The 71,190-nt window shown below is 42.9% G+C and overlaps 6 protein-coding genes, 1 long non-coding RNA gene and 1 pseudogene across 8 annotated transcripts; 7 read left to right on the top strand and 1 right to left on the bottom strand.

Moving 5' to 3' along the window:
- The first annotated feature begins 6,047 nt into the window (after nt 1-6,047).
- Nucleotides 6,048-6,635, top strand: LOC109562658 (interferon omega-1-like). Its single transcript, XM_019965686.2, has one exon. It carries the CDS (start codon nt 6,048-6,050, stop codon nt 6,633-6,635), a length of 588 nt encoding a protein of 195 aa, XP_019821245.1.
- A 7,793-nt stretch (nt 6,636-14,428) lies between these two features.
- Nucleotides 14,429-15,025, top strand: LOC109562659 (interferon alpha-H-like). Its single transcript, XM_019965687.2, has one exon. It carries the CDS (start codon nt 14,429-14,431, stop codon nt 15,023-15,025), a length of 597 nt encoding a protein of 198 aa, XP_019821246.2.
- A 4,238-nt stretch (nt 15,026-19,263) lies between these two features.
- On the bottom strand, nt 19,264-37,681 carry LOC109562850 (uncharacterized). 2 transcript variants are annotated; one of them, XR_011568016.1, is made up of 5 exons: nt 36,990-37,681; nt 35,718-36,173; nt 34,296-34,390; nt 22,181-22,423; nt 19,264-21,737 (listed from the first exon to the last, which is right to left on the bottom strand). It is a non-coding gene; the product is annotated as an uncharacterized lncRNA (long non-coding RNA). The 2 variants fall into 2 exon arrangements; XR_002181237.2 differs by lacking the exons at nt 34,296-34,390; nt 35,718-36,173; nt 36,990-37,681 and adding an exon at nt 24,240-25,389.
- Nucleotides 26,192-27,175, top strand: LOC139184523 (interferon omega-1-like; annotated as a pseudogene).
- On the top strand, nt 33,719-34,288 carry LOC109562660 (interferon alpha-H). Its single transcript, XM_019965688.2, has one exon. It carries the CDS (start codon nt 33,719-33,721, stop codon nt 34,286-34,288), a length of 570 nt encoding a protein of 189 aa, XP_019821247.1.
- Nucleotides 37,682-39,721: 2,040 nt separating the features above from the next.
- On the top strand, nt 39,722-40,503 carry LOC109562662 (interferon omega-1-like). The gene has a single exon (XM_019965689.2). It carries the CDS (start codon nt 39,841-39,843, stop codon nt 40,501-40,503), a length of 663 nt encoding a protein of 220 aa, XP_019821248.1. The 5' UTR covers nt 39,722-39,840.
- A 9,369-nt stretch (nt 40,504-49,872) lies between these two features.
- Nucleotides 49,873-50,460, top strand: LOC109562663 (interferon omega-1-like). The gene has a single exon (XM_019965690.1). It carries the CDS (start codon nt 49,873-49,875, stop codon nt 50,458-50,460), a length of 588 nt encoding a protein of 195 aa, XP_019821249.1.
- A 12,231-nt stretch (nt 50,461-62,691) lies between these two features.
- Nucleotides 62,692-63,279, top strand: LOC139184447 (interferon omega-1-like). The gene has a single exon (XM_070794307.1). The coding sequence runs from the start codon at nt 62,692-62,694 to the stop codon at nt 63,277-63,279; it is 588 nt and encodes a 195-aa protein (XP_070650408.1).
- The last annotated feature ends 7,911 nt before the right edge of the window (nt 63,280-71,190 follow it).

A 71,190-nucleotide genomic window follows, 5' to 3' on the forward strand; every position in this document is an offset into this window, starting at 1 on the left:
TTTCCCTGTACCAAGGAGCTTCATTTCAAGTCTCAGTTTTGTCCCCAAGTCTTCCCACTGGAGGGTCCCAATATCTAGTAGATTCCTGTCCAGATTGTAGATACCTTTCCCCTTTCCCTGAATTACTCCTTTTCCCCATATACAAGGGCTTCCCTTGTGGCTCAGCTGGTAAAGATCTGCCCGCAATGAGGGAGACCTGGGTTCAATCCCTGAGTTGGGAAGATCTCCTGGAGAAGGGAAAGGCTACCCACTTCAGTGTTCTGGCCTGGAGAATTCCATGGACTGTATAGTCCATGGGGTCGCAAAGAGTCAGACAGACTGAACGACTTTCACTCACTCCACAACAATTCTGAATCCGAAAACATACCACAACATGCTGTGATTTCCAGTCGTCAATCGCGGCATAAAAGGGCATCGGTGGAACCGCTCTGGCTAAAATCTTCTCCCAGGAAGGGGAGGATGGACGCAATGGTAGCTTACCTAGAATTTGGAGGTGCAGAAATCAAAGGCTCTGAGCGACGCGGCGCAAAGCTCGCCTGGGCAGTGGGGCCCGAAAAGGAAGTTTCCTCTCTGTTCTCGCGGCCCCAAGCTCTCCCTGGGCCCCCGCGGCGCCTCGCTCCTGTCGCGGCTCCTGCCCACGGCGACCCGCTTGTTGTCCCCGTGGATCTGAAGCCCCAGCCGGCAGCGCTGTACCTGGAGGCGGGTCCCGCTGGGTGGGCGGTGCCGGTCTGTCAGTTACTGAGAGATCGGGCGCCCCCTCCCGGCCGATGGGGCGCAGCAAAAGGAGTTTGGAGGGCTCAGGAGATTAATAGTGCAGGACCTGAACTGTTTCATAGAGGCCCAGGTGAAGGGCTGAATTTCTGAACTCCTGGTCTTCCTGCTGATGGCAATGGGGAGGCTCTGCTCCATCCCTCACATTTGACCGGTTAGCTTAGGTCGTCTTCTATTCTGTCATTTCCCAAATTCATATAATTTGGAAGCAAAAGTTTGTTGCTGAACCACGAAAGACACCAGGATTCTTGGCCTCCAAGAAGAAGAATTCAATCCAGGGCCAGTGACGAGGCTTGATCGCTCAGAACTTTTGTGTAATAAAGTTTTATTAAAGTATAAAAGAGATAGAGAAAGCTTCTGACATAGACATCAGAAGGGGGCAGAAAGAGTGCCCTGTGCTAGTCTTCAGCCAGATGTTATATAGCTACTGCTGCTGCTGCTGCTAAGTCGCTTCAGTCGTGTCTGACTCTGTGCGACCCCATAGACGGCAGCCCACCAGGCTCCCCCGTCCCTGGGATTCTCCAGGCAAGAACACTGGAGTGGGGTGCCTCCAATGCAGAAAAGTGAAAAGTCAAAGTGAAGTTACTCAGTCGTGTCTGACTCTTAGCAACCCCATGAACTGCAGCCTACCAGGCTCCTCCGTCCATTTGATTTTCCAGGGAAGAGTACTGGAGTGGGGTGCCATTGCCTTCTCCTATATAGCTACTAGCTACTAGCATTCTGCTAATTAGAGAAAGGAAATGTCTCAAAACTCAGAGAATGGCACCAGGCCCCTCACCCACAACATGCATGAGACAACATTGGCACCAGGTGAGTCAGCCCTGGCCATAACACGATTGACATGAATCTTGAAGAAAGGCAGATTTCCAAACAAATATACAGTATCATTAACACAGATCAGGAGAACACTCTATGAGTGTAACATACTGGTTTGTCAAGTTGGTTCTGAGCCTTTAGGTGGAACTGACTTGAACACAGAGTCTAGGGTAAATACACAGTACATTATCAGCTTAAGACAAACATTTCCATTAGAAAAATGCATTGGTTAGCTCAAGGTTTGGGAAAAGTTCAGTTCAGGTGGAACCAGGTGTCAGTATGGCAACACAGAAGTTTAAGAGAAACCTCTTTCTAAATGTGTATGGAGAAGGGGAACAAATCTAAGACTAGTTTGTTTCCTCCTGCCGCTGAAGAGAGAGAAAGAAAGTGTCTGACATTTGCAGCCTGTTTTCTCTGTTTGGAGACCCCTGGCCTTCCTGTCTGTTACCCTCTCAAAAGATTTAAGTAGTATTTTTACTTACATTCACAAAGCCATCAGCTTGGTGTTTTCTACAGAGGATTCACTGAAATGTTTGTAATCCAATCTCCTGCTGGGGTCATAACTCATAAGGATCTTGTCCATCATGTATCTCCAATTTATGGTGAGAATTCATTGAACAATCTATATGAATCATCTTGGACAGTTAAATATGATTATTTTATAATTATTAGAATTATTAATTTTGTCAATCACATTTAGACTTTCAGTAAGAACTACCAGTTGATAATTGCATTTTGCTTCTTATACAAAATAATCAGACATGTTGTAAATCGATCAGCTTATCTAGAATTGGAGGTAGATGTGAACTGATAGAAACAAGAGGTTTGTAGCATCGAGGTATGAAACACAAGGGTGCATCTCGTGTTACAAATAAAACAGGAAATTAAGTGAGGGCTCAGCACATGCGGTGTGCGCAGGTGTGACAGTCTACATCAGCAGTGTGGAATCTGACACACTAGGTTTTGAAAACTGGATTTGCCATTTCATTGTTAGATTATTTTATTCAAATAAAGTCTTAGCAGGAGGCTCTTCTAAGCAAAGATATTAACTCAGTTTCAACTACGTTGGAAGGATTGCCTGAGTCCCTCACAAAGGCTAAGGAGTTTGTAGTTGTTGTCACTGTCATTTTTGATAAACACTGATAGTCTGTGGAATTTGTCTGGCAGGTCCTTGGTAATCATGTCCATGGTAGTCTTGTAACATTTAATTAGTAATCAATTCAGGATGGATGTGCCATGAGAAGTGAGGGCAGCATCAGGGAATGTGTTCTTATTCCTCAATAATATCAAGAATGAAATAGATCCTAATGAATCCTTGCCATAAACACAATACCTTGGTATCTCTTACTACCATGTTACGGACTGAATGTGTGTGTTCTCCAAATTCATATATTGAAACCCTACCCCTTGACTTCCCTGATGCTCCAGGGGCCAGGACTCCATGCTCCCAAAGCAGGGAGCCTGAGCTGGATCTCTGGTCAGGAAACTAGGTTCTGCATGGCAAGCAAGACTTCCCATGGCTTAAGTAAAGATCCTGCACGAAGCAACCAAGATCCAAGATCCAGCATACATCGACTAAGACATGCCTCAGCCAAATAAACACATGAAATAAATATTTTAAAAATTCTTTAAAAGCCCACAGAAACCCAACCCATCAGTGTGATAGTATCAAGAGCTGGAATATTAGGGAGATCATTAGGATTAGTAATCAACAAAATTCAGTTATTATTTTTAATGTCATAACTACTATTAGCTAGACTAATATCAGGATCTTTTGGAATCATTTACTTTCCTTTCATTCTAGTTGTTTCAAAGCATATTCTCTTTGCCCAAGTGGATTTATCACCTATGCAGATGCTCAGCAAGGCTGGTTTTGTCGACCCTGCCAGAGAGGATTAGTGTTCAAGCAACTGGGGCTCTGATTGTCTGTCTCTTGTGAGCTGGTGAGTTTTACTTCTTCCTTCTCCCCTTATACTGACCAAATGTTGATTAAAGAAAAGAAAAATTAGGAGGCTGGTCTTACAAAGCTGACAGCAGTCAACCGATCAAGGACTTGTCCTTTGAGCTTCTGTAAGAAGCAGCCCTGTCCCAGCCTTTCTGTTGTTCACACTGGCCTCATCGTTTCCCTCTGCCTCAGACTTGTCCCCAGCTGTGCTGCACTGCAGTTTGCTAACTCAGAATACGTCACCGCTGCTGCTGTTAAGTCGCTTCAGTCCTGTCCGACTCTGTGCAACCCCATAGACCGCAGCCCACCAGGCTCCCCCATCCCTGGGATTCTCCAGGCAAGAACACTGGAGTGGGTTGCCATTTCCTTCTCCAATGCATGCTGGGTCAGGGGAAAACCACTTCTCTTCTTTCATATTCATGACATTGAGACTTACTCTTGTTTTCTTGTTGCCCACAAAAAAAACTGTACACTTTTACTTTCTAGAAAAGTTGCAAAGAGAAACAAAAAAATCTGACGTCTTGAAAGTGATAGAGATACAGCCCCTCTGGCTTTCTTTACTTCCCTTTGTTGTTCTTACGTCATCATGAATTGCAACCACAACAGGAGCAATGAGACAAATCTTGCCCAATAACTCAGTCAGTTCAGTTCAGTTTAGTCGCTTAGACGTGTCTGACTCTTTGCAGCCCCATGAACTGCAGCACACCAGGCCTCCCTGTCCACCACCAACTCACAGCTGCTGCTAAGTCGCTTCAGTCGTGTCTGACTCTGTGCGACCCCAGAGACGGCAGCCAGCCCACCAGGCTCACCTGTCCCTGGGATTCTCCAGGCAAGAACACTGGAGTGGGTTGCCATTTCCTTCTCCAATGCATGAAAGTGAAATGTGAAAGTGAATTCACTCAGTTGTGTCTGACCCTCAGCGACCCCATGGCCTGCAGCCTTCCAGGCTCCGCCGTCCATGGGATTTTCCAGGCAAGAGTACTGGAGTGGGGTGCCATTGCCTTCTCCTGCCAACTCCCAGAGCCTACCCAAAAGAAGTCACTAAGTGAATATAAAAAGTTTAAATGAAAAATTACACTCAAGGAAGGAAGACTATTTCTCCTGATCTAGTAGGCTGGGTCTCACTGCCCTGCATTCTCAGAGGAACAGAGACAGAGGAACAGAGATGCCTGGTGGAATCAACTGCCTGAATGAACAACTGTAACTCACTAGATTCTGTGACATAAGCTTCCAGTAAGAGACAACACCAATACTGAATCTCCATCCTCCAGCTCAGAAAGTTTGAGCAGAACAAGTGTCAGTTTAAGTAAAAGAGTTGAATAATAAAAACTATACTTAGCAGGGTAGATATTATTTATCTACTAAAAGCAAAATAACTGCAGTTGAAAATTCCTCCACCAACTTGCACAAACGCACTTTTGCTCTCAAGGACTGAGCTTTGCTGACACTTTGGACACGTGGGGAAACGGGTCAGAGAAGAGGAGGTCACCACTGAGAACTAGGGTCCTTCACACAAACACTGCAGGTGAGAGTTGATGGTTCAGGAAGACGATTTATTTTCACAAGTAAATGAGCCCTCCACAGAAAGGAGATCTTTGAGTCCTCAGGATGTGGTGAGCCTGCCCTAAGGGAGGGAGCCCAGCAGGTGAGCAAGGGGACTCTGTCACTCCAGAGGACAGGGGGTGGCTCCATGTGATCTCTCCCGTGTGAGTGAGGTGCTGCTGGGGAAATACAATTATCCTGGAATTACAGTCTCCCCACCCATATTATCTGAGAAGAACCAGAATTCTTGGTAGGGGTAATGGCCGGGCCAGCAATAGACAATAGGTCTCCAGTACGAAAATGGTGAAAGCAAGCGTGATGTCTGTAATAGTCCTGCCTTCGTGGTTCCCTGAAGCACAACCACATGGACCTGCAGGAATGTGTTCTAGAAGGAAAAGAAACATGGGAGGAGCTCATGGACTCACAATAATCAGCCTCTTCTCTAAATCAAACACTCAAGAAAACCCATCCTTTGTTTCAAACAGTTTCTTTGCTAGAGTGACGTGGTAAATCCCTGATAAACACAGAGCCTGCCTTCCTAAGTAAAGTAAGAAACAGAAATTGAGCCTAGGATCAGGGCCAAAGATCTGTTCATGGAACAGAGAAGAGCTACATTTACATATGAAAGAGAAAGAGTCATAATGTTTGTACTAAGAAACCTACATCATTTCTGATGTCAGACAAAGACCTTTCTCATTTGATTGATAAATATCCATTTGGATGGGTACATTTTAAGTTATTGGGAAATAGATAAAATTAATAGTTTAGACTGATGATAATTTCTTTGACCATATTCAGAATAAATACAGGAAAATCAAAAAAGGAAGTAAAAGTGTATAGAAATGACTAGAAAATGAAAACTACCATGTTCCCTATTTAATGGCCTTGCTTAGAAAGAGTGGCATCAGAGAACCTACCTCAAGGTTCCTCCAGACGCCGTCCCAGCCAGCCCAGCAGCAGCCTCATCTTCCCCATGGCCTTCGTGCTCTCTCTACTGATGGCCCTGGTGCTGGTCAGCTACAGCTCTGGAGGATCCCTGGGCTGTGACCTGTCTCAGAACCATGTGCTGGTTGGCAGGCAGAACCTCAGGTTCCTGGGCCAAATGAGGAGACTCTCCCCTCGCTTCTGTCTGCAGGACAGAAAACACTTCGCTTTCCCCCAGGAGATGGTGGAGGGTGGCCAGCTCCAGGAGGCCCAGGCCATCTCTGTGCTCCACGAGATGCTCCAGCAGACCTTCAACCTCTTCCACACAGAGCGCTCCTCTGCTGCCTGGGACACCACCCTCCTGGAACAGCTCCGCACTGGACTCCATCAGCAGCTGGACGACCTGGATGCCTGCCTGGGCACAGTGACGGGAGAGGAAGACTCTGCCCTGGGAAGGACGGGCCCCACACTGGCCGTGAAGAGGTACTTCCAGGGCATCCATATCTACCTGAAAGAGAAGGAATACAGTGACTGTGCCTGGGAAATCGTCATAGTGGAAATCATGAGATCCTTGTCTTCATCAACCAGCTTGCAAGAAAGGTTAAGAATGATGGATGTAGACCTGAACTCACCTTGACATGACTCTCACTGACTGAGATGCCCCATCATCTTTGCACACTCATTTGCGGCCATTTCAGAAGACTCTAATTTCTGCTTTAGCCACAAAATTTATTGAATTACTTCAGCCAATACTTTGTCAGGAGTAAATGAATATATATAAATTTTTGTGGCTGCAGGTGCATCAGTCCTGAAGTGAAGACTGCCCTGATTGTATTGTTTGTTTGCTTATTTATTTTGTTATATTTATTCTTTTGTCTCCTCATATTCATTTTTCCACATAAAATATTTTTGTTTACATTGTATTAAAATTTAACAAATACATTCACATTTTTATTTCATTAAATTTGTAACAATGTTTTATTTATTAAATATTATCAAGGTGAACTTCTTGAATTTTTTACCGTTTTATGTTTAGTTGCTTGGTAAAGTCTGACTCTTTTGTGACCCCATAGACTGTAGCCCACCAGCCTCCTCTGTCCATGGGATGATCAAGGTAAGACTACTGGAGTATGTTGCCATTTACAGGGGATCTTCCCAACCAAGGATGGAATCTGGAATCTGCATTTCAGGCAGATTCCTTACTGTCTGAGCCACAAGGGAAGACCCTTGTTTGAAAGAAATGAGAGAAAAAGGGATTTTGTAAACTGAAATTAATTATTTACAATAGTTACTGGGTCATCAGTTCAGTTCAGTTCAGTCACTCAGTCATGTCCAACTCTTTGCAACCCCATGAACTGCAGAACGCCAGGCCTCCCTGTCCATCACCAATTCCCAGAGTTCACTGAGACTCACGTCCATCGAGTCAGCAATGCCATCCAGCCATCTCATCCTCTGTTGTCCCCTTCTCCTCCTGCCCTCAATCTTTCCCAGGATCAGGGTCTTTTCAAATGAGTCAGCTTTTCTCATCAGGTAACCAAAATATTGGAGTTTCAGCTTCAGCATCAGTCCCTTCAATGAACACCCAGGACTGATCTCTTTAAGATGGACTGGTTGGATCTCCCTGTAGTCCAAGGGACTCTCAAGAGTCTTCTCCAACACCACAGTTCAAAAGCATCAATACTTCAGTGCTCAGCTTTCTTTATAGTCCAGCTCTCACATCCATACATGACCACTGGAAAAACCATAGCCTTGACTAGATGGACCTCTGTTGACAAAGTAACATCTCTACTTTTTAATATGCTGTCCAGGTTCGTCATATCTTTCCTTCCAAGGAGCATGCTTCTTTTAATTTCATGACTGCAATCACCATCTGCAGTGATTTTGGAGCCCAGAAAAATAAAGTCAGCCACTGTTTCCACTGTTTCCCCATCTATTTGCCATGAAGTGATGGGACCAGATGCCATGATCTTAGTTTTGTGAATGTTAAGTTTTAAGCCAACTTTTTCACTCTCCTCTTTCACTTTCATCAAAAGGTTCTTTAGTTCTTCACTTTCTGCCATAAGGGTGGTGTCATCTGCATATCTGAGGGTATTGATATTTCTCCCCACAGTCTTGATTCCAGCTTGTGCTTCCTCCAGCCCAGTGTTTCTCATGATGTACTCTGCATATAAGTTAAATAAGCAAGGTGACAATATACAGCCTTGACAGACTCCTTTTCCTATTTGGAACCACTCTGTTGTTCCATGTCCAGTTGTAACTGTTGCTTCCTGACCTGCATACAGGTTTCTCAAAGGCAGGTAAGTGGTCTGGTATGCCCATCTCTTGAAGAATTTTCCACAGTTTATTATGATCCACACAGTCAAAGGCTTTGGCATTGTCAATAAAGCAGAAACAGATGTTTTTCTGGAACTCTCTTCTTTTTCAATGATCCAGCAGATGTTGGCAATTTGATCTTTGGTTCCTCTGCCTTTTCTAAAACCACCTTGAACATCTGGAAGTTCATGGTTCATGTATTGCTGAAGTCTAGCTTGGAGAATTTTGAGCATTACTTTACTAGCGTGTGAGATGAGTGTAATTGTGAGGTAGTTTTAGCATTCTTTGGCATTGTTAGTCAAATACGGCTCATACAATGAAGTGAGATAAACTAGGAAGCAATTTTGGAAACATTACTGATAATTTTGTTTCTACTGAAGCCAAGAACTTAACATTTTGTTTTGTCTTAGAGAAAATATCTTAACTTGATATTTAAGACTTATAAAGTTTAAGTTATTTGTAATTACTTATAAATTATAAGAATCCGCCTGCAATGCAGGTACCCCCAGGTTGATGAGTGGGTCAGGAAGATTCCCTTGGAGAAGGAATAGGCTTCACTCCAGTATTCTTAGGCTTCCCTAATGGCTCATCTGGTAAAGAATCTGCCTGCAATGTGGGAGACTGAGTTTGAACCCTGGGTTGGGAAGATCCATGGAGAAGGGAATTCCTACCCACTCTAGTATTCTGACAGGGAGGCCTGGCGTGCTGCGATTCATGGGGTTGCAAAGAGTCGGACACGACTGAGCAACTGATCTGATCTGATCTGATCTAGTATTCTGGCCTGGAGAATTCCATGGACTATATAATCCATGGGGTCACAAAGAGTCAGACATGACTGAACGGCTTTCACTATAAATTTTGAAATATTTTTTAACCAGTTAACATTGCAAGAGAAATTAACCATTGATATTAATATTAAATGAAATAATTTTCCCTTTAAATTAAGTCTCAGTCTTGTCCCAAGTCTTCACACTGGAGGGTCCGAATATCTCATAGATTCCTGTCCAGACTTCAGGTGCCTTTCCCTTTTCCCTGAATCCCTGAAAGAATTAGTCTTTCTCCCCAGAAACAATCCTGAATTTGAAAATACTTCACAACATGCTCTATTTTCCAGCCATCAATCGCAGCATAAACGGCCCGGTGTAAACCACTCTGGCCAAAATCTCCTCCTAGGAAGGGGAGGGTGGACATGAGGGCAGGTGCAGAAATCTAAGAATCTGAGCAAAGTAGCATTAAAGCTCCCCTGGGCAGTGGGACCGAAAAGGAAGCCTCCTCACTGCTCCCGCGGCCCCACGGGCTCGCTTGGCTATGGCGGCGCCTCGCCGGGTCAAGGCTCTTGTCGAAGGGGACTCCTCGGTTCTCCCTGGATCCTGCTCGGGAGTTCGCGGCGCTGGACCTGGAGGTGCGTCCCGTGCATTACTGAGAGTTCAGGTGCACATCCTGGCCGCTGGGGCGCAGCAAAGGGAACTTGGAGAACTTAGCTTAGTGCAGGACCTGAGCTGTTTCACTGAGACCCAGCTGAAGTGCCGAATTTCTGAAAGTCTGGTCTCCCTGCTGATGGCAACGGGGATGCTCTGCTCCATCCCTAACATTTCACCTGTTAGCATATGTCGTCTTCTATTCTTCCAGTCATTTCCCATACTCATGTAATTTGGTAGCATTGTTTTTAACCTAAATCCACAAGAGCCCTGTCAGCTTGGTGTTTTCTACAGTTGTTCTCATTGTTTAGTTGCTAAGTCTTATTCGACTTTGTGACCCCATGGACTGTAGCCTGCCAGGCTTCTCTGTATGGGAGTTCCCAGACAATACTGGAGTGTGTTGCTATTTCCTCCTCCAGAGGACCTTCCCAATCCAGGATCTAACACCCTTCTCCTGCATGGACACGTGGATTCTTTAATCCACTGAAAGATTCTCTCCCACCAGGGAAGCCTGTTTCCTACAGAGACTCACTGAAATGTTTGTAATCCAATCTCTTGCAATGCCTATAATTCTCAAGGGTCTTATCTATCATGCATCTCAAGTTTATGGTGACGGTTAATTGAGCAATCTATATGAATCATCTTGGACAGTTAAATATGATATTTTATAATTATTAGAAATATTAACTTTGTCAGTCACATTTAGACTCTCAGAAAGAATTACCAGTTGATAATTTCATTTTGCTTATTACATAAAATAATCAGGATACTTTGTCTATTGCTCAATTCATCTAGAAATTTGGAGGTAGACGATAAACTAATGAAAATATAGAGTACTGTAAAAGCAAGGTAAGGAATACAAAGGCACAATGTGTGTTAGTGAAATAGGAAAATAAGCGATGGTTCAATACATACAATTTGCACAGTGTTTATGGTATGGATAGGGAGGTGGAGTTTGGAATTTGACATAATAGGTTTTGAAACCTGGACTTGCCATTTTCTTATTAGATTGTTTTATTCAAATAAAGTCTTAGCAGGTGGCTCCTGGAAATGAGAATATTTACAACTCAGGTTCAACTATGTTGGAAGGATTAAGTGTCCCTTTTAAGGGTTAAGGAATTTGTAATTGGTGTCAACATCATTTTTTATAAAGACTGAAAGTCTGTGGAATTTGTTTGGCAAGTTCTTGGTAATCATGTTCCCAGTAGCATTGTAACATTTAATTAGTAATAAATTCAGGATGAATGAGCCATAATGAGGGATGACAGCATCAAGGAATGTGTTATCCTCAAATAAATATCAAGAATGAAATATAGTCTAATGAATCTGCAATAAACACAATGCCACAGTATCTTCTTGTTACCATGTTACAGGTTGAATGTGTATGTTCCCAAAATTCATATATTAAAATCTACCCCCACCATGTGATCATATCAGGAAGTGGGATATTAGAGAAATCATTAGGGTTAGAGGAGATTATGAGAGGGGATTCCTCATCCACAGGATTACTGTCTTCATGAGGCTCACAAGATACTTGGCTTCCTTGCTGCTCCTCACCATGCGAGGACATAGAGAGATGCTGGCAGTCTGCAACCCCGAAGAGGGTTCTCACCAGAACTCCACCCTGCTGGCACCCTGAGCTCACACTCGCAGCCCCCAGGACTGTGACAAATAAACTTCTATCACTGATGAGCCACCAGACTCTGGGACCTGTTAGAGCAGCCTGAACCAAGACCCAGGGCATGGCACGTTTAGCACCTGCAGTCCACTAGTTGAGGTTGTATGTAAATATTTCACGTTCAAAGCATACATGACAGAGAAGAAATTGTCATGTGTAATTACTCTCAACCCCCTTCTTCAGAAAGAAAACTGATAATCTGCACTCACAAGTAAAAACTGTAGAGTCTGAATCAGAGAGAGGAATGATGGCCCATCTAAAGGACATCTAAAGGACATTAAGAGTCCTGATGAAAGAAAGGAAACAGCAAGAAAAATGAGGCAACAGGGGAGAATGCTCTGCCTTCTGGTTCTTCCCAAGGGATAATGGGAAAAATATACCTAAAATAATTTTTATTTTAATATATTTTGAAAAACACTTGGATATTTTAAAAATCATTTAACCATTTAGCCAATTGTTCCCTATCCATGGCTTGATCCAAATATTTGCATGAACCATTCCTTTAATCAGTAACAGTCAGAGAGGGGGCAGTGAAATTAACCAATTTGCTTAACTTCATGTTTTGATGAAAGCCAGTAAATTTCAGTATCTTGAGAATTAAAATATTTCCCCTTAATTCCTGAGTTTTTCTGCCAACTTGTTCAAGAAGAAATCTGTTGGTTTCATGTTCTAAATTTTTTTTTCTTATTATCCATGAATAGGCCATGAAATATTTTTTTTTAGTTTAATCTGTACAGGGATAAATATTCTTAAGGCAGGAAGTAACAGCTCCCCGGGCCTTGGCCCTGGTGGTGGCCGTGCTCTGACTCACCCCCAGGACATCCTGGACATCTTCCAGAGGTCCCATCACCACCACCAGGTTCCCTGTCTCTGAGCTGTTGCTGGATGGTACCAGAAGGGACTCGAATCTGTAAATTCGACCCCAACTCGCTGACTCCTCGCCTGAAGTCCTTCAGTAAATGGAATCCTTCCTGTAAAATAAAACAAAAAACTCTAGGGAAGGCTTGGAAAATGCAAGGTTCCGAGCTCCCAACCAGAGAACACTATCGCTGGCAGGACTACAAGACTCCCTCTCCAGCTCTCAGCACTGTGAAAACAAAAAGTGTTTTCCCCCAGTAGTAAATCAGTATCAAAAGACTCACTGAGGATGCTGCACCCTGACGATCTGCAGAGCCCAGAACTGCAAACTCTCCAAAGTGGGCATCCCAAAGGAACTCAAGTAAAAGAGCTCTTGGCCCTCCTACAGCTGCCTGGAGAAGCACACTGTCCAGGGCTCAAGGGAAGGATATTTTATTGCTATTTTTGAGTTGCTAAATCCTGTGCTCAATCCTGTCTGACTCTTTGCAACCCCATGGACAGCAGCACGCCAGGATTCCCTGTCCTTCACTATCTGCTGGAGTTTGCTTAAATCCATAACCACTGAATTGGTAATGCCATCCAAACATTTCCTCCTCTATAGCCCCCTTCTCCTCCTGCCCTCAATCTTCCCCAGCATCAGGGTCTTTTCCAATGAGTTGGCTCTGTACATCAGATGGCCAAAGTACAGGGCTTCCCTGGTAGCTCAGATGGTAAAGAATGTACCTGCAAGTGTGGGAGACTTGGGTTTGATCCCTGGGTCAGGAAGATCACCGGAAAAGGGAATGGCAACCTACTCCAGTATTCTTGCCTAGAGAATTCCATGGACAGAAGAGCAACTGGCTGGCTACGGTCCATGGGGTCACAAAGATGAAACATGACTGAGCAACTAACATTTACTTACATATTGGAGCTTCATTCTTGACTGGTTTGATCTCCTTGCTATCCAAGGGACTCTCAAGAGTCTTCTCCAGCACCATAATTTGAAAGCATTGATTCTCCTGCACTCGCCTTCTTTATGGTCCACCTCTCACATCCATACAAGACTATTGGAAACACCATAGCTTTGACTATACAGACGTTTGTTGTCAAAGTGATGTTTACTCTTTTTAACATGCTGTCTAGCTCTGTCATAGCTTTTCTCCCAAGTAGCAAGTGTCTTTTAATTTTGTAGCTACACTCAATGTCCACAGTGATTTTGGAGACCAAGAAAAGAAAATGTGTCACGGTTTCCACTCTTCCCCCATCTCTTTGCCACAGATGTCAGAAGCTTAGGTTTTTAAATGTTGAGTGTTATGTGAGCTTTTTCAGTCTCCTCTTTCACCCTCAACAAGAGGCTCTTTAGTTCTTCTTCGCTCTCCTCCATTGGATTGGTATCATGGTCCTATATTATTTATTCCTATCAAAGTCGTTAAGAACATCCATAAGAATGTCAAGAGCTAAACAGAAAGAAATGTTATAAAATTTAGATGAATATTCAGCAGACAGGGAATTAAAAATTGATTTCTGAAATGTAACAAAGTTAAAAGTACTTCAAAATAAATATGAAGAAAATAAGCTAAGATTTTCAATGATTTTGAGTTTTGAAAGATTTTTAAGTCTATCTATACTGTGGTATTATTATATATTTTTATATGAATTTCATATGAATATGTAATTTGGTACATTACTATTTATATAAGTAAATATTCTCCATTAAAAGTCATTCTTCAAACTCATTCATAAAGTTAAATAAAACTCAGCAGCTTTTACATTTATTGTACACCTTTCATTTTATGGCATTGTTAACCCTAGGGTGAATACAACAAGGAAGCTTTGCACTTTCCTTTTCTATGTATAAAGATATGCATGGAGTACAAAGATGGATCCACAGCATAAATGTATTGTCAAAATTTCATGGTGGGAGTAATTAGGGAAAAAAATCTCAGAAGACTTTGTCAATAGGGGAAGGGAAGGCAATAATGAAAAAAATGTTTGCGAAACACTGTCGTAACCCATTTGGAGAGTGCAAATTGAAAGCAAAAACAAAAGACGGAACTTTCATAAAATGGAAACCATGGGCTCCTATTTAAGACACAGGCCTGAAAGAAGGTCTTCAGAGAACAAAGAGAGCAGGTTCACAGAGTCACCCATCTCACCAGGCCAGAAGCATCTGCAAGGTCCCCGATGGCCCCAGCCTGGTCCTTCCTCCTGGCCCTGCTGCTGCTCAGCTGCAATGCCATCTGCTCTCTGGGCTGCCACCTGCCTCACACCCACAGCCTGGCCAACAGGAGGGTCCTGACGCTCCTGCGACAACTGAGAAGGGTCTCCCCTTCCTCCTGCCTGCAGGACAGAAATGACTTCGCATTCCCCCAGGAGGCGCTGCATGGCAGCCAGTTGCAGAAGGCTCAGGCCATCTCTGTGCTCCACGAGGTGACCCAGCACACCTTCCAGCTCTTCAGCACAGAGGGCTCGGCCACCACGTGGGACGAGAGCCTCCTGGACAAGCTCCGAGCTGCACTGGATCAGCAGCTCACTGACCTGCAAGCCTGTCTGAGGCAGGAGGAGGGGCTGCGAGGGGCTCCCCTGCTCAAGGAGGATGCCAGCCTGGCTGTGAGGAAATACTTCCACAGACTCACTCTCTATCTGCAAGAGAAGAGACACAGCCCTTGTGCCTGGGAGGTTGTCAGAGCACAAGTCATGAGAGCCTTCTCTTCCTCAACCAACTTGCAGGAGAGATTCAGGAGAAAGGACAGACACACACCTGGTTCAACACAGAAATGATTCTCACAAACCAACAGACCACAGTTCCTCCTGTGCTGCCATGTCAAGGACTCTCATTTCTGCTGTCATCCTGCCCTGAACTGAATCAATTTGTAAAATGATTTCAGGTATATTAAATGACATCATGATCTACTCTACAGGCACTACTCAGTCGCAGATACTCAAGCTGATCCATCTACTTATTTATCTATTTGGACATTTATCTAATTTAATATTTATTTATTTATATATAAAGAATTAAATTATTTTGTTCATAAAATTATGTATGTATACTTAAGGGAAAAATATATTTTGTATACGTTTATATATATATATCATTAAACCTTACTATAAAAAACTTCCTTTCTTTTTCTTTAAAAAAAGCACATTAAGACTGAATATGCAACTTGATTAAAGAATGCATTTTACAATTCCTTCCCCCATCTTTATAATTTTCCCATTACAAGTAAAAATATACTTTCTCTAGCCCAGTGGTATGTTGCTCTCAGGACGTAGCTGTGAGGATAATGAATCCAATCATTTTTGTAACTTTGATTTTTTTAACGGAAAGTAACATTCACACTTAATGGAATGTGAAGTCAAGTGGGCCTTAGAAAGCATCACTATGAACAAAGCTAGTGGAGGTGAGGGAATTCCAGTTGAGCTATTTCAAATTCTGAAAGATGATGCTGTTGAAAGTGCTGCACTCAATATGCCAGCAATTTGGAAAACTCAGCAGTGGCCACAGGATTGGAAAAGTTCAGTTTTCATTCCAATCCCAAAGAAAGGCAATACCAAAGAATGCTCAAACAACCACACAATTGCACTCATCTCACACGCTAGTAAAGTAATGCTCAAAATTCTCCAAGCCAGTCTTCAGCAATACGTGAACCATGAATTTCCAGATGTTCAAACTGGTTTTAGAAAAGGCAGAGGAACCAGAAATCAAATTGTCAACATCCACTGGATCATCAAAAAAGCAAGAGAGTTTCAGAAAAACATCTATTTCTGCTTTACTGACTATGCCAAAGCCTTTGACTGTGTGGATCACAAAAAATTGTGGAAAATTCTGAAAGAGATGGGAATCCCAGGACACCTGACCTGCCTCTTGAGAAACCTATATACAGGTCAGGAAGCAACAGTTAGAACTGGACATGGAACAAAAGACTGGTTCCAAATAGGAAAAGGAGTACGTCAAGGCTGTATATTGTCACCTTGCTTATTTAACTTATATGCAGGGTACATCATGAGAAATGCTGGGCTGGAAGAAACACAAGCTGGAATCAATATTGTCGGGAGAAATATCAGTAACCTCAGATATGGAGATGACACCACCCTTATGGCAGAGAGTGAAGAGGAACTAAGGAGCCTCTTGATGAAAGTGAAAGAGGAGAGTGAAAAAGTTGGCTTAAAGCTCAGCATTCAGAAAACGAAGATCATGGCATCCGGTCCCACCACTTCATGGGAAATAGATGGGGAAACAGTGGAAACAGTGTCAGACTTGATTTTTCTGGGCTCCAAAATCACTGCAGATGGTGATTGCAGCCTTGAAATTAAAAGACACTTACTCCTTGGAAGGAAAGTTATGACCAACCTAGATAGCACATTCAAAAGCAGAGACATTACTTTGCCAACAAAGATCCATCTAGTCAAGGCTATGGTTTTTCCAGTGGTCATGTATAGATGTGAGAGTTGGACTGTGAAGAAAGCTGAGCGCCGAAGAATTGATGCTTTTGAACTGTGGTGTTGGAGAAGACTCTTGAGAGTCCCTTGGACTGCAAGGAGATCCAGCCAGTCCATTCTAAAGGAGATGGGTCCTGGGTGTTCTTTGGAAGGAATGATGCTAAAGCTGAAACTCCAGTACTTTGGCCACCTTGTGTGAAGAGTTGACTCATTGGAAAAGACTCTGATGCTGGGAGGGATTGGGGGCAGGTGAAGGGGATCACAGAGGATGAGATGGCTGGATGGCATCACTGACTCAATGGATGTGAGTTTGAGTGAATTCCGGGAGTTGGTGATGGACAGGGAGGCCTGGAGTGCTGCAGCTCATGGGGTCACAAAGAGTAGGACACGACTGAGCGACTGAACTGAACTGAACTGAACCTAAAAAACAATAATGAGTTAATTTATAATAAAATGTTAACTATTTTTAAAATAGTATAATTAGTAGTAGAAATGACTATCAGTTAGCTTGAATGCTACAATGAAAGGGAGAAAAATGGAATTCCCCCAGTAGAAGGTGGATCAAGCTGTGAGAGGATGTAAAAATAAAAGGTAACTACTTATAATAGACATTTCAGTGCAAATGTTCAATGGATATTGGAGATGGCAATTTACAAGCAATTTCATAAAGTGTAAGGCGTAACAGAAGAACTCATCAAATAGGACGAGAGTATGGAATGAGAAAAGGACTTAAAATGGAGTCCCATGACCTCAGTCTTAAAAGGGAGGGAATGGCACAAGAACGCGTCGATGGAACGGCCATGTGTTAACAGCACACGAGGGCAGGAGGATAAGGGAACCCAGGAGAACGGCTCTGCAGGGCAGTTTCCTCAGAGGCAGGAAGCAAAGAGCAGGGGCTGTGAAGTGTGTGGTTCTGGTCTCCAGTCCTGGGCTGTCCTGGTTAGATCCTAGTTCTCTTTTCCATAAAGTCCTTTGTCCATCCTTGCTGGTAATGTCACCTCGTGGAGCCTCTGCATTGCTACTGGAAGACCAAATCCCAAAAGAGTTCAGAAGCCAATTTTTTCCCTTCTTGTACTATAAAAGTAAGAAACATTATTAATGAATGAAGTGTTTGATTTTCTGCAACCTCCAAGGGGACTCACGCCAAGGGCCACCTTCCAGGATTGCAGCTGCTAGTGCCCTTGTCCCCACGCCAAGCCCCTGCTGACCCACCTCCACAGGAGACTCCACCTTTAGCAGGTAGGTCTGGTTTGGTACCCTGTGCGGTCACTGCTCCTTTCCACTGGGTCATGGTGCACTCAAGATTTTGTTTGTCCCCTTTGAGAATGGAGTCTTTTTCCAACAGTCCTGTGGAAGTCCTGTAATTAATCACACTGGCCTTCAGAGTCAGATTCCTTGGGGATACCCAGTCCCTTTGCCAGATCTGCAGGCTTGGAAGCCTGACATAAGGCTCAGAACATGCACAACAGTGGGAGAACTTTTTTGGTATTACTGTTTTCCAGTTTCTCGGTTTCCCATCTGGCAGGTATGGGGTTTATTTTTATTGTGATTGAGCACCTCCTTCGCCTTGTTGCAGTTTCTTCGTTGGCTTTGGACGTGGGGTATCTTTTTTGGGTGGGCTCCAGAGCCCTCCTGTGGATGGTTTTCAACAGCTAGTTGCAATTTCGGTGCTCTCGCAGGATGAGATGAGTGCATGTCCTTCTATTCTGCCATTTTGAACCAGAAGCTAAGCCAAAACTTTGATACTTCACCATTGAAATAGGCTGAAGTATCTCATGCACACCCATCATATCTTTTATTCACCACCATGGACATACTTTGGCTGAGATTTGAACAGAGGGTTAATTACTGGAATTAGGTATGTTGCCTGTCTTCAAATAGTATGATTTTCTAAGACAGATCTTAAAAATCAAATGTCAATGTGCTGTACAGAAAATATTATTATCGAGGCATATCCAAGTTCCTGCAGTAACAAGTCAGGGTTCATTTATAAAAACTGATCAACAAAGATCCCACCAATTTATACATTTACCATATTTCAACTTTTATTATTTTAAGAATTTCTTATAGTCTGTAGTTTCCAAGATCAAAGTCTTTCTTTTCATTTTAAACACCCCTCCCCTACACACATCCTCCATCAGGACCTTCTAACTGAGAGTCCCTTAAATGGGGAGGAAGTGACTCCCCAGAGCAGGAGCAAGTCTCCATTTCCTATTCCCACCCAGCATCCTGCACAGTGGTAGGATACTACTGGTCCTCAGGGTTGTCAATAAAAGTTTAAGTGTAATAATGATAATAATAATAATGATAAGCTTAAAAGAGTTTTACCAGTTAAACTGTTTGAAGACAACAATCTTGCTGCATTCTTTGTGGGTTACTCTTGTCTTCTCAGGTGACCAGTATATTTGTTATCTGGGCATCTCTTTAGTTCTCCCTCAATTTCCTGCATCATTTAGTCCAGTAGATTTTTCTGTCCTATGCTACAGTTTTCTCGGCTTTAAAATAGGGAAATGGGAGTGGATACACGTGTATTTATAGTTGATTTATATTGTTGTACAGCAGAAACCAGCACAACATTGTAAAGCAATTTTTCTCCAATTAAAAACAAAATAGGGATAACAGGAATACTGTAGTCCATTCAATATACCATCTCATGTTATGTACTCTATATGACGTTAATATAAACAACTTACAAAATTATCTTACATGAGTAGATTATATAAAGCATCACGGACACATGAAACAGCTGTGAGAGTTGTTACTGTGACAGGTGTATACAAAGGTTTCGCCATTATTTCATGTCTACCCTAAAGATGATTATGCTGTATCTGTGCCTTACTCAGCTCTAATTTTTAATGCAAAAATTCTACCTCTGCAAATTAGAATACGTTAATCTTTTCTAGTATTGTACAAACCATATCTACACATCTTGAAATTTTACTAACAAATAAAATAACTTATGACTGTACCAAGCACACTGAGATATTTAGCAGGCATCAGATCAACATGCAATCAGTTCATTTGGCATATAAGATGCTTATTAAGTAGCAAATGGTATATTAAGTGTAAACCTACATTATGCTGAAATAAAAAACATCTTGATTATGAATTTTAAAGCAACTTATCTATATGAAATGAAATTTTTAAAAAGTTAATAAAACTCTCCAATGAAAAACTATGTACAAATTTGAAAGCTTAACATAAGATCCTTAGTTAAAAGAAATGAGAAGAAAAAAAGATTTTGAAAATTGACATTAATTCCTTAAGGTAGTTACTGGGTCATACATTTGTCAAATATGGCTTTTACTCAATTGAACTGAGATGAACAAAGAAGTAATTTTGAAAACATTACAGATCATTTTGCTTCCACTGAAGCCAGGAACTCAAAGTCTTGTTTTGGCATAAGGAAAATATTTAAACTTGGTGTGAGTTTAAGATTTATCTATACATTTAAAAATATTTTTCAACTACTTGAACGTTGCAGGAGAAATTATCATTTATATTAAATAAAATCATTTCCCCTTTCCCCAGGGGCTCCTGTAAGACTGTCTTGTCCTCAAGTCTTTCCACTGCATGGTCCCAATATCTAGATTACTGTCCAGAATGTAGATGCCTTTCCCCTTTCTCCAAATTAGTCTTTTTCCCCAAAAACAACTTGGAATCTGAAAACATACCGCAACATGCTCAGATTTACAGCCATCAATCACAGCATAAACAGGCACCAGTGTAAACTGCTCTGGCTAAAATCTCCACCCAGGAAGGTGAGGATGTATGCAGGGGCAGGTGCAGAAATCAAAGGCTCTGAGCAAAGCCACTGAAAGGCTCCCCTGGGCAGTCTGGCCCGAAAAGGAAGGTTAGTCACTGCTCCTGGGGCGCCACGCACTCCCTGGGCCCCAGCAGCACCTAGCTCAGCTGGAGGCTCCTGCCTACAGGGACTCTCCGGTTCTCCCTGTGGACTTGGTGCTGGAGTTCGAGGCGCTGGACCTGGAGACAGGTGTGCTGGGCGAGCAAGGCCAGTTGGTCTGTTACAGGGAGTTCTGTGGTGCCCTCCCGGTAGCTGGGGCGCAGGGAAGGCAGCTTAGAGCACCTTGTTGAGCTGTAGCCCTCAGTTTCACAGAAGTGCTGAGTTTGGGGGATTCCTGGTCTCTCAGAGGGTGGCAATGGTGATGATCACCATTCTCCAGGGCTGGAGAACACCACCCTCCATGTCATCAGGGAAGGGGTTGGCATCTGGTGGGCTTGGTGATGCTGCAGATGTCAGGTTGTGCCAGGCTTTATCCAGCTGTTCTCAGCACCTTCCTGCAAGTAAGGTCTGTAAATAGGTCAGAATTGTCACTTTCTGCACTTTTCTCAATTTTGTTTCCACTAAAAAACTTCCCTTCTATTCTTGGCATCAGAGAATGTCACAGCTTCGATGCTTCTTTTGTGTTATTACACTGGAAATGAAATTTTGTTCATGGAAAAGTCTCAGTCCAAAAGGAGATATTCATCTATATGAGTCAACTCAGCTTGAAATAAAAACATGAAGCTCAGTCTAACTCTCTTCTTTAGTCTAAAAGAGAACTTAGAGGTATGACTCCATAGTCTATTTTGACAGTTTTTAAATTGAACCAAAATAAATCTAGCCATAACTCTCTGCATTTTCTTTTTAAGGTCTAATACATAAGGTTTTAATTCTTCCACAATTATTTACAGGACCCTAGCTCTCATTTTCTGATGGTCTACAGATAATAGTGGCATAATACTGAACATGGGTTAATTCATACAATTCTCTTCATTCTGTACCAAAGTGTGCTGACTGCACACACATGGGACAGTGTGCCTGGAGATGTGGATTCCAAGAGAGTCACGTGGGGATGGGGTCTGCCATCCTGGGAGCAGGAGAGTGGACACTGGAGGAGGATGAGGAGGAAGGAGGCAGCAGGAGCTCAGAGCAGCTGAGGGCCAGTACTCAGAGCTGACGGAGGAGGGACTGGGAGCAGCAGGAAGCTCTGCTCTCACACTATCTGAGGTCCTGAGCGTAGCCGACACCAGACTTTCACTTCCTCTCCTAAAAGATGAAGACAACTTTAGTACCATCACAGAGGACATTGTATAGTCCAAATAATACGAAGTTTGCAAATTATAGGCTGAGCACATGGAAATTAGTGAATGATAACAGTCTTTTTATCAATATAACCAAGAGTCACCTGTTTACTCCACCCTCAGTCCAACCAAGAGGAGCTCTGCCTGAAAGTCCCTTAACACTGTCAAGGGTCTGCATTTTGAGGCCCCAAGTGTTAATTCTAGGAGAGGGACTGCCTGCAGGACTCTGAAGGAGCCCAGGAGCCCAAGTTTCCTCCCTTTTGATCAATGCCTGGTACATTATGGAGAGAAATCCCACAGCACTTGAAGTTCTTTGCAGAGAAACAGATTCTAGGAAAGTTGTCTAATGAAACACAACTGCTCTGTTAATATGGAGAAGGCAATGGCACCCCACTGCAGTACTCATACCTGGAAAATCCCATGGATGGAGGAGCCTGGTGGGCGGCAGTCCATGGGGTCACTAAGAGTTAGATACAACTGGGCAACTTCACTTTGACTTTTCCGTTTCCTGCATTGGAGAAGGAAACGGCAACCCACTCCAGTGTTCTTGCCTGGAGAATCCCAGGGACAGGGGAGCCTGATGGGCTGCCGTCTATGCGGTCGCACAGAGTCGGACACGACTGAAGCAACTTAGCAGCAGCAGCAGCAACTCTGTTAATAAATGAGATAAGTCGTCCTTTTCCTCAACCTCAGTTAGTTTCAGTTAGACCACCTCTGATGCTACTTTTTAAGACACTGATTATGTTATACTTTAAAATCACACTGGGAGAAAAAGAAACCAGATTTGTAGTTACCAAAAGTAAGGGGTGGCTGAAGAGGAAATCAGATGAAGGCAGTCTAAAGGTAATATTTTTTCTTAATAGAAAAAAAAGGAGACATTAAAAAAAAAAAAGATATGGAGAGAAGGAAAATGGTTAAAATGCTGTGTTTTGAGGCCCCCCCCAAAAGCATAGTCTAGGATGGGGGCAGCCAACAAGTCTATAAAGGAGCAGATCCCAAGATTCCAGGCTTATGGCAGTCCTAGAACATTATGGAAAGAAATCTTACAGCCCTTGAATTCTTTTGCAGAGAACCAGCATTTTGAAAAATTGTCTGACAAAATAATGGCTGCTCTGTGAAGAGTATAAATGAGGTAAACAGTCCCTTGGTTGGATGGCATCACCGACTCAATGGACATGAGTTTGGGTAAACTCTGTGAGTTGGTGACGAACAGGGCGGCCTGGTGTGCTGCGGTTCATGGGGTCGAAAAGAGTGGGACACGACTGAGCGACTGAACTGAATTGAACTGAAACAGTTCCTTACATCATGCTCAGTTAGTCTCAGACCACCTTTGGTGATATTATTTTAAGACAAAGACTTTTTTAATGGTTACAGAGACCAGGAAATCGGTTATACAATGAAACAGGAAAGAATGACAAGAAATGGGACATTCCTATACTTTCATCCAGGGAAGATGGCAACAGTACTTCTAAAGCGATTTCTTGGGTTAGTACTGGGACAAAGTAAGAAAGGACTTCTCTTAAGCGTGATATGTAAAAATGCACCAAGTCTAAGACAGCAAGATAAATAATATTATAATTCAATATTAAAAAACGAAACTGCCAAAATATACATGCTGAACAAAACATCAAAATTTTCAAGAAAGACAAGAAATGCCCTTTTATTTGCAAGACCATATGTGTCTTACAAAGAAAGGCTTCACATTGCCAATGAAATCTGGGCAATTTTCATTTCATCTATAAAATTCTTCCCAAAGAAAATGAAAAGATCAGACCTGTAAATGCCCTCAACGCTTTGTACAGGACACTGCCTCTTCTTCCTCTGGTTCCTCTCTCCCTCTCTCTCTTCCATCTTCTTTCCTTTCTTTTTGACTGCACAGCACTGCATGTGGGATCTTAGTTCCCAGACCAGACATCACATTGGCACCTCTTGCCTTGAAAGCTCAGTCTTGCTCATTGGACCAGGGACATCTGCACTAATCCTTTTTTCTACACTACACACAAGGTGGGGTGCTGGCAGTGGTGTTTCAGAAACTCGGGTTAAATAAAAATTATTTAAGACTGTCACAGAGTCACAAGAAATTGTCAAATATAGAAGTGATCTTGAATATATTGAGCTTGCTTCCATTAAAGCCAGGAAAGTAAAATCATATTAAATTCTTGTTTCAGTATGAATAAACCATAGCTTAAAAAGAATTTAATAAAATACGAATAAATATTAATACATATTTTAATATTCATACCTAATAACATATACCTAATATTTTAAATGTTTTAATTAAAATAAATGTTTTAATACTCATACATTTAACATCATATATCTAATATTTAAAATGTTTTCATAAAAATATTGCACAACTAAAAGTTTTAAAATATTTAATGAGACATATATAATTAAGTATAAATTTAAAGGCATACATTCCTGTTCGTTTTTGAATATTCTTACTTTTCAGTTGTTCAATACTTACTCCCTCACTTCAAGGCCAGCTCCTTGAACGACACCCTAAAAGTCCCAGAGCATCTCCAGGGGCGCACAGCTCCCCCGTCATCGGCCCGGGTGGGGACCGCGCTCGGACTTGCCCCCAGGGCGTCCCCAACACCGTCCAGTCGTCCCATAGCCGCCGCCAAGCTCCCCATTCCCTGAGCTGCCCCTTCTTCGCGCCGGAAACGAGCCCGAATCTGTAAAATCGGCCCCAACTCGCTCTAATTCTCCGCTTCAAACGCCTCAGTAAACGCCTTTTCTTTGTAAAAATGGCCTTGCTCTAGTTTCTGTGCGAAAAGAAAGCACAACATTCATTGGACGGCCAGGAATGCAAGCTTCCGGGCTTGCCATCACACAAAACGTCTCTGGAGAGGGCTCGGATTGAAAATTTCTTGGTGCTGCTGCTGCTAAGTCGCTTCAGTCGTGTCCGATTCTGTGCGACCCCATAGACGGCAGCCCACCAGGCTCCCCCGTCTCTGGAATTCTCCAGGCAAGAACACTGGAGTGGGTTGCCATTTCCTTCTCTAATGCATTTAAGTGAAAAGTGAAAGTGAAGTCGCTCGGTCGTCTCCGACTCTTAGCTATTTCTTAGTGCACTATTAAAGGAACAGCAACTTGGTCGCTGAGCAGCGACGCCTTTCTTCTCTGGCTGCCAAACCCGCTGAAACGACGTCTCAGAACTCCCAAACTCCCTAATAAAACCGATAAGGAGACATCCTGCGCCCTCTTGCGGCCTGCTAGAGAAGCGCTCTCCCACGACCGGGCGAAGAAACCTTTGGCTCATTGATTAGTGGTGTCCGCACGCCCCCTGTTGGCCTTCCAGTGAATCACGGAAACTCTGTATCAGTTCAGTTCAGTTCAGTCCAGTTCAGTTCAATCGTCCAGTCGTGTCCGACTCTGCGACCCCATTAACAGCACGCAGCATGACAGGCCTCCCTGTCCATCACCAACTCCCGGAGCCTACCCAAACTCATGTCCATTGAGTCGGTGATGCCATCCAATCATCTCATCCTCTGTCATCCCCTTCTCCTGCCCTCAATGTTTCCCAGCACAAGGGTTTTTTCAAAAGAGTCAGCTTTTCCGATCAGGTGGCCAAATTATTGCAGTTTCGCTTCAAAATCAGTCCTTCCAATGAACACCCAGGACTGATCTCCTTTAGGATGAACTGGTTGGATCTCCTTGCAGTCCAAGGGACTCTCAAGAGTCTTCTCCAACACCACAGTTCAAAAGCATCAATTCTTCGGCGCTCAACTTTCTTTATAGTCCAATTCTCACATCCTTACATGACTACTGGAAAAACGACAGCCTTGACTAGACGGACCTTTGTTGGCAAAGAAATGTCTCTGTTTTTTAATATACTATCTAGGTTTGTCATCACTTTACTTCCAAGGAGTAAGTGTCTTTTAATTTCACGGCTGCAGTCACCATCTGCAGTGATTTTGGAGCCCCACAAATAAATTCTGCCACTGTTTCCACTCTTTCCCCATCTATGTGCCATGAAGTGATGGGACAGGATTCCATAATCTTCGTTTTCTGAATGTTGAGCTTTAAGCCAACTTTTTCACTCTCCTCTTTCACTTTCATCAAGAGGCTCTTTAGTTCTTCTTCACTTTCTGCCATAAGGGTGGTGTCATCTGCATATCTGAGGTTACTGATATTTCTCCCAGCAACCTTGATTCCAGCTTGTGCTTCCTCCAGCACAGCATTTCTCATGATGTACTCTGCATATAAGTTAAATAAGCAGGGTGACAATATACAGCCTTGATGTACTCCTTTTCCTATTTGGAACCAGTCTGTTGTTCCATGTCCAGTTGTAACTGTTGATTCCTAACCTGCATACAGGTTTCTCAAGAGGCAGGTCAGGTGGTCTGGTATTCCCATCTCTTTCAGAATTTTCCAGTTTATAAATAGTTTTCCAATAAACTGTGGAAACTCCCTATGGCCAAGATCTATTTGCTAGTGGCAGGAGTGATGCTCTGCTCCATCCCTGCTTGTCCTCTGGACAACAAAGAAATCTTCATACATTTAAGACAGATGAAAACGATCCCCTCTCAGTCATGCCTAGACCACAGACATGACTTCAAGTTTCCTTGGAGAAGAGAGAATATCACCCCAATCCAGATGACTCAAGTCACCTGTTATCACCAATTGATGCTCCAGCAGACCTTCAACCTCTTCACCATGGAGAGCAGCCGTGCTGCTTGGAACAGTGCCCTCCTCGACAAACTACTCCAGCCTGGGTCAGAGCCTGGAACAGCTGGAAGAAGTGACTCTGGGTTGTCCCGATTTGGGAATTGCTGTCCGGAAGTATTTCCAAGGAATCCATCTCTACCTGAAGGAAAAGGAATACGGCCCCTGTGCCTGGGAGGTTGTCAGAGTGGAAACTGAAAAGTGCCTTTCCCTCATGTAAGAATCCTCAAGAAACATCAACAGATACAATGAAAATTATACTTGTGACAACTCTCTACTCAATCAGATTGTTTTCTTAACTCTCCAAAGTGATCTGGACTTCTGTTTGCTTACAAGCTGAAAAATATCTGAAATAAAAGTCCTAGTTTTACAAAAACATTTAGACAGAAAAACAAAGTCTCTTTTCTAAAATGAACAATTTTATAACATAATGTAAAAGATCTTTATGTATTTGGGGGTATTTACTATTTTCAACATCTGAAGTTTACTTATTTATGGAAGTTTTTAGGAGAGTATGTTGTGAAAGGTATTTGTCAGTTAACCTAATGTTTAGCCTTTGTAACAGGTAAACAGAAACTCGGGTCAGGAATTTGATTTTAAAGAAAACCGTTCTTTCCTTCTTTGAAGAGCACAATACAGGCCTTCTTGATCAAGTGAATCTTCTAGTTCGCTCTTCTCCAAAAAGTGAGTCAAGGAAATGGGTCCCTTTGTTTTGCAATTTTTCCATCATTAACACATGACTTCAATTTTGTCTGCAGTACTTGAGTCTATTCTCCTTGAAGGCAAAGGGAAAAGATTAGTGGATCACATGGGATGTTTCCAACGACCAGGGCTACACGTAATAGCACTTCTGCTCACATTACCCGGCCTGGACTTATCCTCATGGCAGTCTCATTGCAAGGAAATTTGGAAATAACTGGATGATTAAGACAGAAGGAGACAAGTTCAGTGCACAAGACCATTTTTTCATTTTTGCACTATTTGTCCTAATGGAGCTCTGGGTGGGTGTGCAAGGGGAAAACCAATGTTCTTGCTTGCACACACTCTGATTTAAACTCTTATTTCACAGTTTCAGCTTGGGGAAGATGACAGAGCTGTCACTCAGAGTTCACAGGATCATAGACAATTTGAAAGAAGCATTCAGGTTGAGTCCCAAAGGCATAGGCCAATGAGGAAAACATCTACAAGTGTAGACAGAGTGTTTCCTTGCTGCCTGAGGGAGACAAGGAAAGAGTGATCAGGCAGCCCCTTGCAAGCACTTGAGAATCACTGAACGAAAAGTGGACACTGAGTCCCCCACTCACCATACCTTCCAAATATTGAAAATGCAAACTTGAAGAAAATATTTCTGCAAATGATCTTTAAAAAGTATCTCACACAATATTTCATCATATCTTCCCTTGTAGAAACATGAAGAATCTCTAAATCATTGTGTTCTCACATCATATATATCTAATAGATATTGGGTTTATTGTTTCTCCTATCATTACCATCCTTGTGAATTGATGTTACTTGAATATTGATTGAAAGAAATGTTACAGCCCAGACTAGACTTCGAGAAAACAGCGTTCAGTAAGATAATTTCTCTCCCTTCAGAAATTTTACAGACTCCGGAGGTATTCTGAGGATAAAACAGGGCATGTAATATCTTACAATTCAAGCTTCTTCAACAAAATAGCATAGACTGGGTAGTTTGCAAAGACCAGAAATGTATTCCTCAAAGTTAGTTCTCGAGTCTGGATATCCGAGAACTGTGTGTCAGCTTGGTCCAGTCGTGGTCAGAGCCTGCTTCAGGTCTCACACTGCAGAGTTCTCTCGTATCATCACAGGGCAGGAGAGGGACTAGTTTTTATCCACCTCTTTTATAAGGGCATTATTTCCTTTTGTGAGGCCTCCATCCTCACACCCTAATCGCTTCCCAGAAGGTCTGTCACCTGATATCATTACTTCGGGGTTTACAACCTCATGATATGACTTTGGTGGGGTCCTAACCATTCAGAACATAAAGGTCTTTAAAGTCTACATGCTTGGAATGTAGAAGGAAGAAAATAGTCACACTGAGCAAAAAAGAATGAGCAGGTTAGTAGGCAAAATAAGGAGACCAGGGATTCATATCCAAACTCTAGATTTTCAACCTGTTGTCAGGCTTTAATTATTACATGTCAAAAACTGGAAGCCAAACTAAAATGAAGCTCACCAGCCATGCAATGGAATAAAATAAGAGCATGGAAATGATCATTCACCATTCCTTGTGAGGAGTCTCTGAAGTATCTCAGGTCAGATCAAATCAGATCAGATCAGTCGCTCAGTCATGTTTGACTCTTTGCGACCCCATGGATTGCAGCACGCCAGGCCTCCCTGTCCATCACCAACTCCTGGAGTTCACCCAGACTCATGTCCATCGAGTCAGTGATGCCATCCAGCCATCTCATCCTCTGTCATCCCCTTCTCCTCCTGCCCCCAATCCCTCCCAGCATCAGAGTCTTTTCCAATGAGTCAACTCTTCGCATGAGGTGGCCAAAGTACTGGAGTTTCAGCTTTAGCATCATTCCTTCCAAAGAAATCCCAGGGCTGATCTCCTTCAGAATGGACTGGTTGGATCTTCTTGCAGTCCAAGGGACTCTCAAGAGTCTTCTCCAACACCACAGCTCAAAAGCATCAATTCTTCAGCGCTCAGCCTTCTTCACAGTCCAACTCTCACATCCATACATGACCACAGGAAAAACCATAGCCTTGACTAGATGAACCTTTGTTGGCAAAGTAATGTCTCTGCTTTTGAATATGCTATCTAGGTTGGTCATAACTTTCCTTCCAAGGAGTAAGCGTCTTTTAATTTCATGGCTGCAGTCACCATCTGTAGTGATTTTGGAGCCCAGAAACATAAAGTCTGACACTGTTTCCACTGTGTCCCCATCTATTTCCCATGCAGTGGTGGGACCGGATGCCATGATCTTCGTTTTCTGAATGTTGAGCTTTAAGCCAACTTTTTCACTCTCCACTTTCACTTTCATCAAGAGGCTTTTTAGTTCCTCTTCACTTTCTGCCATAAGGGTGGTGTCATCTGCATATCTGAGGTTATTGATATTTCTCCCAGCAATCTTGATTCTGGTTTGTGTTTCTTCCAGTCCAGTGTTTCTCATGATGTACTCTGCATACAAGTTAAATAAACAGGGTGACAATATACAGCCTTGACAGACTCCTTTTCCTATTTGGAACCAGTCTGTTGTTCCACGTCCAGTTCTAACTGTTGCTTCCTGACCTGTGTAGTAGTAATTGCCACGTCGGTAAAGATCCACCAAAGAGTACTGTGGTAAACTGTCTGCTCATTGCTGTGAGCTATGAGCATCAGGGAGAGTTTGAGTTCAGATACATGGCTCTGCGTATGACATCCGGCAAGTTCTTTTCTGTCAGGACCTCAGTTCAGTTCAGTCGTTCAGTCACTGGTGACTCTTTATGACCCCTGAACGGCAGCACACCAGGCTTCCCTGTCCATCACCAACTCTCGGAGCTTGCTTAAACTCATGTCCATTGAGTCAGTGATGCCATCCAACCATCACATCCTCTGTTGTCCCCTTCTCCTCCTGCCTTCAATCATTCTCAGCATCAGGGTCTTTTCCAATGAGTCAGTTCTTCACAACAGGTGGCCAAAGAATTGGAATTTCAGCGTCAGTCCTTCTATTGTATATTGAGGACTAATTTCCTTCAGGATGGACTGGTTTGTTCCTTGCAACCCAAGGGACTCTCAAGAGTCTTCTCCAACACCACAGTTCAAAAGCATCAATTCTTTGGCACTCAGCTTTCTGGTCCAGCTCTCACATCCATACATGACTACTAGAAAAACCATAGCTTTGACCATACAGACCTTTAGGCCCAAGTAACAGCTCTGCTTTTTAATATGCTGTCTAGCGGAGAAGGCAATGGCACCCCACTCCAGTACTCTTGCCTTGAAAATCCCATGGATGGAGAAGTCTGGTGGGCTGCAGTCCATGGGGTCGCTAAGAGTCAGACATGACTGAGCGACTTCCCTTTCACTTTTCACTTTCATGCATTGGAGAAGGAAATGGCAAACCACTCCAGTGTTCTTGCCTGGAGAATCCCAGGGACGGTAGAGCCTGGTGGGCTGCTGTCTCTGGGGTCGCACAGAGTCAGACACGACTGAAGCGACTTAGCAGCAGCAGCAGCAGATTGGTCATAGCTTTTCCTCCAAAGAGCGAGTGTCTTTTAAAAAGTTTCATGTCTGCAGTTACCATCTGCAGTGATTTTGGAGCCCAAGAAAATAAAATCTGTCACTCTTTCTTTTGTTTCCCCATCTATTTGCCATGAAGCAATGGTACAGGAAGCCATGTTCTTAATTTTTTGAATGTTTTAAGTTTTCAGCCAGCTTTTTCATTCTCCTCTTTCACTTTCATCAAGAGGCTCTTTAGCTCCTCTTCCCTTTCTTGCCTTATGGGTGGTGTCATCTGCATATCTAGTTATTGATATTTCTCCTGGCAATCTTGATTCCAGTTTCTGCTTCATCCAGCCCGGCATCTCACATGATGTACTCTGGATATAAGTTAAATAAGCAGGGTGACAGTACACAGTCTTGGTGTACTCTTTTCCCACTTTGGAACCAGTCCATTGTTCCATGTCCAGTTCTAATTGTTGCTTCTTGACCTGCATACAGGTTTCTCAGGAGGCAAGTAAGGTGGCCTGGTATTCCTCTCTCTTGAAGTGTTTTCCACAGTTTGTTGTGATTCACAAGGTCAAAGGCTTTAGCCCAGTCAATGCAATAGAAGTAGATGTTTTCTGGAATCATGACCTAGTTGAGGACAATTAGGGGTGAGGCATCCTCCTGAGTTTAACATATGCTATGCTATGCTAAGTCACTTCAGTCGTGTCTCCAGGCAAGAACACTGGAGTGGGTTGACATTTCCTTCTCCAATGCATGAAAGTGAAAGGTGAAAGTGAAGTCGCCTAGTCGTGTCCGACTCTTAGCGACCCCATGGACTACAGCCTACCAGGCTCCTCCATCCATGGGATTTTCCAGGCAAAAGTACTGGAGTGGGGTGCCATTGCCTTCTCTGGAGTTTAACATAGTGCTGGGCAAAGGCTGAAAAGCGTGTGGCACTTGCTACTTGAATCCCCAGACCACATGTGCCTTCAAGGAAGGAGACTCCTACTGGTTTTAGCAACAAACTCAGTATGACTGGTACCAGCAGGAATAGAGTGGAAATACCAGATGCTGTCTATTATAATTCCAGGAAATAGGGCCCAGATGAAGCAAAATAGCTGGGTCATTTGTAAACGCCTTCCAGTAGTAGAAGGAAATCTGAAAAAGTGCTTTAGCTACAATTACTTGTTGAGGACTTCCCTGATGGTGCAGTGAAGAAAAATCTTTCTTCAGGAGAGACAGATTCGATCCCTGGTCCAGGAAGTGTCCACCTGCCACGGAACAACTAAGACAGTGCTCCCCTGTTACTGAGACCCTGCTCTAGAGCCCACACGCTGCAATTCCTGAAGCCTGCACGCTAGAGCCTGAGGAGGACCACACAGCAAGAAAACCGGGTACTGCAAGGAAGAGCGATCCCCACTTGCCACAACTGACGAAAGTCCGGGCAAACAGTGAAGACTCAGTGCATCCAGAAGTGAATAAGTAAATAAATAACCACAAAATAACTTGTTGAGTGATTACACTGGGCCTGGTACAGAGGATACCACAGGAAGAAGACAGAGTTCAGTCACTACAGAGCTGATTTGCCAAAGATGGTCACATATCTCTTATTTGAAGTTTGGAACATAAGGGGACAAGACAACATAAAATCTACTGTAAAATAAAAAGAATTCAGGAGCATAGCCAAAAGTTAAATCTTCCCATGAAATAATCAATATTTACCCCATTCTGAATTAATTACAAAGATGATTTCCTTTTATTTGAAAACAATAGACTTGAATTGGAACTTGAAAGTCATTTGGGAAATTTGAAATTTAATGCAAAGGAACAGAGAGAAAGATTCACATGGATGGTGATTCCTAAATCATGCTTTCTCACTGGTGATAATGCTACTTCCATGCATGCAGACATTAGTTTTCTGGAATATGAACAAATCTTGTCATTACAATGATTAGTTATTACATGTCAAAGCTCAACCTGATACAACAAAATCTAACCCCTTAGTATTTATTTCTGTCTTTGGCCTTTCTTGTGTATCATACATAAGAGAAGCATTGAGACTGAGTTTATGGAATATAAACAAATTGTATACAAGATCAGTGGTACAACCTAAGGTGACTAGATGGTACAACCTAAGTTAACTGGAGGACTTTCCATCATTTGCTTGATCTCAAAGTCATACTGTGAGAATTTCCCTTTCTGTACTTCTGAGAAACCATTGTCCATCTCATGCATGTTGCTTATGTTTGAAGGTCAGTATGATTTGGGGTCCAGAAATTAAATAAAAATGGAAAATTTCTTTGTAAATAAAATACAAAAAATATTATCGTTTCTTACCAAAATTCTACAAAGATGGTTCAACATATCAAAGTATTAAAGAGAAAAAATGTTGATAATATCCAGATGAATATGTAGCAGGCAGTAAAACTAAAAATTATTTTCTGACATGAAGAAAATTCAATGATAAATAGTTTAAATATTAAAGAACTATTTTTAAGTTATTCAATGATTTGAGCAGCTTTGAATGACTTTTAAGTATGTCTATATCTTGGTATTATTAAAAGTATTTATGTAAATTTTATTTCAATATGTAATTGGATACATACCTACTTATAAAAGTAAACATATGACATTAAAAATCACTCTGAAAACTGAGTTTATAAAGAAAAAATAAAATTCAGTAGCTTTTAAATTTAAATTATGGCTTAAATTTTTATGTAATTCTAAACTACACTGAATACAAAGAGTAAGATTTACACCTCCTTTTTCTATGTACAGAGAAAAGATATTCACAGAGTACATAAATACATACACAGTATATCTGTGTTATCAAAATTTCACAGTGCAGGGCAATTAAGAAAAAATATCTAAAAGGCTCTGTGGGCAGAAGAAAGAAGAGCAACATGAAAAAAAAAATGATTGGGTAGTGCTGCCCTAACCCACTGGAGAGTGCAAACTGAAAAGCAAAAACAAAAGTAGAAAATAAGAGGGAACTTTCACAAAGTGGAAACCATGGGCTCCTATTTAAGACACAGGCCTGAAGGAAGGTCTTCAGAGAATCTAGAGAGCAGGTTCACAGAGTCACCCACTGCCCCAGGGCAGAAGCATCTGCAAGGTCCCCGATGGCCCCAGCCTGGTCCCTCCTCCTGGCCCTGCTGCTGCTCAGCTGCATCGCCATCTGCTCTTTGGGTTGCCACCTGCCTCACACCCACAGCCTGCCCAACAGGAGGGTCCTGACACTCCTGCGACAACTGAGGAGGGTCTCCCCTTCCTCCTGCCTGCAGGACAGAAATGACTTTGCATTCCCCCAGGAGGCGCTGGGTGGCAGCCAGTTGCAGAAGGCTCAAGCCATCTCTGTGCTCCACGAGGTGACCCAGCACACCTTCCAGCTCTTCAGCACAGAGGGCTCGGCCGCTGTGTGGGACCAGAGCCTCCTGGACAAGCTCCGAGCTGCACTGGATCAGCAGCTCACTGACCTGCAAGCCTGTCTGAGGCAGGAGGAGGGGCTGCGAGGGGCTCCCCTGCTCAAGGAGGATGCCAGCCTGGCTGTGAGGAAATACTTCCACAGACTCACTCTCTATCTGCAAGAGAAGAGACACAGCCCTTGTGCCTGGGAGGTTGTCAGAGCAGAAGTCATGAGAGCCTTCTCTTCTTCAACAAACTTGCAGGAGAAATTCAGGAGAAAGGACTGACACATACCTGGTTCAACACGGAAATGATTCTCATGGACCAACAGACCACACTTCCTCCTGCACTGCCATGTGGAAGACTCTCATTTCTGCTGTCATTGCACCCTGAAATGAATCAATATGTCAAATGATTTCTGGAATATTAAGTAACATCATGTTCTACTCTATAGGCAAAACAGATGCCGAAGCTCATCTATCTACATATTTAACTACTTGGACATTTATTTATTTATTTTAATATTTATTTAACTATTTATAAATATTTAAATTATTTTGTTGATAAAGTATTATGTATGTACACTTAGGGGAAAATGTATATTTTGTATTTAGTCAGTTTATGATTTTTCTTCCTTTATTAAATTTTTACTGTAAAAGACTTACTTTGTTTTTTCGTTAAAACAGAGCCACCAAGCCTGAATGGCAGCTTGATTAAAAATTGCATTTTATGATTCCTTGAGCCCTTTTTAGGATCTGCATGTTAGAAGTAAAAATACTCTAGCTCTAGCTATGTTTTTTGTTGCTCTGAGGACCTTGAAGGGAACATAACCACTCCAGTGCTTTTTGTAACTCTGATTTTTTTTTCAAAAAAAAGTAACCTAAAAACAACCATCAAAAAAAAAATCCATGCTTCAGGATTTGATGAATTCTTGGGAAGGATTTTCTGCCTCTTGTTGGTTGTGGAATTTTTTTCCCTGGAAAAAATTGTAGAGATGCTTGAAGACGTGGTATTCAGTTGGCGAGAGGTCAGGTGCATATCTTATCCTTACACTCAAATATCACAGTCATTCACTTCCTCCCAGTGTAGAAATCCCCAGTGTGCGCTCCTCATTCACTATGCATGAAGGTGTCTTCTCCATTCATACAGCTGTGTTCTTCTCCATTATGGTTTCTGGTTGTCAATTTCCCCTTACGATTGCAAACCACCAACTAAAAGCAGAACCTGAGTGAAAGTTCTAGATCTGTCAGACACTCTCCTATGACTTCACCTGCTCTGCCTGCCAAGCACTGCAGGTCCAGACTGTCCAGCCTCCCAGAGAAACACAGTAAATAGAGGGAACCCCGCCCCACAGTGAACAATGGTGGAGACACCAGGGGCTCCTCGGAGGATCTGCTCCTGCTAAGTCACTTCAGTCGTGTTCGACTCTGTGCAACCCCATAGACGGCAGCCCCCCAGACTCCGCCATCCATGGGATTCTCCAGGCAAGAACACTGGAGTGGGTTGCCATTTCCTTCTCCAATGCATGAAAGTGAGAAGTCAAAGTGAAGTCACTCAGTCGTGTCCGACTCTTTGTGATCCCATGGACCGCAGCCTACCAGGCTCCTCTGTCTGTGGGATTTTCCAGGCAAGAGTACTGGAGTGGGTGCCATTGCCTTCTCCTCTGAGTGTCTACCTAGGCTAATCCATGTGCTGGTTGCACTAGGAGGAACTCACCTGGTTCAGGAATCTCATTTGAGAAAAGCCCAAAACACTGGACACTTGGAGTTGAAAGTCAGCAGCAGCTTGAGAACTTGGAAGTAGAACAGAGATGTTTAAAGTGTTCACTGGAGCAGCAGCGGGTCCTCAGGACACAGAACAACACAGATGAACTACACTGAGGCAAGTGCTTCTCCACAACATTCCTTTTCAGAGACTGAGAAGACTGAAGCGATGCTGAGAGCACAGAGACAGAGCACGAGTGCCTGGCCACCAGCTGTGTCCCCAGCACGGGTGACGTTCACAGCACAGCAGCCTGCAGAGTCCTGGAAGGCACGAGGGCCACTCCCGTCACAGCTGCAGACTTCTTTCTTCCTTAGGACCCAGCAAGTTATCACAGAGCAGGGCAAGAGGTGCCTGGGGACAATGCAATCCAGGGAAGTTCTTAAATTCCATCATGGTGTCTTTGCATCTCTGAGAGACAAACAAGATCAAACAAGATTGAATAGAAGGGGCACAGGCAGGGCTTTTAATACGTTTAGCAACAGTGGGACAGAGCTTTCCTTGTAGGACATATGTTAGTAACGTGAACACTGAAAGAATACAATTTCTCAAAGTAACAAAGATCTTTGTGGAAATTCATGTATTTAATGTAGGCAATCTTCAGGACATTGATGAATCAGTCATCTTTCTCTTCGTTCCAGCTGGGACATACAGCACTCAGTAGCTATATGTAAAGTTGGAGGGACTTTTGAAATAATTTTATTTTTTATTCATTTTTCACTGTGCTGTGTCTTCACTGCCGCCTGGACTTTCCTCTAGTTGTGGCAAAGGTGGGTCCTCTCTAGTTGTGGTGCACAGGCTTCTCACTGTGGTAGCTCCTCTTGTTGGGGAGCATAGGCTCTGGTGCACTTGGCTTCGGTAGTGGGGGTCCCGGGGTCTAGAGCACAGGGCAATAGTTGCGGCACATGGCTCAGCTGTTCTGCAGCGTGTGCATCCTCTAGGACCGCATGTGGTCCTATTGGCAGGTGGGCTCCTCACCACTGAGCCACCATGGAAGCCCCTCAGGGAACATGTAAAGTACATTGAGAGGTTTGGAAACCTTCCTGAGGATTAGGGTCCTAAACAAGTAAAAAACATTCTGATATTACTGCTAAAAATATCGTTTAATTAACAAATTATTTTCTAAATAATCTTTTCATGTCAGTTCTATAGTATTACTTAATGATGTTTAATAGGTTGAGCTAGAAATTTTTTAAAAAGATAACTATACAAGGCTTTGAGGCTTACTTCACAATTCAAGCCAGTTTCTCCCTGCCAAGGAGAAAAATGTTCACTGCTTCTGTCCAGGAAGCACACGTGCACTTCCATCTTGGTCGCACACAGGCCTCCTCAACACCCACATCTTGACCTGAAGTTGGGAAATAGAGTAGCAGTTCTTCACTGGACTCCATCAGTAGACACCAGGATGACCCAGCTGGACTGGAGGTGAGAAACACAGGTGTCTTCCTTGAGAATGAGAACAGTAGGTTACCTGAGGAGGTGTCCTGGAAGGGGACCTTGTCAACCAAAAAAAACACACCCAAAAACATGACTCCCCAGAGTTCATTTTATTGGGAGGACTTGCTGAGGACTACAGGCCAGAGGACAGCCTCCCCCCAGCTCTGAGGAACTGCTCCACGGACGTAGAGGAGGTCAGTATGCATGCGACTGTGGTGAAGGGGTGACGTGCAGATAAGCTCACATCTTGGGAGAAAGTGGCTGAGAATCAGGAGGAACAGATGTCTCTCTGAAAGATTTTAGAGCTTTTCTACACATGAGAAGTTGTAAAATTGGGTTCATCAATTTTCTCTGGAAATTATTTAACTATCAGAAGGCCTGTTGTGTCAGTTTTCCCAGAGCACAGAGTGCCTCGTTCCTGATCTCAACCCTGAACTCCTATCAGGGCGTGTTGGAGGTCAGGGACTGCAGTGGGTAGAGACTTCATTCTGCAGAACCTGATGCGGAAAGATGTTTTCATTGTCATCCTGAAGGAGAAACGTCAGAACTCATGTGGTGAGAAACTGTTACCTGCTTTTTCTTTGTTCGCATTGGAGAAGGAAATGGCAACCCACTCCAGTGTTCTTGCCTGGAGAATCCCAGGGTCAGGGGAGCCTGGTGAGCTGCCGTCTATGAGGTCACACAGGGTCGGACACGACTGAAGCAACTTAGCAGCAGCAGCAGCAGCAAGCTCACAAGAAAGTTCAAGAGGTTTAAATACATAGAAAGTAGGGCTTACCTCTCATAGGCTTAATAAAATTATTTTACTATATTTCACTGAAGAAACCACTCATAAAAGCTTAGACTTCGAGGAGGCTTGTGTGATCGGACTTCCCCAACCAGGGATTAAAATCAGGTCACAGCAGTGAAAGTGCTGGATCCTAACCACTAGACAATGAGCAAACTCCTGCTTTACTTTAAGCTGGCAGAACAATCTACTCCCTTCCAACTACTTAATAGTGATTTTCTCTAGTTATGATTAGATCGTAATTTTGCGGACTTCAGACTACACACTGTGACCCTACAAAATAATAGGTCATGACCCTTTGGCATCTGAAATGGATTAAGGGGTCTTTGTCAACTCACTCTCCTCCTCACTTATTTCATTGGTTCCTTAATGTCATGTCCATTTGCAGCCTTCCTTTTTTTTTTTTTTTTAAATTGGATTATTCAGACAAATCAAAGCCCCCAAGGTTTGCTCTTGAATCTTTGCTATGATTGGAATAGTTCATTTCTCTAGATTTATATTTTTCTCCAGGAGTATAAGTAAGTGGGACCCTAAGAGTTAATGAGAGGATTCAGTTAAAATTCTAAAGAACTTGAAAAGTGACTAGTCCATTAGTAGCAGGCAATAAAATTCAGCGATTATTTTTAATATCATAATTACTATTATCCAGATTAAGTTCAGGATGTTTTGGAATCATTTAATTCTATTTCATTCTAGTTTTTTTCAAAGCATCTTCTCACTGCCTGAGTGGATTTATTACCTAGACAGATGCTCAGCAAGGCTGGTCTCTAAGACACTGCCAGTGAGGGTTAGTATTCCAGCAACTGGCATTCTACTTGTCCATCTCTTGTTAGGTGATGGGCTTGACTTCTTCCTTCTCTCCTGAAACTAATCCTACGTGCATTAATCAAAAGAAAAATGAGGTAGCTGATCTTGCAAAGCAAAGGACAGTCACTTGACCTGGACTTGACCTTCGTGAGCTTCTGTCAGAAGCAGCCATGGCCCAGCAATAAGCCTTTCTGTTGTTCACACTGGCCTCATGCTTCCCCTCTGCCACAGCCTCATCCCCAGCTGTGCTGCACTGAAGTTTGCTAACTCAGAAGACATCATTGTGTCGGGGAAAACCACTTCCCTTCATTCATATTCAGACATTCAGACTTAGATTAGTTTTCTTTTTGCCCACAAAACAACTGTGCAGTTTTATTTTATAGGAAAGTAGCAAAGGGAAACAACAACCAAAAAAAAAACTAAAATCTTAAATATGATAGAGCTACAGCCCCTCTGCCTTTCCTTACTTCGCTTTATTTTTCTTACCTCAACGTGATTTAGAACTAGAACAGGAGCAGCAAGACAAATCCGGGCCAAAAAGTCACTAAATGAATGTAGAAACTAAGTGAAAAAGTATACTCAAGTAAAGGAAAGAAGGCTATTTCTCCCTGAACCAGTAGCCTGGTTCTCACCGTCCTTCATTCTCAGAGGGAGAAAGAGACAGAGGAACAGAGATGCCCACTGGAATCAACGGCCTGAATGAATGACTGACACTCACTAGATTCTGTGACATAAGCTTCCAGTGAGAAACACCATCACTGAATCTCCTTCCTCCAGCTCTGAAACTCTGAGCAGAAAAGTGTTGAACAGTTTAAGTAAAACTGTTGAATAATAAAAACGTTCTCATTTGATTGACACATATTTAATTGGATGGGTACATTTGAAGTTATTGGGAATAGGTAAAATTAACACTTTAAACTGATGACATTTTCTTTGATCATGTTGTGAATACATAAATGAAAATCAAAAAAGGAAGTGAAAGTGTATTACAACAATTAGAAAATGAAAATTACCATGTTCCCTATTTAATGGCCTTGCTTAGAAAGCATGGCATCAGAGAACCTACCTCAAGGTTCCACCAGACGCTGCCTCAGCCAGGCCAGTGGCCACCTCATCTTCCCCATGGCCTTCGTGCTCTCTCTACTGATGGCCCTGGTGCTGGTCAGCTATGGCCCGGGAGGATCCCTGGGCTGTGACCTGTCTCAGAACCACGTGCTGGTTGGCAGGCAGAACCTCAGGCTCCTGGGCCAAATGAGGAGACTCTCTCCTCGCTTCTGTCTGCAGGAAAGAAAACACTTCGCTTACCCCCAGGAGATGGTGGAGGGCAGCCAGCTCCAGGAGGCCCAGGCCATCTCTGTGCTCCACGAGATGCTCCAGCAGACCTTCAACCTCTTCCACACAGAGCGCTCCTCTGCTGCCTGGGACACCACCCTCCTGGAGCAGCTCCGCACTGGACTCCATCAGCAGCTGGATGACCTGGACGCCTGCCTGGGCCCGGTGACAGGAGAGGAAGACTCTGCCCTGGGAAGGATGGGCCCCACACTGGCCGTGAAGAGGTACTTCCAGGGCATCCATGTCTACCTGAAAGAGAAGGAATACAGTGACTGCGCCTGGGAAATCGTCATAGTGGAAATCATGAGATCCTTGTCCTCATCAGCCAACTTGCAAGAAAGGTTAAGAATGATGGATGGAGACCTGAACTCACCTTGACATGATTCTCACTGACTAAGATGCCACATCACCTTTGCACGCTCCCCTGAGGTCATTTCAGAAGACTCTGATTTCTGCTTTAGCCACAATGTTTCTTGAATTCAATCAATAGTACTTTCTCAGTAGCAATAAGCAAGTAGATATAAAAAGTATTCAACTGCACGGGGATCAGTCCATAAGGGATGACTGCCGTGATGTTATTTATGTTTATTTATGTATTTATTTTACCTCATCATGTTTATATTTTCATGTAAAAACGTTTGTCTGCATTGTAATAAAATTTAGAAAATACGTTCATTTCCTTAATCTTCTAATTTATTTATTAATTTCTTATGAAAGTAAATTTCTTTTTTCATTAAGAAGAACTAAATACTTGTTTTGTCTACATAAACCTATCGTGGAATAGCATTTGTCCATTTATACTACAGAATAGTCATATCACTTTTCAGGAAATGATTGTCAAAAGGTAGAATTCCTGGAATTCCCTGGCAGTCCAGTGGATAGGACTCCATGCTTCCAGTGTGAGAAGCTCAGGTGCCATGGATACCTGGTCAGGGAAATAAGATCCTGCAAGCTGTGGAGTGCAGCCCCCTTCACCCAAAAAAAACAGGTGGAAAGGAGTCTCTGAAACGGTGGTAGATGATTAGCCCTCAATTCACAAGTATAACTAGTTTATACCCAATCAACAGAGAATGGTTGGTGTCAGTATGTGGGGGGAGGACTCCCCTCCTCCAGAGAAGCTGCAAACATGTGGTGCTGAGTGGCTGATCCTGACCTTACTCTTCCTCCCACCTTCTCCTCAGTCCTGCTTTACTGAACAATCCACTCCCTTACACTATATCTTCACTGCCTCCAACACAGGAGCTCTGTTCTGTGATGGTTTCTAGCCTCAAAGTTTCTGAGTGGAAATCACTGGAAGAGAGCACAAGTGAAAGGAGAGTTCTAGAAGCTTCAAAACCTTTGAATTGCAGCTCTGCTATTTAACAGCAGTGTGACCCTGCAAAATATCACAAATACTAAGGAGAAGGGAATGGCAACCCACTCCAGTATTCTTTCTTGAAAATCGCACGGACAGAGGAGCCTGGTCGGCTACAGTCCATGGGTCACAGGAGTTGGACATGACTGAACCAACTTAGCATGCATGCAGGCATGCATTCTATCTTGATCTTCTTCTCAAATATCGGGAAAATAACAGTAGCTTTTCATAGAACTACTGTTTGGATCAATAAGTCCATATTACAAGAAGCATACAAGTGTGCTTGGTCAAATAATCAGGACAGGGAGAGTCCCAGAATAGCTGCCCACAGGGAGCAGGCAGGACAGCCGGCCTGAGGCAGGGACTGAAAGGCAGCACTGGAAAGATGCTGGGTCTTTGGTAAAAATATTTAACTTGGGTGCTAGTTTCACAGTATATTCAGTGTGTGAACTCTCCTGTGCTCAAGGCTGAAGACAATTCCAATTTCTGTGTTTCAGACTTCTAGAAGTATTCTTAGGAAGTCACAGAAATTCTTTGAGAAAGAAGGATTAGTAGAAAATGCTTTGATCTACTATAAAAATGAATAATAGGGAAATCATAGAGATCTCATAGGACTGCAGAATATCACACACATTACTCATTAATAATGTTTCCTGTTCTTTAGTATGAGTAGTCCTGTGCTACTTTTTAACATATTTCTAAAATTACCTTCTCAACTTGCTGTTGGGTTTCAGTCTTTCAGCAGCAAAGCAGAGGCAGAAAGAAAAGAACAAGGGCCATGCAGGGTGAGGCTCTGCTCTCCAACCCTGAGCTGTCCTGGGTTTGATCCCAGTTGTTTTCCGTGAAGACTTCAGTCCCTAAGTGCCGGCAGTGTCACCTCTTAGAGTCGGTCCTTCTCAGAAATCAGTGCCTTTGAGGAGAGACTGCTACAAGTGTATGCAGATGTCTTATACGCAAGCGAGAGTCTTTCTCTGAACACGGGGCCATGAAGTCAATTTTATTGGTCAAAATACATAAACCTTGCACATGCACACTGCCAACTGTCCATGACAACAATGGCTACATGAATCCACATTCAAGACCATATAAGCTCTTATATGTTCTCACTCATTGACCAAAAGAGGATCTTATCATCCTTTTCAATTTTGCCAATCTGACTGGTGACACATGGCATCTAGCAGCAACCATTAGTTTTCCTTTTCCTAATTGATGGCGGTTGTCATCAGTCATACTCCAGCTTTCTCGTCCACCTCTTGGAATTGGTTCGGGAGAACTCTGAAAGAAAAACAATCTGCAGGCAAAGGAGAAATATACTGGAAGGAACTGGAGCCCCAGCATCACAGAGTAGAGCTGAGAAGAGCTGTGGAGTTGAGACTTTAGTTTTAAGACCAGTGCGCTAGAGCAGGTGACATCCCTTCCCCATCATATCCACTGGAAATGCAGATTTCTTCTGTGAATTTCTGATCCATACACAATGCACCCACTGTTCTTGCATTGTCACTTTACTCATGTAAAGGACTTCATGATTCATTTTTGTTCAAACTCCGTGATCTCCAGCTAGAAGACACACAGATTGCAAGGTCCTCAACCAGATCCCTGACTCCACACTCACACTGCACTCCTGCCATCTGGCTGGTATCCAGTCTGAGTTTCATGTGTGACAAAGACACTTGTGATTTTCCTGTGTTCAGGGCCTAGAACTGTTTTCTGTTCAAACTCATGAACTAGGTCATGACCTGCTCTAGTTTTCAGGGCTTTAAAAATCTGTCTTGATGGTGATGCCTTCCGAAGATGCATGCTGCAATTATATACCCAACTGCCTATTTCACAGTTGGTACCTACTGAGCACACAGTACGCTGAAATCAAAAGCATTTTGACTGCAGGTTTTTCAGCAACTTACCCATATGATTTGACATTTTGAAAAAGTTAATGAAACTCTCCAATGAAAAACTGACTACATAAAAAAATGAATGTGTAATAGATGATCCTTGGTTAACACACATGAGAGGAAAAAGGAATTTGTAAGTTGAGATTGGTTATTTAAGGTAGTTACTGGGTCATAATTTGTCAAATATAGCATTCCCTCAGTGAAGAGAGATATATACAAAGCAGCAATTTTGAAAACATTACAGATGATTTTGCTTCCATTAAAGCCAGGAACTTAAAAGTACTGTTGTGGCATAAGAAAATATTTCAACTTGATGTGAGTTTAACACATATATTTTAAAAGATTTTTCAGACAACATTACAGGAGAAATTTACCTTTTATATTAATATTGAATGAAATAATTTTCTCTTTCCCTTGGGGCTCCTTTAAGTCTCAGTCTTGTCCCCAAGTCTTCCTTCCCACTGGAGGGTCGCAATATCGAGTAGATTTCTGTCCGGATTGTAGACGCCTTTCCTGTTGTCCCTGAATTAGCCCCTTTCCCCAGAAACAGTCCTGAATCTGAAAACATACCACAACATGCTCTGATTTTCAGCCATCTGCTGCTGCTGCTAAGTCGCTTCAGTCATGTCCGACTCTTCGCGACCCCATGGACTGCAGCCTACCAGGCTCCTCCGTCCATGGGATTTTCCAGGCAAGAGTACTGGAGTGGGTTGCCACTGGATTTCCAGCCATCAATCACAGCATAAACCGGCACCGGTGTGTTAAATCGCTCTGGGTAAAGTCTCCTCCCAGGAAGGGGAGGGTGGATACAAGGGCAGGTGCAGAAATTAAAGGCTCTGAGAGAGGCGGCGGCAAAGCTCCCCTGGGCAGTCCGGCCCGAAAAAGAAGTTTCCTTTCTGCTTGCGCGGCCCCACGCGCTCCCTGCGCCCCGGCGGCGCCTCGCCCGGGTCGCGGCTCCTGCCAAGGGCGACCCCCGAGTTCTCCCCGTGGTTCCGCCGACCGACTTGGCCGCTCTGTACCTCGAGGCGGGTTCAGCTGAGTTTGCGGCGCCGGTCTGTCAGTTACTGAGAGATCGGGCGCCCCCTCCCGGCCGTTTGGGCACAGCAAAAGGAGCTTGGAGGGCTGCTTAGCTTAGTGCAGGACCTGAGCTGTTTCACTGAGGCCCAGGGGAAGTGCTGAGTTTCTGGACTCCTGTTTCCCTGCTGATGGCCATGGGGATGTTCTGCTCCATCCCTCACAATTTACCCGTTAGCATACGTCGTCTTCTATTCTTCCAGTCATTTCCCATATTCGAGTAATTTGGTAGCATTAAGTATGTTTTACCTATATCCACAAGTACCATCAGCTTGGGGTTTTCTACAGAGGATTCACTGAAATGTTTGTAATCCAATCTGAGCAGGGGTCATAACTCTCAAGGATCTTGTCCATCATGTATTTCAATTTTATGGTGAGGATCACTTAACAATGTATGAGTCATCTTGGACACTTAAATACGATTGTTTTAGAATTATTTTAGAATTATTAATTTTGTCAAACACAGTTAGACTCTCAGTAATAACTACCACTTGATAATTTCATTTTGCTTCTTACACAAAATAATCAGGATACTTTGTAAGTCATTCAGCTTATCGAGAATCTGGAGGGAGACGTTAATGGAAATAAGAGATTTGTAACATTGAGGTATGAAACAACAAAGGGACATCTTGTGTTAGAAGTAAAAGAGGGAAATAAGTGAGAGTTCAGTACATGCAGTGTGCTCAGGGGTTTATGCTGTGGATAGAGAGTTTGGAATCTGACATATTAGGTTTTGAAATCTGGATTTGCAAATTCATTATTAGATTATTTCATTCAAATAAAGTCCTAGCAGGGGGCTCTTGGAAAGGAGAACATTAACTCAGTTTCACTATGTTGGAAGGATTAAGTGAGTCCCTTCAGAGGCTAAGGAATTTGTCGCTGTTGTCACTGTCATTTCTGATGAACACTGATAGTCTGTGGAATTTGTCTGGTGAAAGTGTTAGTTGCTCAGTCGAGTCCGACTATCTGTGACCCCATGAACTGTAGCCTGTCAGGCTCCTCTGCCCGTGGAATTCTCCAAGCAAGAATACTGGAGTGGGTTACCATTTCCTTTTCCAGGGGATCTTCCTGACTCGGGGATTGAACCTTGGTCTCCTGCATTGCAGGCGGATTCTTTACCATCTGAGCCACCAGGGAAGCCTGGTAGGTCCTTGGTAATTAGGTTCACAGTATAACATTTATAACATTTATTTAGTAAACAATTCAGGATGGATGTGCCATAAAAAGTGAGGGTAGCATCAGGGAATATATTCTTTCTCCTCAAATAAATATCAAGAATGAAATAGATCCTAATGAATCCTTGCCATAAACACTATACCGTGGTATCTTCTTATTACCATGTTACAGACTGAATGTGTGTGTGTTCCCCAAATTCATATATTGAAACCCTACCCCTCGAGACTCCCTGATGGTCCAGTGGCCAGGACTCCATGCTCCCATAGCAGGAAGCCTGAGTTGGATCTCTGGTCAGGGAAGTAGATCCTGCATGTGGCAAGCAGGATTTCCCATGGCCCAAGTAAAGATCCCGCATGAAGCAAAGAAGATCCAAGATCCAGCATGCTTCAGATAACACCTGGCCCAGCCAAATAAGCACATAAAATAAATATTTTTAAAATTCTTAAAAAACCTGTAGAAACCCAACCCATCAATGTGATCATATCACAAACTGGAATATTAGGGAGATCATTAGGGTTAGCAATCAATAAAATTCAGCTATTACTTTTAATATCATAATTTTACTGTTACCCAGATTAAGATCAGGATCTTTTGGAATCATTTCATTCCCTGTCATTCTAGTTTTTTCAAAGCATCTTCTCATTACCCAAGTGGATTTATTAACTACACAGATGCTAGGCAAGGCTGGTCTCCTAAACCCTGCCAGAAAGGGTTTGTGTTCTAGCAACTGGGGTTCTGATTGCCCGTCTCTCTTCCGTCTCCGCTTATACTGATCACATGTGGATTAAAGGAAAGGAAAATCAGCTAGCTGGTCTTACAAAGCTGAAGGCAGTCAACTGACCCAGGACTTGGCCTTCATTGAGCTTCTGTCCTGTCCCAGTCTTTCTGTTGTTCATACCGGCTTCATCCTTCCCCTCTGCCACAGCCACTCCCCAGCTGTGCTGCACTGCAGTTTGCTAACTCAGAATAATACATCATTACGTCAGGGGAAAACCACTTCCCTTCTTTCATACTCAGGACATTGAGACTTACCCTTGTTTTCTTCTTGCCCATAAAACAACTGTGGAATTTTACTTTCTAGGAAAGTTGCAAAGAGAAACAAAAACAAATCCAACATCTTGAAAGTGGAAGAGATGCAGCCTCTCTGGCTTTCTTTACTTCCCTTTCTTGTTCTCATCTCATCATGAAATACAACCAGAGCAGAGGCAGGAATACCAACATTGTCCAATAAATCACTAAGTGTATATAAAAAGTTTAAATGAAAAATTACACTCAAGTAAAGGAAAGAAGGCTATTTCTCCTGATCTAGTACCCTTGGTCTCACTGCCCTGCAATCTCAGAGGAGACAGAAACAGGGAACAGAGATGCCCAGTAGAATCAACTGCCTGAATTAATGACTGAAACTCATTAGATTCTGTGACATAAGCTTCCAATAAGAGACAATGTCATCACTGAATCTCCTTCCTCCAGCTCAGAAACTCTGAGCAGAACAAGTGTTGAAGAGTTAAGTAAAAGAATTGAATAATAAAACCTATACTTGGCAAAGTAAATATTATTTAACTACTGAAAGTAAAATAATTGCAGTTGGAAACTCCTGCAACAACTTGCACAAAGACACTTTTGCTCTCAGCATCTGAGCACTGCTGACACTTTAGACACCTGGGGAAACGGGTCAGGAGAAGAAGAGGTCACCACTGAGAACTAGGGTCCTTCACATAAAAACTCCAGGGGAGAGGTTGGGGTTTTGGGAAGACAATTTATTTTCTCAATATATCAATAAGCCCTCCACAGAAAGGAGATTTTCGAGTCCTCAGGACGTGCTGAGCCTGTCCTCAGGGAGGGAGTCCAGCATGTGAACAAGAGGACTCAGTCACTCCAGAGGACAGGGGGTGGCTCCTTGTGATCTCTCCCTGTGAGTGAGGTGCTGCTGGGAAAAACAATAATCCTGGATTTACAGTCTCCTCACCCATGTTCCCTGAGTAGAACCAGGATTCTGGTGGGGGTATTGGCCCATCTGTGGAGGACGACAGGTCTCCAGCAAGAAAATGGTGGAAAGAAAGGGTGATGTTTGTAATGGTCCTGCCCTCACGGTTCCCTGAAGGGCAGGGATCTGCAAGAACGTGTTCTAGAAGTAAGAGAAATGTGGGAGGAGTTCAAGGACTGATAATAATCAGCCTCTTCTATGAATCAAACACTAAAGAAAACTCATCATTTGTTTCCAAGAGCTTAACTTCCAGAATGATCTGGTAAATCCCTTATAAATATGAAAACCATAGAGCTGACAGAGCCTGGCTTCCTATGGAACCTAAGAGGGAAAAATGGAGCCTAAGAGCAAGCCAAAAATGTGTTAATGGATGAGAGGAGAGCAACATTTATGCATGAAAGATAAAGGGTAATAACGTGTGTAATTACAAATGTCCATCAATTCTGACTTAAAAGAAAAACCTTTCTCATTTGATTTAAAAATATCTATTTGGATGGGCACATCTGAAGTCACTGCTGCTGCTAAGTCACTTCAGTCGTGTCCGACTCTGTGCGACCCCATAGACAGCACCCCACCAGGCTCCGCCGTCCCTGGGATTCTCCAGGCAAGGACACTGGAGTGGGTTGCCATTTCCTTCTCCAATGCATGAAAGTGAAAAGTGAAAGGGAAGTACCTCAGAAAAAGGCAAAATTAATAGTCTAGAAGGAAGAAAATTTGACTGTATTGAGAATACATAACAAAAAACCAACAAAGGAAGTAAAAGTTTATAGAAATGATTAGAAAATGAAAACTACCATGTTCCCTATTTAATGGCCTTGCTTAGAAAGCATGGCATCAGAGAACCTACCTCAAGGTTCTGCCGGGAGCCAGCATATTGCATATTGAGTGCAGCACTTTCCACAGCATCATCTTTCAGGATCTGGAATAGCTCAACTAGAATTCTATCACTGCCGGGAGCCAGCGTGAGGAGCTCCACCCATGACAAAGGTCACAAGGAAGGAGGCTCAGCATATGCAAAGGTGGGATTGAGCCTCAGGAGTCCCCCTGGAAATTTTCGAGCATCTACCCCCAAAACCAGAGTCTGCCTACTTTCTGCTTTGTGCTTTCACCTACACCTCTGACTTTATGGGGGGCTGTGCCCCACTACCTCTCTCTGAAAAAAGAGTTAGCTTACAGCTCCAGTTAATAATTCCTGGGTGTGACAGTGTTTCAACCTACAAACTCCTTTGGAAATCCTCTAGCCTGCCTGAATAGGTTTTTTCGGCCACATGTGATTGTTCAGAGCCTCCCAACTGTGAGAGGGAGGAGATGTTCTAAACTGTCTAAACACAGATTCTTTTGAGTAGTTAAAAGATTGATTAGAAATTGTATTGGTGAAGGGTTTTTCACTTGTTGAGCCAATGTTTGCTGCTAAGGCTCCATACCCCTTACCTACTGTGTCCTTGGCAGTGTATTGATTGATATAATGGGTGTATAGAAATGTAAGTAGTAGCTCAATGTTTGTAACCTTGGACCTTTGAGTTAATTCTTTTCTTGATTGAGCCCACCTCACCTTTGCCCTATAGGAATGCAGCTTTGTCCAGTGCTTTTTTGGAGGCTTGTGCCTGACTTTGGAATAATCACCTTTAGAGAAAAATAAGTTCCTTAAAATGTTAACAGGCCTCCTGGCCAGAAGATGATGTAAATCACCTGAACTTTTGCATATGATAAGTTAGAAAGCCTGGCTTCAATTAGGACCAGGAACTGCTGTCCTTGTATGACTCTACCCCTTCCCCCATTATCCTCTATGCATAACTTAAGGTATAAAAACTACTTTGGAAAATAAAGTGCGGGCCTTGTTCACCGAAACTTGGTCTCCCCATGTCTGTCTCTCTCTCAAATTCTGGCTGAGTCTCCATCTGGAGCACGGAACCCGCCATGCTTGCTAATTATGCCTGGGCTTCTAAGATCCGACTGAGGAGGCCTCAGTGTCTCCTCTCCTTCGGGAGAACGGAAGGACGCCTGCGGCCTACGTCAGTGGTGCAAACTTCTTGTCTTGAAGTTTTATTGGTCTCCCGCATAAACCAAGCTACTCAGCCTCTTTTCTCCACTGAATTTTCCTACTGAGCTATCCTCATCCTATTACTCTTTATATCTTTGATAAAATATTTAAATAAATAGGTCACCGGCACCGTCCCCGCTTCGAATACCCTGGATCAGCCGGGGCTGGTCCCCGGCAAGGTTCCACCAGACACCGTCTCAGCCAGGCCAGCCACAGCTTCATCTTCCCCATGGCCTTCATGCTCTCTCTATTGATGGCCCTGGTGCTGGTCAGCTACGGCCCGGGAGGATCCCTGGGCTGTGACCTGTCTCAGAACCACGTGCTGGTTGGCAGGCAGAACCTCAGGCTCCTGGACCAAATGAAGAGACTCTCCCCTCGCTTCTGTCTGCAGGAAAGAAAAGACTTCGCTTTCCCTCAGGAGATGGTGGAGGGTGGGCAGCTCCAGGAGGCCCAGGCCATCTCTGTGCTCCACGAGATGCTCCAGCAGACCTTCAACCTCTTCCACACAGAGCGCTCCTCTGCTGCCTGGGACACCACCCTCCTGGAGCAGCTCCGCACTGGACTCCATCAGCAGCTGGATGACCTGGACGCCTGCCTGGGGCAGGTGATGGAAGAGGAAGACTCTGCCCTGGGAAGGACGGGCCCCACACTGGCCGTGAAGAGGTACTTCCAGGGAATCCATGTCTACCTGAAAGAGAAGGCATACAGCGACTGCGCCTGGGAAATCGTCATAGTGGAAATCATGAGATCCTTGTCTTCATCAATCAACTTGCAAGAAAGGTTAAGAATGATAGATGGAGACCTGAACTCACCTTGACATGACTGTCACTGATTAAGATGCCACATCATCCTTATTTACTCACCTGGGGTCATTTCAGAAGACTCTGAATTCTCCTTTAGCCACCAAATTTATTGAATTAACTCAGCCAATACATGTCAGTAATAATAAGCAATTAGATACAAAAGTAATCATGTGAAGGTGTATCAATCCATAAGCAATGATTGCCCTGATGTTATTTATTTATTCTTTATTTAGTTAATGTAATATTTTATCTCATCATATTTATACTTTCATATAAAAGATGTGTATGTTTACTTTGTATTAAAATTTAGAAAATATATTTCCCTGTTTCATTAAAACTGTTATTTTTTTATTTATTAAATAGTTATCAAGATAAATTTCTTGTTTATATTTTGAAAACCTAAATCCTTATTTTCTCTGCATACACCTATCACAAAATAGTATTTGTTCACTTTATTCTGTGGAACATTTCTATTATTTTCTATGAAATGTTTGTCAAAAGGTGGAATTCTGAGAATTTTCTGTGGGTGCAGTTGTTAGGACTCTGAGTTTTTCCTTCAGGGAGCCTTGGTTGAGGAACTTATATCCTATAAGCTGTGGAGGGTGCCAAAAAAAACAATTTAGAAAGGAAATTATGAAATTGTAGAAAATGGTTAGTCTTGCTGTCATAGGCATAACTAATTTATACCCACTCATTAAAGAATGGTTGATATACATATCTGAGGGAAGCAGTCACCTCCTGCAGGAAAGCTGATGACGTACGGTATTGACTGGCTGCTCCTGACTCCTATTACTCTGCCTCCCTTCTCCTCAGTAGTGCCTTACTGAGCAATTCACTCCCTTACACAATACCTTCACTGCCTCCACACTGGAGCTCTGTTCTGTGCTGGTTTCTAGCTGCATGGTGTAGTCAGAGTGGAAGCCACAGGAAGAGAGTCCAAGTAAAAGGAGTGTTCTAGAAATTTCAAAACCTCTGAATCCCAGCTCTGCTGTTTACCAACAGTGTGACCCTGAAAAATCTCACAAACACAACAGGTCAGTTTCCTCATCTTTAATACGGGGACAATAAGAGTAGTTTTCATACAATTACTGCTTGGATTCAATGAGTCCATATCACACAAGAGGCATCAAGCGCTCCTGGCAGAAATCATCAGGACCGTGAGAATCACAGAGTGGCTGCCCTCAGGGAGGAGACAGGACAGCCGCCCTGAGACAGAGACTGGAGGGCAGCATGGAAAGGTGCTGGCCCCTGACAAAGGTATTTTCTTTTCCACTTGGGTGCTAGTTTCACAGTGCTCTCAGTGTGAGAACGTTCCTTTGCTGTATGCTGAAGAGCATTCCAATTTCTGGGTTTCATACTTCTAAAAGCATTGCTATGAGTTCATAAAAAACTCTTTGAGTAAGATGAATTGGTAGAAAATGCTTGATCTAACATAAATACGATACTAGGGAAAGAATAGAGATCGCATATCAGTACAGATAATCAAACACAAGCAGAGGCAGGAAGGAAAGAGCAGGGGCTGTGAAGTGTGTGGTTCTGCTCTCCAGTTCTGGGCTGTCCCAGGTTGGATCCTAGTTCTCCTTTCCATAAAATCCCTTGTCCATACTTGCTGGCAATGTCACCTCCTGGAGCCTCTGTTTTACTACTGAAAGAACAAAACCCAACAAATGGTTCAGAAGCCAGTTTTACCTCTTCTCATACTAAAGAAGTGAGAAACATGATTAATGAATGAGGTGCTTGATTTTCGGCAACCTCCAAGGAGACTCACACCAAGGGCCACCTTCCAGGATTGCTGCTGCTAGTACCCTTGTCCCCAGGGCAAGCCACTGCTGACCCACACTTCCCTAGGAGACTCCAACCTTAGGAGGTGGGTCTGGTTCAGTCTCCTGTGGGGTCACTGCTCCCTTCCCCTGGGTCTTGGTGCATGCAAGATTATGTTTGTCCCCTGCAAGAAGTCTCTCCCACAGTCCTGTGGAAGTCCTGTAATCAAATCCCACTGGTGTTCAGAGTCAGATTGCCTGGGGATTCCCACTCCCTTTGCAGGCTTGCAAGCATGGCATGAGGCTCAGAACCTTCACACCAGTGGGAGAACTTTTCTGGTATTATTGTTTTCCAGTTTGTTGGTTTCCCATCTGGCAGAGATGGGATTTATTTTTATTGTGCTTGAGCGCCTCCTGCATCTCATTGTAGTTTCTTCTTTGTGTCTGGACATGGGACATCCTTTTTCGGCGGCTCCAGAGTCCTTCTCTGGATGGTTGTTCAACAGCTAGTTGTGATTCCAGTGCTCTTGCAGGAGACGAGTGCATGTCCTTCTACTCTGCCATCTTGAACCAGAAGCTAAGCCAAAACTTTGATATTTGACCATTTGAAATATGCTGAACTATCTCATTCACACCCACCATATATTTATTCACCACCACGGACGTATGTGTGGCTAAGATTTGAACAGGGCGTTAAAACTGGAAATAGGTATGTTGTCTGTCTTCAAACAGAATGATTTTCTAAGAAAGATTTTAAAAATCAATATGTCAATCTGCTGCACAGAAAACATTTTTATTGAGGTATATCCAAGTTCCTGCAGTAACAAGGGTTTATTTATAAAAATTGATCAACAAGGATCCCACCAATTTATACATTTCATTTACCATATTTCAACTTTTATTATTTTAAGAATTTCCTATAATCTGTACTTTTCAAGATCAAAGTCTTTCTTTTCATTTTAAACACCCCTCTTCCACACACATCCTCCATCAGGACCTTCTAACTGAGAGTCACTTAAATGGGGAGGAATTGAATCCCCAGAGCAGGAGCAAGTCTCCATTTCTTATTCCTACCCAGCATCCTGCACAATGGTAGGATACTACTGGTCCTCAGGGTTGTCAATAAATTATAAGTGTAATAATGATAATAATAATAATGATAAGCTTAAAAGAGTTTTACCAGTTAAACTGTTGAAAATAAAAATCTTGCTGCATTTTTTTGTTTTTATTTTTTGTGGGTTACTCTTGTTTTCTCAGGTGACCAGTATATTTGTTATCTGGGCACATCTTTAGTTTTCCCTCAATTTCCTGCATCATTTCGTCCAGTCAATTCTTCTGTCCTATGCTACTGTTTTCTCAGCTTTAAAATAAGGATATGGGAGTGGATATGTGTGTACTTATAGCTGGTTTACTTGTTGTACAGCAGAAATCAACACAACATTGTAAAGCAATTAATCTCCAATTAAAAACAAAATAGGGATAATGAGACTACTGTACTCCATTCAATATACCATCTCATGTTCTGTACTCTATATGATGTTAATATAACAACTTACAAAATTAACTTAAATGAGTAGATTATATAAAGCATCAGGGCCACATTAAACATGTGAGAGTTGTTACTGTGACAACAGTGTATATAAAGGTGTATACAAAGGTTTCGCCATTATTTCATGTCTACCCTAAAGATGATTATGCCTTATCTGTGCCTTGCTCAACTCTAATTTTTAATGCAAAAATTCTACCTCTGCAACTTAGAATAAGTTAATCTTTTCTAGTATTGTACAAAACATATCTATACATTTTGAAATTTTACTAGCAAATAAAATAATCACAGGAGTGTACCAAGCACACCGCGATGTTTAGTGGGCATCAAATCAATATGCAATCAGTGCATTTGGCATATAAGATGCTTATTAGGTAGGAAATGGTATGTTAAGTGTAAACCTACATTATGCTGAAATAAAAAACATCTTGATTGTGAATTTTAAAGCACTTATCTGTATGAAATGACATTTTAAAAAAGTTAATAAAACTCTCCAATGCAAAACTATGTATAAATTTGAAAGCTTAACATAAGATCCTTAGTTAAAGGAAATGAAAAGAAAAAAAGATTTTGAAAATTGAGATTAATTATTTAAGGTATCTACTGGGTCATAAGTTTCTCAAATATGGCTTTCGCTCAGTTGAACTGAGATGAACAAAGAAGTAATTTTGAAAACATTACAGATGATTTTGCTTCCACTGAAGCAAGGAACTTAAAGTTTTGTTTTGGCATAAGGAATATTTAGATTTGGTGTGAGTTTCAGACTTCTTTATACATTTAAAAATATTTTCAACTACGTGAACGTTGCAGGAGAAATTAACCATTTATATTAAATAAAATCATTTTCCCTTTCCCCAGGGGCTCCTGTAAGTCTCAGTCTTGTTCTCAAGTCTTTCCACTGGATGGTCCCAATATCTAGATTACTGTCCAGAATGCATGTTGACGTCCATTAATGGACCAGAACCTGGTGGTCCGGAGTCGACCGATAAGAAAGTAAAGGAGAGAGAAAGAGGCTGATATTCCTTGGTTTACACAGAAAGCCAATAAAGTCCCTGACGCGGGGCTTGCTCTCATCACAGAGGCCTCAGGCGCCCTCTCCATGGGGTGAAGGCACAAAGCGCCTTCTCGAGAGGGTCTTAGAAGCCCGGGCAGACAAGTGAACTCAGAGAGCCTCTGCGCTCCAAAGAAATAGTCTGGGAGAGAGAGAGAGAAAGCAAGACATGGGGAGCAAAGCTCTAATGGATCAAGGATGTTTTATTCAACGTTGTGTAGGTATTTATACCATCTTACAAGATAGCTATTTTCAGCAGACATAAAAATCAAAACTTACAAGGAAACATGAGGTCATCCATATGAAAGAGAGAGGGTTGTAAATAACCACTTTTACCATACGGTTCATAAAAAGGAAGAGGGTACTTATCACGGAATAGAAAAACTAACTAAGGAAATGCCTGGATTCCTCGGCCCCCAGAAGAGGCTTGCCTCTCCACTAAATTCCTGAATATTCAGGAAATAACAAGGAACAGAGAATTCCTGACAGATCCAAAACAGCACACATGAAGCCTCCTGTTAAATGCGTTCTGACAAATGTAGATGCCTTTCCCCTTTCCCCCAATTAGTCTTTTCCCCCAGAAACAACCTGAAATCTGAAAACATACCACAATATGCTCAGATTTCCAGCCATCAGTCACAGCATAAATGGGCACCAGTGTAAACCTCTCTGGCTAAAATCTCCTCCCAGGAAGGGGAGGATGGACTCAGGGGCAGGTGCAGAAATCAAGTTCTGAGTGAAATCCCTGCAAAGCTCCCCTGGGCCATCTGGCCCGAAAAGGAAGTTTCCTCACTGCTCCTGAGGCCCCAGGCTCTCCCTGGGCCTCAGCAGCACCTAGCTCAGCTGGAGGCTCCTGCCTACACAGACTCCCTGGTTCTCTCGGTAGATGTGGCACTGGAGTTCCAGGCGGTGTACCTGGAGACAGGTCTGCTGGGGGAGCAAGGCCAGTTGCTCCATTTCAGGGAGTTCTGTGGTGCCCTCCCGGTCGCTGGGGCGCAGGAAAGACAGATTTGAGCATCTTGTTGAGCTGGAGCCGTGGGACCCAATTTCACTGAAGTGCTGATTTTGGTGGCTTCCTGGTCTCTCAGAGGGTGGCAATGGTGATGATCACCATTCTCCAGGGCTGGAGAACATCGCCCTCTGTGTCATCAGGGAAGGGCTTGGCATCTGGTGAGCTTGGTGATGCTGCAGGTGTTGGGCTGTGCCAGCCTTTATCCAGCTTTTCCCAGCACCTTCCCCCAAACAAGATCTTTAAATAGGACAGAAAGGTCACTTTCTACATTTTTCTCAATTTTGTCTCCACTGAAAACTTTTCCCTTCTATTCTGGGCATCAGAGAATGTCACAGCTTCGATGCTTCCTTTGTGTTATTACACTGGAAATGAAATATACTCATGGCAAAGTCTCAATCCAAAAGGAGATATTAATCTATATGAGTCAACTCAGCTTGAAAGAAAAACCTGAGGCTCAATCTCTCTTCTTTAGTCTAAAAGAGAACTTAGAGGTGTGACTCCATAGTCTATTGTGACAGTTTTTAAATTGCACCAATTTTTAAATTGCCACATCTCTCTACATTTCCTTTTTACAAGTCTAATACATAAGGTTTGAATTCTTCCGTTATTTACAGGACTATTGCTCCTGTGTTCTGGTGGTCTACAGATAATAGTGGCATAATAACGAACATGGGTTAATTCATAGAGTTCTCTTCATTCTCTCACCAAAGTGTGCTGACCACGTACACATATGTGACAATGTGCTTGGCGATGTGGATTCCAGGAGCGTCAGGAGGGGATCATGACTCCTCTCCTGGGAGCAGGGGAGAAGACTTTGGAGGCAGGACGAGGAGGAAGGAGGCAGCACGTGCTCAGAGCAGCTGAGGGCCAGTACTCAGAACTGATGAAGAGGAGGGACTGGGAGCAGCAGGAAGCTCTACTCTCACACAATCTAGGGCTCCTGAGTGTAGCCAACACCGGAGGTTCATTTCATCTTCTAAAACATCAAGACGACTTTAGTAGCAGTCACAGAGGACATCCTTTACTTCAAATAATACAAAGTTTGCAAATTAGGCTGAGAATGTGGAACTTAGAGAATGATAGCAATCTTTCATGTCAATATAGCCAATAGTAACCTCTTTACTCCACCCTCAGTCCATCCAAGAGAAGCTTTGAGTGCAAGTTCCTTAACACAGGCAAGGGTCTGCATGTTGAATCCCTAAGTGTTCATTCTAGGAGAGGGAATGCCCGCAGGACTATGAAGTGCCCAGGAACCCAAGTTTCCTCCCTTTTGAGCAGGGCCTTGTACATAATGGAGAGAAATCCTACAGCACTTGAAGTTCTTTGCTGAGGAAGAGATTCTAGGAAAGTTGTCCACTCTCCTAGAATTTTGATGTCTTGTTCCTGGTCAGGGAACTAGATCCTACGGGCCACAACCAAGACTTCCCATGCCACAAGTAAAGATCCGATTTGAGGCAAGGAATATGGAAAAGCCAGCATGCCGCAACCAAGACCCGGCACAGCCAAATAAATACATAAAATAAATGCATTTAAAATTATTAAGAAAAAACAAAGAAACCCAACCCATCAATGTGATCATATCACAAGGTGGGATATTAGGGAGATTAGGGTTATAATCAATAAAATTCAGGTGTCATTTTTAATATCATAATTATTGTTACCCAGATTAAGATCAGGATCTTTCAGAATCATTTCATTCCCTTTCATATTAGTATTTTCAAAGCAACTTCTCATTGCCCAGGTGGATTTGTCACAGATGCACAGCAAGGCTGGTCTCCTTGACCCTGTGAGAGAGGGTTAGTGTTCTAGCAATGGGGGTTCTGATTGCTGTCTTCCATGAGCTGGTGCATGTGACTTCTTCGTTCTCCCCTTATACACACCACAGATGGATTAAAGGAAAGAAAAATCAGGTGGCTGGTCTTACAAAGCTGAGGGCAGTCCACAGACTCAGGATTTGGCCTTCGTTGAGCTTCTTTCTGAAGCAGCCATGTCCCAGCCTTTCTGTTGTTCATGTTGACCTGATCCTTCCCCTCTGCCACAGCCTAGGCCCCAGCTATGCTGCACTGAAGTTTGCTAACCCAGAATACATCACTGTGTCAGGGGAAGCCACTTCCTTTCTTTCATATTCATGACATTGAGACTTACCCTTGTTTTCTAGTTGCCCACAAAACAACTATGGAACTTTACTTTCTAGCAAAATTGCAAAGAGAAACAAAAAAAAAATCTAACCTGTTGAAAGTGATGCAGCCCCTCTGCTTTTCTTTACTTCCCTTTCTTGTTCTCACCTCATCCTGAATTACAACCAGAGAAGGAGCAGTGAATCGAATCATGTCCAATAAGTCACTAAGTGAATATAAAAAGTTTAAATTAAAAATTACACTCAAGGAAAGAAGGCTATTTCTCTTGATCTAGCATGCTGGGTCTCACTGCCCTGCATTCTCAGAGGAGAAAGAGACAGAGGAACAGAGATGCCGGGTGGAATCAACTGTCTGAACAAATGGCTATAACTCACTAGATTCTGTGACATACGCTTCCAACAAGAGACAACACCAGCACTGAATCTCCTTCCTCCAGCTCAGAAACTCTGAGCAGAACAAGTGTTGAACAGTTTAAATAAAAGAGTTGAATAATAAAAACTATACTTGGCAAAGTAGATATTATTTATCTACTAAAAGCAAAGCAGAATGGGAAAGACTAGGGATCTCTTCAAGAAAATTAGAGATACCAAAGGAATATTTCATGCAAAGATGAGCTTGATAAAGGACAGAAATGGTATGGACCTAACAGAAGCAGAAGATATTAAGAAGAGATGGCAAGAATACACAGAAGAACTGTACAAAAAAGATCTTCATGACCCAGATAATCACGATGGTGTGGTCACTGACCTACAGCCAGACATCCTGGAATGTGTAAGTCAAGTGGGCCTTAGAAAGCATCACTACGAACAAAGCTAGTGGAGGTGATGGAATTCCAGTTGAGCTATTCCAAATCCTGAAAGATGATGTGTGAAAGTGCTACACTCAATATGCCAGCAAATTTGGAAAACTCAGCAGTGGCCACAGGACTGGAAAAGCTCAGTTTTCATTCCAATCCCAAAGAAAGGCAATGCCAAAGAATGCTCAAACTACCACACAATTGCACTCATCTCACACACTAGTAAAGTAATGCTCAAAATTCTCCAAGCCAGGCTTCAGCAATATGTGAACCGTGAAATTCCTGATGCTCAAGCTGGTTTTAGAAAAGGCAGAGGAACCAGAGATCAAATTGCCAACATCCGCTGGATCATGGAAAAAGCAAGAGAGTTCTACAAAAACAACTATTTCTGCTTTATTGACTATACCAAAGCCTTTGACTATGTGGATCACAATAAACTGTGGAAAATTCTGAAAGAGATGGGAATCCCAGACCACCTGATCTGCCTCTTGAGAAATTTGTATGCAGGTCAGGAAGCAACAGTTAGAACTGGACATGGAACAACAGACTGGTTCCAAATAGGAAAAGGAGTTCATCAAGGCTGTATATTGTCACCCTGTTTATTTAACTTATATGCAGAGTACATCATGAGAAACGCTGGACTGGAAGAAACACAAGCTGGAATCAAGATTGCCGGGAGAAATATCAATAACCTCAGATATGCAGATGACACCACCCTTATGGGAGAAAGTGAAGAAGAACCAAAGAGCTTCTTGATGAAAGTGAAAGTGGAGAGTGAAAAAGTTGGCTTAAAGCTCAACGTTCAGAAAACGAAGATCATGGCATCCGGTCCCACCACTTCATGGGAAATAGATGGGGAAACAGTGGAAACAGTGTCAGACTTTATTTTTCTGGGCTCCAAAATCACTACAGATGGTGACTGCAGCCATGAAATTAAAAGACGCTTACTCCTTGGAAGGAAAGTTTTGACCAACCTAGATGGCATATTCAAAAGCAAAGACATTACTTTGCCAACAAAGGTTCGTCTAGTCAAGGCTATGGTTTTTCCTGTGGTCATGTATGGATGTGAGAGTTGGACTGTGAAGAAAGCTAAGCGTGGAAGAATTGATGCTTTTGAACTGTGCTGCTGGAGAATACTCTTGGGAGTCTCTTGGACTGCAAGGAGATCGAACCAGTCCAACCTAAAGGAGACCAGTCCTGGGTGTTCATTGGAAGGACTGATGCTGAGGCTGAAACTCCAATACTTTGGCCACCTCATGTGAAGAGTTGACTCATTGGAAAAGACTCTGATGCTGGGAGGGATTGGGGGCAGGAGGAGAAGGGGATGACAGAGGATGAGATGGCTGGATGGCATCACTGACTCGATGGACGTGGGTATGAGTGAAATTCGGGACTTGGTGATGGACAGGGAGGCCTGGCATGCTGCGATTCATGGGGTCGCAAAGAGTTGGACAGGACTGAGGGACTTATCTGATCTGATCTGAAAAGCAAAATGATTGGATTTGGAAATTCCTTCACCAACTTACACAAACACACTTTTGCTCTCAGCACCTGAGCACTGCTGATATTTTGGACACCTGGGATCAGGAGAAGAGGAGGTCACCACAAAGAACTAGGGTCCTTCACAGAAACACTCCAGGGGAGAGGATGGGGTTCAGGAAGACAATTTATTTTCCCAACAAATAAACAAGCCCTACTCAGAAGGAGATTTTGAGGCCACAGGATGTGGTGAGCCTGTCCGAGAGAGGGAGTCCAGCAGGTGAGGAAGGGACTCTGTCACTCAGAGGAGAGGGGGTGGCTCCATGTGATCTCTCCCTTCTGAGTGAGGTGCTTCTAGAAAATACAATTATGCTGGATGTAGAGACTCCTCACCTGCCGGGGTCCAGCCCCGGCTGATCCAGGGTATTCGAAGCGGGGACGGCGTCAGCGAGGATCAGGATACAATAGCTTCAATTAGATATTAATTAGAGATATAAAGAGTAATAGAATAAGGATAGCTCAGTAGGAAAATTCAGTGGAGAAAAGAGGCTGAGTAGCTTGGTTTATGCGGGAGACCAATAATACTTCAAGACAAGAAGTTTGCACCACTTACATAGGCCGCAGGTGTCCTTCCGTTCTCCCGAAGGAGAGGAGACACTGAGGCCTCCCCGGTCAGATCTTAGAAGCCCAGGCAAAATTAGTAAGCATGGTGGGTTCCGCGCTCCAGATGGAGACTCAGCCAGAGTTAAGAGAGAGAGTGACATGGGGAGACCAGTATTTCGAGGAACTGATCCCAATTCTTTATTTTCCATGGTCTACTTTTATACACTGAGATGTTATGCAAAAGTCACTCAGGGTCAGCAGTCCTGACTTTTATCAAAGGTGCTTCATACAAATGTATACAGAGGTCTTAGAGGTGTTACATCATCTTCTGGCCAGGGGGCCTGCTGACAATTTATGACCCTCTCCTTGTGACAGTGGTCAGTCAACCAGGACACTTATTTCTCCAGGGGTGTTTATTCTTAAAACAGATGCCACCCAAATAAAGTTACATTCCTATAGGGTGAGGGTATAGTGGATTTTAGTTAAGGAAAGAATTTACTTAGCCTAAGGTCTAACGTGATTAATATCAAAGGTTAATACTTATTTCTTCTATATATTCATTAATGTGTGTAAGGGCAGGGGATGTGGAGACTTAGCAACAAACATTGGCTCAACAAATGAAAAACCCTTCACCAATACAATTTCTAATCAGCCCACTATACTTATACTAATAGTTTTCTAACTTCTCTAAAGAACCTGTTTTTAGAAGGTTTAAAGCATCTCGTGCCTTTCACTGTTGGGAGGCTGTGAGCAATCACATGTGGCCGGACAAGCCTGTCAGGCAGGCCAGAGAACCTTCAGAGGAGTTTGTAGGTTAAAACACTCGTGTTATGCCCAGGAGTTTTTATTAACTGGAGCTCTAAGTTAACTCCTTCTCCGAAAGAGGTGGTGGGGGACAGCCCCCCGTAAAGTCAGAGGTGTAGGTGAGAGCACAAAGTAGTAAAGTAGGCAGGCTGTGGTTATGGGGGTAGATGCTCGAGGATTTCCAGGGGGACTCCTGAGGCTCGATCCCACCTTTTCGTATGTTGAGCCTCCTTCCTCATGACCTTTGCCATGGGCGGAGTGCCTCATGCTGGCCCCTAACACTCACCCATGTTCCCTGAGAAGAACCAGGATTCTGGTGGGGGTATTGGCCAAGTCTGTGGAGGACGACAGGTCTCCAGTAAGAAAATGGTGGAAAGAAAGGGTGATGTCTGTAATGGCCCTGACCTTGTGGTTCCCTAAAACACAACCACATGGACCTGTAGGAAAGTGTTCTAGAAGGAAGAAAAATGTGGGGTAAGCTCGTGGACTGAAAATAATCAGCCTTTTCTCTGAATCAAACACTAAGGAAAATCTATCCTTTGTTTCAAAGAGATCAAGTGCCACAGTGATCTGGTAAATCCCTAAATAAATACAGAAACCATAGGGCTGAGGGAGCCTGGCTTCCTAGGTAAAGTGAGAGGGGAAAATGGAGCCTAAGATGAGGGCTACAAATGTGTTCCTGGAAAAGAGGAGAGGAACATTTATGCATGAGAGACAGGGAGCAATAATATGTGTAATTACAAATGTACTTCAATTCTAACATAAGATGAAGACCTTCTCATTTGATGATAAATATCCATTTGGATAAGCACATCTGAAGTTACTGGGAAAAGGTAAAATTAATAGTTTAAATTGATGACAATTTCTTTGACCATATTCAGAATACTTAACAGAAAACCAAAATGGGAAGTAGAAGTGTATAGAAATGATTAGAAAATGAAAATGACTGTGTTCCCTATTTAATGGCCTTGCTTAGAAAGCATGGCATCAGAGAACCTACCTCAAGGTTCCACCAGACGTCTTCCCAGCCAGCCCAGCAGCAGCCTCATCTTCCCCATGGCCTTCAGGCTCTCTCTACTGATGGCCCTGGTGCTGGTCAGCTATGGCCTGGGAGGATCCCTGGGCTGTGACCTGTCTCAGAACCACATGCTGGTTGGCAGGAAGAACCTTAGGCTCCTGGGCCAAATGAGGCGGCTCTCCCCTCGCTTTTGTCTGCAGGACAGAAAAGACTTCGCTTTCCCACACGAGATGGTGGAGGGCAGCCAGCTCCAGGAGGCCCAGGCCATCTCTGTGCTCCACGAGATGCTCCAGCAGACCTTCAACCTCTTCCACACAGAGCGCTCCTCTGCTGCCTGGGACACCACCCTCCTGGAGCAGCTCCACACTGGACTCCATCAGCAGCTGGACGACCTCGACGCCTGCCTGGGCCCGGTGACAGGAGAGGAAGACTCTGCCCTGGAAAGGATGGGCCCCATATTGGCCCTGAAGAGGTACTTCCAAGGAATCCATGTCTACCTGCAAGAGAAGAAATACAGCAACTGCGCCTGGGAAATTGTCAGAGTGGAAATCATGAGATCCTTGTCTTCATCAACCAGCTTGCAAGAAAGGTTAAAAATGAGGAATGGAGACCTGAACTCACCTTGACTGATTCTCACTGACTAATATTCCACATCACCCTTGTACACTCTGGTGTTGTCATTTCAGAAGACTCTGGTTTCTTCTTTAGCCACCAGATTTATTGAATTAGTTCAGCCAATACATAGTAATGCTGTATTAGTAAGCAAGTAGATGTAAAAGGGGTATCAGTCCATAAGCAAAGACTGTTTGATGTTATTTATTTATATTTTATTGACTTAATGTATTACTCTATCTCAATGTTATATTTTCATATAAAATATGTATATGCTTACATTGTATTAAGATTTAGAAAATATATTCCCCTTTCTATTTCATTAAAATTGTTATTTGTTTTATTTATTAAATACTTATCAAGGTAAACTTCTTGAGTTTTTTTTAATTTTGAAAACTTAAATCCTTATTTTGTCTATATATACCTATCACAAAACAGTATTTGTTCCCTTTATACTGTGGAACAGTTCTATCACTTTCCAACAAATGTCCGTCAAAAGGTGGAGTTCTTCAAGTTCTCTGGTGGTACAGTTTTTAGGACTCTGAGTTTTCCCTCCAGGGAGCCTTGGTGAGGAACTAAGTTCCTACAAGCTGTTGAGGGTGCCAAAAAGAAAACAGGTAGAAAGGAGATTATGAAATTGTAGAAAATGGTTAATTTTGATGTCATGCTGCTGCTGCTGCTGCTGCTGCTGCTAAGTCGCTTCAGTCATGTCCAACTCTGTGTGATCCCACAGACAGCAGCCCACCAGGCTCCCCCGTCCCTGGGATTCTCCAGGCAAGAACACTGGAGTGCATTGCCATTTCCTTGATGTCATCAGATCAGATCAGTTGCTCAGTCGTGTCCGACTCTTTGTGACCCCATGGATTGCAGCACGCCAGGCCTCCCTGTCCATCACCAACTCCCGGAGTTCACTCAGACCCACGTCCATTGAGTCAGTGATGCCATCCAGCGATCTCATCCTCTGTGATCCCCTTCTCCTCCTGCCCCCAATCCCTCCCAGCATCAGAGTCTTTCCCAATGAGTCAACTCTTCACATGAGGTGGCCAAAGTACTGGAGTTTCAGCTTTAGCATCATTCCTTCCAAAGAAATCCCAGGGCTGATCTCCTTCAGAATGGACTGGTTGGATCTTCTTGCAGTCCAAGGGACTCTCAAGAGTCTTCTCCAACACCACAGTTCAAAAGCATCAATTCTTTGGCGCTCAGCCTTCTTCACAGTCCAACTCTCACATCCATACATGACCACAGGAAAAACCATAGCCTTGACTAGACGAATCTTTGTTGGCAAAGTAATGTCTCTGCTTTTGAATATGCTATCTTAATGTCATAGGCATAACTAATTTATACCCACTGATTAAAGAATGGTTGATATACATATCTGAGGGAAACAGTCACCTCCTGCAGGAAAGCTGATGACATAAGGTGTTGACTGGCTGCTCCTGACTCCTATTACTCTGCCTCCCACCTTCTCCTCAGTACTGCCTTATGGAGCAATTCACTCCCTTCCACAATACCTTCACTGCCTCCAACACAGGAGCTCTGTTCTGTGCTGGTTTCTTCTAGCTGCATGGTGTAGTCAGAGTGGAAGCCACAGGAAAAGAGCCCAAGTGAAAGGAGAGTTCTAGAAATTCCAAAACCTCTGAATCCCAACTCTGCTATTTACCAGCAGTGACATCCTAAAAAATATTACAAACACTATAGATCAGTTTCTTCATCTTTAATATGGGGACAGTAAGAGTAGTTTTCACAGGATTACTGTTTGGATTCATGAGTTTATATCACACAAGAGGCATCAAGTGCTCCTGGCAGAAATCATCAGGACTGTTAGAATCACAGAGTGACTGCCCTCAGGGAGGAGACAGGACAGCCGCCCTGAGACAGCGACTGGAGGGCAGCACTGGAAAGGTGCTTGCCCCTGACAAAGGTATTTTCTTTCAACTTCGGTGCTGGTTTCACAGTGTTTTCTGTGTGAGAACTTTCCTTTGCTGTATGCTGAAGAGAATTCCAATTTCTGGGTTTCATATTTCTAAAAGCATGAGTAGAAAATGCTTTGATGTAATACAAAGACGAATAATGGGGAAAGTATAGAGATCTCATATCAATGCAGAAAGTCAAACACATGCAGAGGCAGGAAGGAAAGAGCAGGCGCTGTGAAATGGACTTCTGCCCTCCAGTCCTACGCCGTCCCAGCTTGGATCCTAGTTCTCTTTTCAGTAAAGTCCCTTGTCCATACTTGCTGGCAAGATCACCTCCAGGAGCCTCTGCATTGCTACTGAAAGACCAAAACCCAACAAAGAGTTCCGAAACCAATTGTTACCCTTCTCATACTAAAGATGGGAGAAACATTATTAATGAATGAAGTGTGATTTTCTGAAACCCCCAGGGGACTCACGCCACGGGGCACCTTCCAGGATTGCTGCAGCTAGTGCCCTTGCCCCCACGGCAAGCCCCTGCTGACCCACCTCCACAGGAGACTCCACCTTTAGCAGGTAGGTCTGGTTCAGTCTCCTGTGGGGTCACTGCTGCTCAGTTCCCTTGCGTCTTGGTGCTTGCAAGATTTTGTTTGTCCCCTTTGAGAATGGAGTCTCTTTTCCATAGTCCTGTGGAAGACTTGTAATCAAATCTCCCTGGCCTTCAGAGTCAGATTCCCTGGGGATACCCAGTCCCTATGCTGGATCTGCAGACCCGGAAGACTGATGTGAGTCTTAGAACCTTCACAACAGTGAGAGAACTTTTTTGGTAGTACTGTTTTCCAGTTTGTTGGTTTCCCACCTGGCAGATATGACATTTATTTTTATTGTGCTTGAGCCCCTTCTACTATCTCGTTGTAATTTCTTTTTTGTCTTTGGACATGGGGTATCTTTTTTGGGTGGGCTCCAGAGTCCTCCTGTGGACAGTTTTCAACAGCTCATTGCGATTTTGGTGCTCTTGCAAGAGATGAGTGCATGTCCTTCTACTCCACCATCTTGAAACAGAAACTAAGCCAACTTCAATACTTGGCCATTTGAAATATGTTGAAGCATCTCATGCACACCCACCATATCTTTTATTCAGCACCATGGACCTATGTTTGGCTGAGATTTGAACAGGAGGTTAATTACTGGAAATAGGTATATTCTCTATCTTCAAACAGTATGATTTTCTAAGAAGGAGTTTAATAATCAATACGTCAATGTGATGCACAGAAAATATCATTACTGAGGTATATCCAAGTTCCTGCAGTAACAAGCCAGGGTTCATTTACAAAAATTGATCAACAAAGATTCCAGCAATTTATACATTTCATTTACCATATTTCAACTATTATTGTTTTAAGAATTTCCTACAGTCTGTACTTTTCAAGATCAAGGCCTTCCTGGAGAAGGAAATGGCAACACACTCAGTATTCTTGCCTGGAAAAGTCCATGGACAGAGCAGCTTGGCGGACAGCAGTCCATGGGGTTACATGACTGAGCACGCGTGCATGAGGGTGGAGGGAGATGGGTTGGTAACAATAAACTGGTAGAACTAAAAGAAAAAAAAAAAAGATCAAGGCCTTGCTTTTTAGTTTTAGACACCCCTCCCCCACACACATCCTCCATCAGGACCATCTAACCGAGAGTCCCTTGAACGGTGAGGAATTGACTCCCCAGAGCAGGACACGTCTCCATTTCTTATTCCCACCCAGCATCCTGCACAATGGTAGCATACTACTGGTCCTCAGGGTTGTCAATAAAAGTGTAAGTGTAATAATGATAATAATAATGATGATAAGCTTAAAAGAGTTTTACCAATTAAACTGTTTGAAAATGACAATCTTGCTGCATTGTGTGTGTGTGTGTGTGTGGCTTACTCTTGTCTTCTTATGTGACCAGTATATTTGTTATCTGGGCATCTCTTTAGTCTTCCCTCAACTTTTGGCACTATTTAGTCCAGTTGTTTTTTCTATCCTATACTACAGTTTTCTCAGCTTTAAAATAGGAATATGGGAGTGGATATATGTGTATTTATAGTTGATTTACATTGTTGTACAACAGAAATCAAGAAAACATTGTAAAGCAATCAGTGTCCAATTGAAAATAAAATAGAGATAATGAGAATACTGTACTCCATTCAATATACCATCTCATTTTATGTGCTTTATATAATGTTAATATAACAACTTACAAAGTTATCATAAATAGTAGATTATATAAAGCAGCAGGGACACATTAAACGTAACTCTGAGAGTTGTTCTGTGACAGGTGTATACAAAGGTTTCACCATTATTTCATGTCTACCCTAAGAATGGTTATGCCATATCTGTGCCTTGCTCAGCTCTAATTTTTAATGCAAAAATTCTACCTCTGCAAATTAGAATAGGTTAATCTTTTCTACGGAGATAGAAATGGCAACCTACTCCAGTATTCTTGCCTAGAGAATCCTGTGGATAGAGAAGCCTGGTGGGCTGCTGTCCATGGGGTCGCACAGAGTTGGACACAACTGAAGTGACTTAGCATGCATGCACTGGAGAAGGAAATGGCAATCCACTCCAGTGTTCTTGCCTGGAGAATCCCAGGAATGGAGAAGCCAGGTGGGCTGCTGTCTATGGGGTCACACAGAGTCAGACATGACTGAAGCGACTTAGCAGCAGAAATCTTTTTTTATATTGTACAAAGCATATCTACACATTTTTACATTTTACTAGCAAATGAAATAATCTCATAGCTGTACCAAGCACAGCGAGATATTTACTGGGCATCAAATCAACATGCAATCAGTGCATTTGGCATAAAAGATGCTTATTAAGTAGCAAATAGTATATTAAGTGTAAACTTACATTATGTTGAAATAAAAAACATCTTGATTATGAATTTTAAAGCAACTTATCTGTATGAAATGACATTTTTAAAAAGTTAGTAAAACTCTTCAGTGGAAAACTATGTATAAATTTGAAAGCTTAACATACAATCCTAGATTAAAAGAAATGAGAAGAAAGATTTTGAAAACTGAAATTATTTAAGGTAGTTAATGCGTCATAAGTTTGTCAACTACAGCTTTTGCTCAATTGAACTAAGATGAACAAAGAAGTAATTTTGAACACATTGCAGATGATTTTGCTTCCACTGAAGCCAGAACCTTAAAGTCTTGTTTTGGCTTAAGGAAAATAAACTTGGTGTGAGTTTAAGACTTACCTATACATTTAAAAACATTTTTCAACTACTTGATCATTAGAGGAGAAATTAACCATTTAAATTAAATGACATCACTTTCCCTTTTGAGGGGCTCCTTGAAGTCTCAGTCTTGTCCTCAAGTCTTCCCACTGGAGGGTTCCAATATCAGGTAGATGCCCTTCCAGACTGTAGATGCCTTTCAACTTTCCCTGAATCACTCCTTTCCCCAGAAACAACCCTGAATCTGAAAACACACCACAATATGCTCTGATTTCCAGCCGCTAATCACTGCATAAACAGGCACCAGTGTAAACTGCTCTGGCTAAAATCTCATCCCAGGAAGGGGAGGATGGATGTAGCTGCAGGTGCAGAAATCAAAGGCTCTGAGCAAAGCCACTACAAAACACCCCTGGGCAGTCTAGTCCGAAAAGAAAGTTTCCTCACTGCTCCTGGGGCCCCACGAGCTCCTGGGGCCCCAGCGACGCCTTGCCCTGGCATGAGGCTCCTGTCAACCGGGACTCTCTGGTTGTCCTTGGTGGTACCCATGCTCAAGTTCAAGGCTCTTGACCTGGAGTCGGTTTCCGCTAGGCGAGCAGGGCCAGTTGGTCTGTTACAGGGAGATCTGCGGTGCCCATCCCAGCCACAGAGGTGTAGGGAAGGCAGCTTGGAGCTCCTTGTTAAGCTGTAGCACTGGGACTCAGTTTCACTAAAGCTCTGAGTTTGGTGATTCCTCGTCTCTAGGAGGATGGCAATGGTGATGATCACCATTCTCCAGGGCTGGATAACTTCACCCTCTGTGTCATCAGGGAAGGGGTTGGCATCTGGTGAGCTTGGTGATGCTGCAGATGTCAGGTTGTGCCAGGCTTTATCCAGCTGTTTCCAGCAACTTCCTGCAAATAAGATCTTTAATAGGTCAAAACTGTCATTTTCCACACTTTTCTCTTTTGTTTCCACTGAAAAGATTTTCCCTTCTGTTCTGGGCATCAGAGAATGTCACAGCTTCGATGTTTCTTCTGTGTTATTACACTGGAAATGAAATATACTCATGGAAGTCTCAATCAAAAAGGAGATATTCATCTACATGAGTCAACTGAGCTTGAAATAAAAACCCAAAGCTCAATCTAATTATCTTCTTTAGTCTAAAAGAAGACTCAGAGGTGTGATGCCATAGTCTATTCTGACAGTTTAAATTGCACCAAGATAAATCCTGCCACAACTCTCTGCATTTCCTTTTTAAGATGTAATATATAAGGTTTGCATTCTTCCACGATTGATAGGACCATAGTTCCGATTTTCTGATGGTCTACAGAAAACAGTGGCATAATACTCAGTTCAACTCAGTTCAGTCACTCAGTTGTGTCCAACTCTTTGCGACCCCATGGACTACGGCACGCCAGGCCTCCCTGTCCATCACCAACTCCTGGAGTCCACTCAAATTCATGGGCATTGAGTTGGTTTGCCATCCAACCATCTCATCCTCTGTAGTCCCCTTCTTCCCCTAATTTCAATCTTTCCCAGCATCAGGATCTTTTCCAAGGAGTCAGTTCTTCACATCAGGTGGCCAAAGTATTGGAGTTTCAGCTTCAGTATCAGTCCTTCCAATGAATATTCAGGATTGATTTCCTTTAGGATGGAGTGGCTGGATCTCCTTGCTGTCCAAGGGACTCTCGAGAATCTTCTCCAATACCATAGTTCAAAAGCACTAGTTCTTCCACGTTCAGTTTTCTTTATACTCCAACTCTCACATCCATACATGACTACTGGAAAAACCATAGGCTTGACTAGATGGATCTTTGTTGGCAAAGTAATGTCTCTGCTTTTTAATATGCTGTCTAGGTTGGTCATAGCTTTTCTTCCAAGGAGCAAGCGTCTTTTAATTTCATGGCTGCAATCACCATCTGCAGTGATTTTGGAGCCCCAAAATAAAGCCTCTGACTCTTTCCATTGTTTCCCTATCTATTTGCCATGAATGATAGGACTAGATGCCACGATCTTGGTTTTCTGAATGTTGAGCTTTAAGCCAATTTTTTTTATTCACCTCTTTCACTTTCATCAAGAGGCTGTTTGGTTCTTCTTCACTTTCTGCTACAAGGGTGGTGTCATCTGCATATCTGAGGTTATTGATATTTCTCCCGACAATCTTGATTCCAGCTTGTGCTTCATCTAGTCCAGTATTTCTCATGATGTACTCTGCATATAAGTTAAACAAGCAGGGTGACAATATACAGCCTTGACAGACTCCTTTTCCTATTTGGAACCAATCTGTTGTTCTATGTTCAGTTCTAACTGTTGCTTCTTGACTTGCATACAGATTTCTCAGGAGGCAGATCAGGTGGTCTGCTATTCCCATCTCTTGAAGAATTTTCCACAATTTGTTGTGATCTATACAGTCAAAGGCTTTGGCATAGTCAATAAAGCAGAAGTAGATGTTTTTCTGGAACTTTTCAATGATCCAATGGATGTTGGCAATTTGACCTCTGGTTCCTCTGCATTTTCTAAAACCAACTTGAACATTTGAAAGTTCACGGTTCACATACTGTTGAATCCTGGCTTGGAAAATTTTGAGCATTACTTTGCGAGTATGCGAGATGAATGCAATAATGCGGTAGTCTGAGCATTCTTTGGCGCTGCCTTTCTTTGGGATTGGCATGAATTTTATACTTAGTTTATAATTTTTATTTTTCATTAAATTCTTACTATAAAAACATTCTTTATTTCTTTTTCTTTAAAACGAAACACCAAGCTGAATGCATAACTTGATTAAACAATTCATTTTACAAGTCCTTGACCCCCTTT

Source organism: Bos indicus, chromosome 8, assembly GCF_029378745.1.
Source record: "Bos indicus isolate NIAB-ARS_2022 breed Sahiwal x Tharparkar chromosome 8, NIAB-ARS_B.indTharparkar_mat_pri_1.0, whole genome shotgun sequence".
NCBI lineage: Eukaryota > Metazoa > Chordata > Mammalia > Artiodactyla > Bovidae > Bos > Bos indicus.

Excerpts from the sequence above, each read along its gene's own strand:
- LOC109562658 (XM_019965686.2), top strand. The coding sequence starts at position 6,048 with ATGGCCTTCGTGCTCTCTCTACTGATGGCCCTGGTGCTGGTCAGCTAC.
- LOC109562659 (XM_019965687.2), top strand. The coding sequence starts at position 14,429 with ATGGCCCCAGCCTGGTCCTTCCTCCTGGCCCTGCTGCTGCTCAGCTGC.
- LOC109562660 (XM_019965688.2), top strand. The coding sequence starts at position 33,719 with ATGGCCCCAGCCTGGTCCCTCCTCCTGGCCCTGCTGCTGCTCAGCTGC.
- LOC109562662 (XM_019965689.2), top strand. The coding sequence starts at position 39,841 with ATGGCATCAGAGAACCTACCTCAAGGTTCCACCAGACGCTGCCTCAGC.
- LOC109562663 (XM_019965690.1), top strand. The coding sequence starts at position 49,873 with ATGGCCTTCATGCTCTCTCTATTGATGGCCCTGGTGCTGGTCAGCTAC.
- LOC139184447 (XM_070794307.1), top strand. The coding sequence starts at position 62,692 with ATGGCCTTCAGGCTCTCTCTACTGATGGCCCTGGTGCTGGTCAGCTAT.